Source organism: Vitis riparia, chromosome 1 (genome assembly GCF_004353265.1).
Source record: "Vitis riparia cultivar Riparia Gloire de Montpellier isolate 1030 chromosome 1, EGFV_Vit.rip_1.0, whole genome shotgun sequence".
Taxonomy (NCBI): Eukaryota; Viridiplantae; Streptophyta; class Magnoliopsida; order Vitales; family Vitaceae; genus Vitis; species Vitis riparia.
The window spans coordinates 18,144,768-18,216,856 of record NC_048431.1 but is presented as its reverse complement, the minus strand read 5'-3'; the positions used below and the strand labels follow the sequence as shown (position 1 = coordinate 18,216,856).

Genomic DNA, 72,089 nt, shown 5'->3' with positions numbered 1-72,089 from the left:
ACCCTAATTACTTCCATGATCTCTTTTGCTACTCCACAACCTTCAAGGTTACTCGACTTCATATATACTAATTGTAATTTATAAGAATAAATATGTCAATTTGATAATTTAAAATACATTTTAAATTAATTTTATCAAATAACCTTAATATTTAAAGTAGGAATTAAGTAATAAGTTTTAAGTCAATAATTTAAGTATAATTTAATTTAAAGTCAACTTAAGTCATTAAGTAATAAGTATTAAGTTTTACTAAATACCCATTAAGTCTTATGATAATTGAAAATTGAAAATATATGATGCATCGAAAAAATTCTTCATCATAGATCAAGTTTGAAAAATTATAATTTGAAAAGCATAGACCCCCTTATTATTATTATTATTATTATTATTATTATTATTATTTTCATTTTTCTCTTTTACCTTTCTTTTCTTATTCCTCATTCACAACCCACTTACCATATTTCTTTTCTTTTCTTCATATTTATCCATGGTTTTAAAAACCGGACCGAAATGGCTGATTACGATTTCAGTCCGGTCAATTGGGCCAAAAATAGGTTGAACCGAAATCGGACTAGTTGAACCAACGGTCTGACCGGCAAACCGGATGAACGAGATGGCTCAATTATTATTATTTTTATAGTATCAAAATGACGTTGTTTTGGAGGATATAAAAACACTTACAACCCTCCTTCTCCATCTACACTGGAGGTGAAGAAGCTGTCGCCTCCAACGTGCCACGACACTGATGTCAATTCTCACCGGCGATCTCCTCAGCCATTACACTGCTGCAACCACTCCCCCCCCCCCCCCCCCCCCCCCCCTTTCTTCTGCCCGCTGCAAAGCCTCCTCCCGACGCTGCAAACCCCTGGCCCCTCCGAACCCACTACAACCATTCCCCCATCTTCTTCCACCCTTGTTGCCAAGTCCCCTCTCGACGCCGCAAACCCGTCCTTTTCTCGGTGATCAAAGCGCCCCTCCGGAAAACCCAATTGTGTGCATTGTGCGCCTTCATAATTTTAATATTATTATTATGATATTATGTTTAATATTCTATTTTTATAAATAAAAAAATTTATTTATTTATTAGTCTTCAGCAACATTACAATTTTATATGGATTGTGAGCTCAAATTGGGAGCTTAAATTGATAAAGTAAAAAATGTCTTTTATATGGATTTACATGGATGGTATAAGATATGATTTAATGTCTTTTATATGGATTTACATAGATGGTATGAGATATGATTTAATGGTAAAATTAAAAACATTACAATTTTAAATAAATTTTTTATTTTAAAATAAGTTTTTTATTTTAAAATAAATATTAAAATTTTAAATTTTAAATTAAAATTATGATTTTAATTTAAATTTCTAATTTGAAACTAAAATTTTTATTTTTAAATAAAATTATAATTTTTAAATAATATATAAATTATTTTTTTTATTTTTATAATTATTTTAAATTTTAATAATTTATAAATTGTATATTTATGACGTCACCGGTTCGACCGTTGATCCGACTAATGAACCGTGAATTGGTAACTTTTCCCATTCAATGACCGGTCCGGTTCTGAAAACATTGTATTTATCTCATTTTCTCTCTCACTCATCCCTTGTACCCATCATACCCACGACATGGCTGCCCCTCACATTAATGTGAGCATTGCCACTGCAGGTGGCCCCACAACGCCGGTGACGGCCACCTCACTTCGGCCAACCTTTCGTCTCTCTTTCTTTCTCATTTCCCCCTTTCTTTTTCCCTTGTCTTATTTCTTTATCTTCCAGCATTGCCACTAGATCTTACCACAACTAGCCACTAATCCATAGCCACACACCTCGTTGTTACCAACGTTGCTACTGTTCTTCACCTTGCCACTCAATCACCATGTCCACTTACTTTGTGAGTTCACTACCTCAATTTATTAATGCCTAAGAAATTTTTAGGTTTTTTTTTTCCTTTTCCTTTGGTTTCTTTATTTATTTGTTTATTTATTTATTTATTTTATGTTTCAGTTTTTGATAAGTTTAATTTCCTTGATTTTGGTTCATTTAGCTGAGTTTTAAGGGTTTGTTGTGAGACATTTCACTTCTTGATCTACATAGTGTTTGTTGGAAGTTTTACGCCTAATCTCGGGCTTTAATTCTTATTGTATTTGGGCTTCATTCCTAATTCAAGGTTTGGGCTTATTGTTTGTGTTAGACTTGCTATTTAGGTTGAATTGCATTTGAGCTTTCTTTTTATTTTTATTGGGCTTTGATATATATATATATATATATATATATATATATATATATGCTTATTCGTTTTTCTTATTTGGATGAGTGTTTTAGCACTATGATGAGAGTGGAAAAACAATAGGAGTAGTTGGAGCAGTTGAAGACAAGGCATGAGTTGGGCTAACTAAATACCAAAAATTTTGGATTAAAAAGGAAGATGGGAGTAGAAAACAAAGGAGGAGGACGACTCTTGGGACTTTTCTTAATCTTCTCTGTATTTTTTGTGATATTTGTGAGAGGATTGAGAGTTTTTGTATATTTGAGCTTCATCTTGTAAGCTTTTGGAGGTCATTATTGTTATTGGGATTGCACCGCTAAGTTTACTTATTCATCATTGTCCTCCTAATTTTTGTTGTATATATTTGTTTTAATTTTCTTCCTATATACATAGAAATGGATTTGTTTAGATTTTCATTGTGCATATCTGTTTTGTTTGTTATTCATGGATTTATTTTTTGTTTTATTTTATTTGTTAAAAGTATTTGATATGCTCAGTTAGCCTTTGTTTATTTTTATTTTTTTTGTTAATGAAAAATATATGAAAAGTGTAATTTATTTGTATTTTATCTCTCTGTTGGTAGAATAATCTTATAGTAAGATAATGTTTTTTTTTTGTTTGAAAAATATTTTATTTTATTTTTCTTCGAACCAAAATTCTTTTTGGAATAAAAATTTAATCCTTTTAAATAAATTTGTGTTTACTATTCTAAATCTTTGTTTGATAAGATATTATATATATATATATATATATATATATATATTCTTGAAAATTAAAATTGAAAAACTAATTTTTAATAAAAGTAAGAAAAAAGACGTTTTTAGAATAAAACTGAAAAGAAAAAAAAGAATCTCTTCTAATAAAATGGAATTTCTCTTTTTAACTCATTGAAATCTTATTTCTTTCTTTTATAATATGTTATTATGTTTTTAATAAATTTGAACATTTCTTTGTATGATAAATTTGAAATATGCTTCTTCTTTTTTTTTTTTTTTAATAAAACCGCAATAAATTTTTTGAATAAATTGCAAGTATTTTTTTAAAGGAAATTAAAATAACTTTTAAATATTCTCTAATTCAAATGAAAGTTCCTTTTTGGTGAATGAAAAAAAAAATCATTTTTAAGTTAAAAATCACATGGTTTTAAAAACCAGACCAGGACGACTAGTTTGATCCGGCTAATTGAGTTGTCCAAGGGTTGAACCGATGATTGGATCGACGAAACGACCGGTTCCCTTCAAACCAGACAGTTCAACCTTTTTTCTTTGTTTTTTTTTTTTTTTTTAACCATAAAAACCTTTTGATGCATTTTGCACCAAAACAACAATGTTTTCTAAAGGAACCAAATCACTCTATGAGGAATCCATCCGACCCATTTGTCATCGAACCCAATCCCTACATATTTTTTTATCCATTTTTTATGTGGGATTAGTTAGTGAAAAGAAAAAATTTTGCAAGTTGGAGAGTTTGAGTTGGGACCTTCAGGTGTAAAAATTGAGGCTTAACCATTAAGCTATGAAGCTTCTTCATTGTATTATATTTGCAAATAAAAATATACAACAAAATAATTTTTTTTTCAAAATTTTATTGTACAAAATATAAAACACTTTCACGTTTATTTTTATAAAAATTATATAATGTGATTAAAAAATAATATAAATTAATTAATATAATAATTTCAAACTAATAAAATACAAAATACATGTAAATAAATTAAATATTATATTTTTTTTCATTTTAAATATATCTTTATATTTAAATGCTATAAATGTTCTATTTAATAAAATTTCAAATATTAATATACTTATATTTCTCTTCGTCATTTAATTTGATATGTCAAATGTAAAAATAAAATATTATTAAAATATTTAATTATATATAATTTTAATTTATTATAATCATTTAACATTTTATATAATATATAAATTATTATTTATGACGTCACTGGTTCGACCACTATTTGACCACCAATAACTTTTCTAATAAACCGGGACCAATGAATTGTGAATTGGTAACTTTTCCATTTCAATCACCAATCCAATTTCTAAAACATTGAAAAAGCATTTTGGATTAAAATTATTTTGTAAATTAAATTATCAAAACATTTTTTTTAATAAATATGAGATAAGCCAAATTCCTTTTAGATAAACTTGTATTTTATTTATTTAAGGAAAAACATTTTGTTTTCTTTTTTTTTCTTTCCAATTAAATTTGTAAAAGATTTTCTTTCAATAAGTATTAATTTTTTATTTTTTTTTTTTGGATAAACTAATAAAATAATCTTTTTTTTTTAGCCAAGATTTTTTTTTATAAATAAAATTATGAAAATGTTTTTGTTTTGAAATAAAAGATTAATTAAATTTTATTTTTAGATAAATTTATAATAAAAAAATTCTTCTTTTTTTAAAATGAAAGACAAATTTCTTTTCTTAATAAAAGTTAAGCAAATTTTACCTTATATAAAAATTGTAATAGACTTTTTTCCATAAATAAAATTGTAAACGGTTTTTTAAAATAAAATTGAATTGAGATCTTTTTTTTTTAACACAAAATCTTAAAAATCATTTTATTTATTTATTTATTTATTTGGTAAAGGTCAAGTAAAATTTCTTCCTCTTAAAAACCGTGAAAATGTAAAATTTTCTAAATATAAATTTTGAAGTTCCTTTTTAAATCAAAAATCAAATTGGAATGCTTTTATGAATAAATTTTGAAAAATCACTTTTTAAGTAAATTTTTTAAACTCTTTTTTTTTTAATAAATTCAAAACCTTTAAAGACTAACAATAAAATTGAAATTTCTTTCTATGAAATCAAAAATAATTTTTCTTTTCTTCTAATAAAATTATGAAACTTTTTTCTTAAATCAAACAAAGGCTTTTTTTCTCTCTTTTCTTTTTTCATATATATATATATATATATATATATATTATATGAAATCAAAGAATATATAATTTTTTATAAATCAAAAAGAAGATTGAAACATTTTTGTAATTAATTTTGTAAATTTTTGTTTTTCTATTAATAATCTTTTTTGCATTAATAAAATTTGATTGAATTTTGATATTTTTGTAGATATGGACTCGATTTTTGCATATATATCTTTTTTAAATAAGGAAACAATAAGGTTTTTTTTCCCTTAAAAAAAAAACTTAAAATAAGTGGCAGGTCAAAGTCTTTTTCAAAATATCAATTTTTCACCAAATAAAAAAACGAGTCTCAGGATTCGAACATGAAAAGCGTAGTGCACCAAAAGGTTATATGAGAAAATATACATATACATATATATATATATATATATATATATATATATATATATATATATATATATATATATATATATATATATATTATGGAATATATGAAAATATAAGTGTAGACCCCTTTGTGGAGGGGCCCCGGGGAAGAGTGGGGAGCTCTTCTTTGCATTTCTTTTTTGGAAATAAGGGGGGAGGGGGGGCTTTTCTCCCGGCTGGCTAAGAAAAAAAAAGAGGGGGAGACAACTAGTTATAAAGGAGGGGGCTTGCCGGTTCCAGGGATCTTGGAGAGTGAAGCTTGAAGAAGAAGAGAAGAGGAAGGGGGGGAGAAGAAGGGAGCATCCCCAGGTATGTCGTTAATGACTCCTTGCTTCTATTCATCATCTGATTGTCCCTTCTTTTTTTTTTCCTTCTTTCTTTGGTTATTTTCTAGTTACTTTCCCTTTCATCTAGATGTGGATAGCTAGTAGTTGATGTATTGTCAGATGAGGTTTGAGTTATAAGTATGCTTTGATATTATTGACTCGCGTTTTGTTCACCAATCCCCGTTTATCACTCACATCCGAAATCACCAAACCCATCCATCATGCACCATATTATCTCCATGGTCACTCCACCACTCGCCACCCTCCATCATCCACCCTCCCCACCCGCCTAGTCTCATTTCTACACACATGGGATCCAAGCATGCAAGCCGCCTCCGCCATCTCTGTCGTCTGCCTCTTCTTTGCCACCACCGGCATGTTCTGCTCCTCCTGTGGTCTCCGTTGGGACATGGCTCGGCGTATGGTTAGTGCGGTCAGTGATTGACCAGCAGTGGGATACGCCTTCGACGCCGGCTACGGTTGCGGCATTCTCCTCAACGTTGTCGCCATGCAATTGGAAAAAGGAGGAACATTCGACACGCGCCGCGAGCCTGGACCGCCTGTTATATTTATATATATATATATATATATATATATTGTTGGTTAAAAATAAAGTGTAAGAAGAGTTACACTTTTGAAAAATAACTTTTGAAAATAAAGTGTAAGAAGGGTTACACTTTTAATGTGTGAATTAAACACATGATTAAGTTTTGAAATGTTACAAAACTTGAAAGGTTAAGGAAGACAATGGATCTTCTTATCTTTGTAACTTCATAAAACTTAAGAGGTTAAGTGTAAGAGAGTTACACATTTGAGATTAAATCATGTTTAATGTGTGAATTAAACATATGATTTAATTTTTTGAATGTTACAAAGATGAAGAGATTGAGGAAGACAATAGGTTTTTTCTCATCCTTGTAACCTTTTTTCAACCCTAAGAGTGCTATATATAACTTTTCTTCTTTTTGAAATCTTATGCAGAAAAGTGAAAAGGCTTGATCAATCCCAAGACTATTTCCATTAGTTCCCTAAAGATTTCTAGAAGTGGGAGGAAATAGAGTCTTTGGACAAAGTTCCAAGAACTTGTTTGAGCCTTTCTTGTGTTCTTCTTCTTCTTCTTCTTCTTATTTTGTAACTTTGAGAGTTTTATTGTATCAAAGTGAGTGTTTGAGAGTGTTTCTTTTCTCCATTGTATCCAAATTTTCCCAACAATCAAAGACTCTATTTTACAATGGAAGGAGAGACTATCAAGATTATGAACGAAGACCTTGTGAGGTTGGATCGTTTTGATGGTTCCAACTTCACTAGGTGGCAAGACAAAGTGAGATTCCTTCTCACAGCACTCAAGATTTTCTACATCCTTGATCCTACCTTGGCACCGTTACCGGAACCAAAGGAAAATGACACACCTCAAGTGGTGGTGGCAAGGAAGAAGAGGGAGGAGGATGAGCTCATATGTAGGGGTCATATTTTGAACGCCTTATCCAATAGGCTATATGATCTCTACACCAACACCAATTCCGCGATGGAGATTTGGGAGGCTTTTGAAAACAAGTACAAAGCCGAGGAAGAAGGTACAAAAAAGTTTCTTATTTCTCAATACATAGATTTCAAAATTTTTGATGAAAAGCCTCTCTTACCACAAATTCATGAGTTGCAAGTAATTGTGAATAAGTTGAAAGTTGAACTTCCGGAGGCCTTCCAAGTTGGTGCTATTGTGGCTAAATTACCATCAAGTTCGAAAGGTTACCGGAAGAGGATTCTCCACAAGAGTGAAGATTACTCCTTGGAAGAGATTCAAAAACATCTTCGCATTGAGGAAGAATCGAGATCAAGAGACAAAATGGTGGAAGAGTCCAATGGTGGGACTAACAAAGCCAATACGGTTTCAAAGGCCAATCATCCTAGAAGTAAAAATAACAACAACAAAAAGAATTCCGGAAATTATATAAGCCCAAAAAAAAAAAATCAAGAGCAATTTAAGGGCAAGAAAGGTCCTTGTTTTGTGTGTGGAAAACTCGGGCATTATGCTAGGGAGTGTAGGTACCGAAAGGACTAAAAAGGGGTTGTGGTGAATGCAATTGATGAGGAGGATTGTGAAATGTGGTTTGATTGCTTGTGATACCAAGAAATTTGAAAAGTGTGAAATATGTGTTAAATCAAAGATGATTAAAAAGCCTTTTCATAGTGTTGAGAGATCATCTAATTTGCTTGATTTAATACATAGTGATCTTTGTGAACTTTATGGCATGTTAACAAGAGGTGGAAATAGGTATTTTCTTACATTCATAGATGATTGTTCTAGATTTACCTATGTGTTTTTGTTGAAAAACAAAAGTGAAACTTTCAATGCCTTTAAAGTTTACAAAGCCGAAGTTGAAAATCAACTAGGAAAAAATATTAAGGTGCTTAGAAGTAATAGAGGTGGTGTTTGCCATATTTTGAATAGAATTCCTATGAAGAAAAATGAGATATCTCCATATGAGTTATGGAAAGGAAGGAAGCCTAATATAGGTTACTTCAAAGTGTGGGGGTGTCTTGCTTATTGCAAAAAACATATCCAAATAAAACAAAATTGGGTCCAAGAGCCATTAAGTGTGCATTTGTAGGCTATGCCTCAAATAGCAAAGCTTATAGGCTATTAGACTTGGAGTCTAATGTGATAATTGAATCTAAAGAGGTAGAGTTCTTTGAGAATTTGTTGAGTGATAGCAATTCTCAAGTACCTACTAGTGTTGGAGAGTCTCAAGAGGAGACACCTTCAAAGGTTGTAAGGTTTCTATCCTCAACCTTCAAGATGAAAGATCTTGGAGAAGTTGATACTATATTGGGTATCAAAGTGAAAAGAAATAGTGGGGGTTATACTTTGAACCAAACCTACTATATTGAGAAAGTAGTTAGCAAATTTAGTCATCTCAAGATTAAAGATGCTAATACTCCATTTGATTCAAGTATAAAACTTGAAAAGAATGATGGTAGATCGGTGGCTCAACTTGAGTATGCAAGTACAATTGGAAGTCTTATGTATGTTGCTCAGTGTACTAGGGCTGACATTTCATTTGCAGTTAGTAAACTAAGTAAGTTTATTAGCAATCCAAGCGTGGAACATTGGAAAGTTATTGGTAGAGTTCTTGGTTACCTAAAGAATACCAAAGAACTAAGCCTCCAATATTCAAAGTTTCCTGCTATACTTGAAGGGTATTCAGATGCAAGCTGGATATCGAGTGTGGGAGATAATTTATCTACCACAGGTTGGGTGTTTACACTTGGTGGTGGGGCTGTCTCTTGGAGATCCAAGAAACAAACTTGTATATCACACTCAACCATGGAGGTAGAGTTTATAGCTCTAGCTGCAACTGGAAAAGAAGCTGAGTGGCTTAGGGATCTCATGATGGACATCCCTTTTACTGCAAATAATGTGTCAACAGTGTCGATACATTGTGACAGTCAAGCCACTCTAGCTCGTGCGTACAGTGGAGTGTACAATGGGAAGTCTAGACATATAAGCATTAGACATGAGTATGTAAGACAATTGATTCAAAATGGAATCATCTCAATCTCATTTGTGAGGTCAAGTGGAAACTTGGTGGATCCTTTTACTAAACCTCTTACAAGAGATTTAGTAAGGATAACATCTAGAGGGATGGGACTAAAACTCCTTAAAAAAAATTCACCAATGATGGTAACCTAACTTAATACTAAGAAATGACTAGTCTTAAGTTCAATAGGTAAAAACAAGTCATTGATAAGTGGGTTGTGGCAGCATTAGAACATGTGAGTTCCATCTGTGATGATTAATGCTGGTTGTTACCGTTGGAGGGTTAAGCTTAAAGCTTTTAATGAAATTCAGTCTATGTGTGACAAGCATCTTAAAGGTAACAAGGATGCTAGAAGAATTTCACCTATGTGAACTTAGGGGTGGTGCCGCCTCTCATGAGAGTTGGAGTTTCTTTCAAGAAAGTTCATGAATGGATTGAGCACATGGCCATAAAAGTGCTAAGCAAGAAAATAATGGGCACTCGTGTGGTTAGTGGAAGTGTGTGTGTTGTTACCGGTTTCGTTACAAGGAATAACTGGTTCAATGCTACAAGCAACCTGGGATTTCAACAGAGCTTTGTGACAATTACACTAAGGTAAAATTCAAATCGACAGATATTTTATTTTATGCATTTTCACTGTTAAGATTATAAGGGTTGATGTTTATTTTTAACCAAGTGGGGGATTGTTATATTTATATATATATATATATATATTGTTGGTTAAAAATAAAGTGTAAGAAGAGTTACACTTTTGAAAAATAACTTTTGAAAATAAAGTGTAAGAAGGGTTACACTTTTAATGTGTGAATTAAACACATGATTAAGTTTTGAAATGTTACAAAACTTGAAAGGTTTGATTCATGCCTAATTGGTGTCTCAGCTGATTCGTGTCCAGCTGGTGCTCCTTGATGGCGGGAGTAATCAACAAAATTTATAACCTACAACACCATGAACTAGGGTAGCAAAGAAAAAGCTACTGTAGCATAGTGGCTCTAGGATCGTTCACTGGGAAGGGTACTCAAACTAAAAATGATACCAATTCAAAGTGAATTGGTGCTGTTTCATTTCAAGAATAGCTTAAGAAATAAAACACAAACTTTGGTTGAAAAAGGTTTGGACTTAGATTAACAACTCAGCAAGTGATGTAAATTACTTAAGAAAAAAAGCATTCCTTGGAGGTTCAGGTATACAGGGGAGGTTCCTCATGCAATAGCATAGCTCCGGTTAGTTGGTTCAATTCCTCACATTAGAGAATTAACATAAAGTCAATTCTCTAACAGGTGCTGCACAAATGCATCCCTCAATTGGATTTCAGATTTAATTCTCTCACTGATGCAACTTGCAATGGTTTGAGCCTCTCACTAGCCTTTACCATTCAAGGTGATATTTAACCTTGGACTTCCTTTCACAAGCTCGCAAGAGATAACTAATGGATGTCTCCTTAGAGTCCAAAAGCTTACCAAGTGTTGGCAATTCTAGAAAATCCTACCTTTAAGTCGCCTACCAGAGGCTCGTAAGGGGTAAACTAGTGCATCTCCATGGTTAGAGATCACTTGCCTTACCAAGTGTTGGCCCAGGTGACTCCAAGGCGTTTTAAGTTAACTAAAAACGTAGAAACCATTCATGGGACACACTTTCTATTCATTCATAGCTGAAACCACAAAGCTTCTGATTCTTGCACTTGGAACCTTTCCCGGCGACCTTAACTCCAAGGAACTAAAAGGTTTAGTTACTCATTCTCTGGGGAAAACTCCTCAGAGAGTGCATAACTTAATAAATAAATAAAAAACACAATCAAAGTGAGAAGGTAAAGCAGAGCTCAAGCTCCGTATTTTACTTCCTTTGAAACTTTTACAAAAGGTTCATCACTCTCAGAACAGGCTCTTCGGGCTGTATATATACCAAAATTACATTGATGGCTTTTACACGGATATTTTGCCAAATTCCTAACTTAAAAGCTAAGGAATCCTATAATTGGTGGCTTACAAGGAGAATTTGGGGATTTAGGCAACAAAAATCTAATGAAAAATATCTCCAAGTGTCGGTTACAAATATCAGGAAGCACTAAGCACCATTTCGCAAGAGAAAAATGAGGTCTGCGAAATTTCGCAGATGAACCACAAGGGCTGCGAAATTTCTTCATAGCAACCAGCTGATTTCGCACTGCTGCAAAGTTGGCTTTCATCTTGTGGTGTTTGGCTTCCATCGCGTCGTGAAGCTTCAGGGGAAATCCATGGTACTGTACAAAAAGGCTGCGAAATCATTCCGCAACAAAATGGTGATTTCGCAGCACTTTTCTGAAGCCTTCCTTCAGCTTGGAGCAGTTGTCATCCAAAGGTTGTAACTTCCTCATTTCAGCTCCAAATCGAACACGGTTTGAAGCATTGGATTGTTGACTTCCTAAGCTTTCAAATGACATATAGCATGCATAATTTGGACTCCAGGAAGTGCTCCAAAAGTGGCTGAAATGACTGTCATCAAGATTGTCTCAGTATGGATTCTCTTTGCTTCCCCTCCTTGCATTTCCACTTTGCTTATGGCAAAAGGGCTTCAAAGCTTTGGTTCTTCATACCTCTGAGCTTCCCATTGCTTTTCCAAGGATTCCAAACAACTCTCCTCAATCTCATATTGCTTTGGTGATCAAAAAGCTATCAAAACACCAAAACTTAAAGCAATTTGATTAGAATTGATTGAAAGGGGCCTTAACATGTTAATTGGGTTAAAAGGCAATAACTACTACTCAAAAGTGTTTAAAAGAATTAATTACAAGCTATCAAATAGCACTTTTTAAGTAGTAATCAGTTAAGGAAGACAATGAGTCTTTTTATCTTTGTAACTTTATAAAACTTAAGAGGTTAAGTATAAGAGAGTTACACATTTGAGATTAAATCATGTTTAATGTGTGAATTAAACATATGATTTATTTTTTTGAATGTTACAAAGATGAAGAGATTGAGGAAGACAATGGGTTTTTTCTCATCCTTGTAACCTTTTTTCAACCCTAAGAGTGCTATATATGACTTTTCTTCTTTTGAAATCCTATGCAAAAAAGTGAAAAGGCTTGATCAATCACAAGACTATTTTCATTAGTTCCCTAAAGATTTCTAGAAGTGGAAGGAAATAGAGTCTTTGGACAAAGTTCCAAGAACTTGTTTGAGCCGAACTTGTGTTCTTCTTCTTCTTGTTCTTATTTTGTAACTTTGAGAGTTTTATTATATCAAAGTGAGTGTTTGAGAGTGTTTCTTTTCTCCATTGTATCCAAATTTTCCCAACACCGCCAGATGACCGCGGTTCCCGCACTCTGCACCGTCGGGATTGAGAGGGCGCTGGAGTACGTGGACGCGCTGGGAAGAGGACGCGCGTCGACTGCCGTTCTCTGGCGTTTTTTCCGACGTGGTGGCGTCACCGCTACCACCGCGGGGAGGTGGTGATCGTGCTGAAACCAGGCGCGGAGGGAGAGGCAAGCTGGAAGAAAAGGAAGTCTTAGGCTTGGGCTTGGGCTGGGGTACTAGGCCCAATCCTATGTTGGCTTTGGTTTTGGGCTTAAGTTGGAGCCCAAGCCCAAGGTTGTTGATGGAAGGCCCAATGGCTCCTTATGCTAGCCACTCTCATGGCCCAAGTCCATGATGAGTGAGCCCATTTAGCTACTTCATGTCCTAACAAGTTTTAAATCTTTAATCTTAGTAAATTATTAATTTATTCATGCATTTTCATTTTATTTTTTTATCTTATTTTATCTTCACTAATTTAGCTATCTCAAACTTAAAGAGAACTTAAAGACAAATTATTAATTATATTTTTATCTCGAAATTTATACTATTCAATTTCGCTAGCTTAAACATTATGATTATTAATTATTATTATTATTTCGTATGTATCTATTATCATATTTTAAAAATCTCGTTTATTAAAGTCAAAATTCTAATCCTTCAAAAATCCTGTGTCTCAATTTAATTTTTCAAAAGCTCGTTTAAATCTTATTCCCATCAATCGGAATTATAATCCCATACTTACCTAGTTATCTAAAGTCTAAGTCCTCCAAAAGAAAAATCTCATGTCTCAATTTAATTTTTCAATAATCCGCTTCAATCTTATTTTCATCCAAATAGAATTATAATCCCATATTTATCTAGTTACTTAAAGTCTAATCCTTCAAACATTTCATATTTTAATTTAATTTTTCATCCTAAAAATTCAATAATTAGTTCAAATCTCATTTTCATCCATTAGAATTATTTATCTCATATTTATCTAGCTATTTAAAATCTGAATCTTTCAAGGAAATCCTATGTCTTAATTTAATTCTTCAATAATTAGTTCAAACCTCATTTTCATCCATTAGAATTATTATCATATATTATCTAGCTATTTAAAGTCTAAAGCTTTCAAAGAAATCAGGTGTCTTAATTTAATTCTTCAATAATTGGTTCAAATCTCATTATCATCCATTAGAGTTAGTATCCCATACTTATTTACTAATTTAAAATCCAACCCTTCAGAAATCCGATGTCCTAACTTAATTTTCAAACCCCTAAAAATTCCACTATTCTTTTTATTCCGTTTTAAATGGTTATTTTCGTTAATTAGTATTATCATCTTATGTTAGTTTATTTATCCAAAATCCCATCCTTTTAAAAGATCCAGTGTCATAATCTAATTTTCAATCCTAAAATTTTACTATTTTTCTAAATGTTACTTTCTTTAATTTGAATTAGTATCCTATATTCATTTGCTTATTTAAAGTCTAAATCCCTCGAAAATCCAACTCCCTAACTTAATTTTTCAATTCTAAAAATTCCACAATTCGTTTAAATCTTATTTTCATTAGAATTATTCTCCCTCATTTACCTATTTATTTAAAGTCTAATCCTTCGAAAATCTCATGCCTCAATTTAATTCTTCAAATATTTGTTTAAATCTTATGTTCATCAATTGGAATTATTATCCTATTGTTTAAATCTTATTTTCATCAATTAGAATTATTATCTCATATTCATCTATTTATTTGAAACCTAGCTCTTCAAAAATCTCGTCTTAATTCAATTTTTCAATCCTAAAAATTCTACAATTCGCCTAAATTTTATCCTCATTAATTAGAATCATTATTCCATATCTATTCAAAGTCCAATCTTCCGAAAACCCCATGTCTTAATTCAATTTTCAATCCCAAAAATTTCATTATTCGTCTAAATGTTATTTTTGTTAATTAGGATTCTTGCTCCATATCTATTTATTTATATAAAGTCCAATTTTTCAAAAATCCAATTTCTAAATTAAAACTTCAATCCCAAAAATTCTACTATCCATCTTTATTCGCCTAAATATTATTCTCGTTAATTAGTATTATAATCTCATACCTACCTATTTATTCAAAGTCATATCCTTTAAGAATCGAATGCCCTAATTCAAATTCTCAATTAGAAAAATTCCACTAATTTTTTATTTTATTTTTATTCGTTTAAACATTATTTCTATTAATTAGTATCATTATTCCATATTTATTTATTTATTTATTTCAATCATTAAAATTCAATTCTTCAAAACCGAATTTCCAAATTTAACATTTAGACTTAAAAATTCCACCATTCACTTTTATTCATTCAAATATCATCTTTGTTATCATTGTTATAAATTCCACGTTTACTTATTTCTTTCTTCTAAAAATTCCAATAATTAGAGTCCAATTATTCAAAGATCCGACTTTCAAACTTCACTATTCACTTTCATCCGTTCAAATATCACTTTCGTCAAAATCCGATTTTCCAATTTAATTTTTAATCTCACAAATCTCACTGTTCATTTTCATCCGTCCAAATATCGTTTTGATTAATTAGTAACATTATTCTATCTTTATCTATTTGTTTCTTTTAAAAATCTCAATCATTGAACCCAATTTTCAGTTCCCCATGCTCCAATCCCCATATTTATCCCGCTACTTATTATTATCATTATCACTATTATTTTATTCATTATTTCTATAAATTCTGCCTTCGAATGACTTCTAAGATTTCCAATTTTTTTATAAATCAACTTTCATAATTTCTACTTCTTAAATAACTTACAATTCTGATCCCTTTCAAAATTTAACTCCCATAATCCCAATTTTCGTAACTTAATCTTTTTTTAAGATCCCGAACCGTCAAATCATTTTCAAAATTCCAACCTCTTTCAAATTCGATTTCTAAAATTCACATTCTCATATTCAACCTCTAAAAGTCTGATCTTCAAATAAACTCTAAAACTCCAATTTTCTAGTGATCTTCGAGATTCCAATTTTTCAATTAAATTTCAAAAGTCTAATTTTCTCTCAAATAGTTTTAATTCCGCTCAGATTTTCAAACGATCTTCTGCTCTTCTTGATTTTAATAAGCGTGAATGAGTTTTTCATAATTCCAGAATAATAGAATCTGTGACATTAAGTCATGCTAAATAAACAGGCTTTGGTGGGGGCCTAACATGGGTGACTTTATGATTGATTGATTGATCGCTTGCTTTGATTATCATACGTGATTGATTTACCCTACTCTTTGACACACATGTGATTATTCCTAAATTGTGCACTAAACCTCTCTATTGATAGCGCATGGCGGCTCGTTGCCCAAGTATGTACCCATTTTCCTTCTAATCGTTGTCTATGCATGTCTCGACTCTTGTGTGTGCATGATCATTCAGGATATTCATTGATTTATTCGTCAATTGTCACATCAACTTCATTTTATTAGTAGAGACCTGACTTTAGGGACTTAGAGGGGTGCTATGGTCTTTTAACGTACCTTCCCGATAAGTAACCTAACCCCCGAGCCCGATCCGGTTTTTCGTAGATCACCTTTTCCAAAATAAGGAGTCGCACTTAGGGTTTTCTTTCTTATTTTGTTTACCCTTTCAAAAATAAAACAAAAATAAGTGACGAGTCCAAGTCATTTTCTTAATCAATAAAAATCATTTTTCAAATTAAAATCTAGCTCGCCATCGAGTGGGAAACGCATGAGCCAAAATGCGGGGTCCACAATAAGATTTAAAAAAATATAAAAATAGAAGAATAAGTAAATTAGTTATTCCTTGTATAAAGAATAACATATATAAAGAATAATTTTTTATAAAAAGAATAATATATAGAGAATAAAACATATTAAGAATTTTCAATATATGAAATGACATTTTAAGGAAAAAAAAGTCTATAAATACTATGATAATATTTGGGTGGTTGAATATAGTACAAGATAAAATAAGAAATGACATAAATTACCTAATGTTTGATTGATGATGAGATATGATCCGTAATCTCATCTCATTTCATATTTCATATTAGAATAAGTTTTCTTTATATAGCTTTTATATGGGATATATTAATCCTAAGGTGCGATTTTACTATGATCCCCCACTTGCTAGACATAACCTCACTAAAAAAAATTATTTAAACAAATTAAATTTGTAGTTAAAAAAGAATAACAAAAAAGAAAGTGTAAAATAATGTTAATATTAATTATTTATATGTATTAAATAATATAATATGAAAATTTTTATTTATAAATTTTAAATATTTTAATAAAAATATTATTAATAAATAAATAAATAAATAATTACTTACTAATTTTAAATTGTTAAACAATTTCCAAAAAATACTAAACGAGCTTCTTTTTTTTTTTTTTAAGCAATTATCGGAGTGCATTATATTTTTTGTAGCATTAATAAAATGTTTTTTCCATTCAACTCCATGGACCAAGTATATCAAGGATGACAATGGGGTGGTTTTTTCGGGTACTCGCCCTACCCTACCCCTAATGGGATGCGTTTGAGTTTTAAATAAACAGATTTAATATGGGTTTGGAATTTTTTTTAAAACCCAGGATGAGTTCAGGGTGGGTTTAGATATTGTCTTGTCCCATCCCGGCCCACTTTGATTATATATAAAATTAATTTAATTTAATTTTTATTTTTCTATTTTTAATATATAGATAATAATAAAATATTTTTAATAAAATAATTTATTTAAAATTACAATAATTTAATTATTTATAAAATATATTTATTTTAATGTTATTAAAAAAATTAAATTTATTTTTTAAAAAATAAAAAAGTTAAAGGGGACGGTCTCGGAGCCTATTAATTTTTTTAATAGGACGAGGATATGAATTATTTCGAATAATAGGGTGGGGTTGGGATTGAGGCGATCCATCCGGAACCTACCCCATTGCCATCCCTAGGTATAACCGGTAATTTCTCCCATATATTGAAAGAATAAAAGGTGCAATTTGATATATATGTATATATATCAAATTTGAAATATTTTATTTATAAAAATAAAAAAGAATTATTCCATCCACCAATGTAAACTAATTCAAATTTGAATTAAAAAAATTTCTACCTAACATGAACATGAAAATGGATCCCTTTCTACCAAATCATTTCCCAATACGAAGTCAAGTCGTGGGAAAGCTAGTTGTCTTTTCTTTACCAAACCACCCACCAACCCACTTCAACTTCAAAGGGAGGTTGCGCATTCACACACCTACTTCCTTTGATGGCTTTATCATAATCGGTGGGGAGTCCCAATAATTGTGCTAAATTTGTAAATATAGTAGTAAAAAAATAAATTTTAATTTCATTTGCAAGCATGATTTCATGCATTGCGCATCATGCTTCCCAATTTTTTAATGAAATATTTATTTTTAAGTTATTTAAGATATTTTGATATGTTTAATAAACACTAAATAAATATTTTACATATTAAAAAATATGGGTCAACTCCAAAGGTTTCGGCTAAATATATTTAACCCCATAAATTTGAAAATTTATTAAATATATATCTTTTTTTATTTTATTTTTTATTTTCAGGTATCTCTCATCTTATTCAAAATAAGAAAAGTATATGATAAAAATTCAAATAGATTGAAACTAAATATATTTAATCAAAACCTTGACAAGATGAATGAATTAACCCTAAAAAATATATAGTTTTGCCTATATTTATTGTTTTTTAAAAAAAAAAAATGGAAAACAAACATAGCATCATTGAGTAGGCGATGGAAATGATTTTGTAGTAGCAAAATCAAACAATTTCAAAATATTTGATTTCATTTTTTACCTTATTTGCAAACATGGGCTTACATTGTTGTCCATATATATTTTTGACCCAATGAAAATAAAACCATCACGTGATGAGTTCCATTTCCAATATAGCAAAGATGAAAAGTGTTTTTATTTTTGAAAATAAAATGAAGAGTTAAATACTCTCTGCCCCTGATTTTGAGGGGCTTTCTCATTTTGCACCCTCTTTAAAATCCGCCCATTTCTCCCTCAAAATTGCTAAATGGTGTTATTTCAATTTTTCTTTGATTTATTTGAAAATAAAAACTCACATTCCTACATTTTAAATATAATTTATCAACTTTATTAAAAAAAAATTGTTAATAAGATAATATTTATTTTTCAAAAACTTCAAATGGAAGATTTGTTTTATTTAAAAATTTGTCAACGAGAAAATATTTATTTTAAAAAAAAATCAATTCGAAAGATTTATTTTCTTGAGAAATTTTCCAATAAAGATATTTATTTTTAATTTTCTTTTAATTTTAATGGAAACATTTGAATTTATTTACCGTAACCTTCCAAATTTCATCACATGTCACCCTTTAAATTTTATTTACATATTAGATTTTAAATGTAACAAAAAATATATTTGATATTTAAATAGATTGAAGGATCTCGTGACTATATGGATTTAGTACATATTAAAAAATAAAATAAATTAAAAGTTCCCATATATACATTTTAAATCTTATTACTTTATACTTGAATTCAATCTCATTATTTGGTTTTTTTATCATATTTATTTATATTTGGTCTCCTATATTTATAACTTCATCCAATAATATAGATTTCACTATATACTTTTAATGGCACAGATTTAATCTTTGATAAATACCAATTTGATGTCCTAGATTTAATAAAAAAAAATTAAAAGAGATTAAGAAAAATGCAATGCTAGAAATTTCTTTGAATAACATTTTCTCAAAATTAGTATTTTTCTAGAAAAATAAATAAAATTGAAGTAAGTCAAAGGAGTCTAAGGATGGTGTTTTGGCTTTCTATAAATAAAAAAAAATCCCATTTTCTTATTCATTAGCAATATAAGTTAGAAATGGTAATATTTTAAAGCATGTTTGAAACCTAAATATAGAGTAAAAATGGAAAATCAATCTATTTTTTTATGGGAAAAATGTATTTTCATACACTTATATGAAAAAAAAAAAAAAAAACCCCCAATTCATAAAATATAAATTTCAAATAGTTATCTAAAAATAATTAATATTTCATGCATTTTTTGGTTGAATCTAATGATAACACTAACTTTTTTCTTTCTTCTTCTTCTTCATTTTTTTCTTAAAGATATTAATAAAGCTTACCTTTTGTTGAATAAGATATATTATATCATATATACACCAATAAACATAATATTTTAAAATACTATATTCAATAATATATATGGCATCTATATTTGGTTTATAAAATAAATAAAAAAAGGAAAACACATATTATTTTTTAATATTTGATATTTATTTAAAATAAAAATCATATTACATTGTAATATTTGCTATAAAAAAAAAATAAATATCTCACATTATTTGAAAATCGTTCTACAATTTATGATTTATTACGTAATTTTTTATTTTATATGCAAAATAATTTCTATATATTTAATAATACATATATTAATATTAATTGATGGTATATTTTATACTAATCTTTTTATTTTTAAAATTATAAATTTTATTTTTTTAATCACTATTTTTGTTTTGTAAAATAAAAATATAGAAAATTTAGAAAAATAAAGAAGTTAGATAAAACAAGGTAAATTTAAAATTTATAGAGTATGTATATACCATATTTCAATTTAAAATTATTATATCCATATATAAAAAATATAATAAAATTTAGAATAATACATTTCATCACTTATTTGATATAAAATGAGTTGTAATAATTTATCTCTTATTCCATGTGATAATCTTATCACTTATTGTATTTTATGTTGTTGACAACAATTAAGTTTGGGTATCGTTTTTTATAATTACATTATATAACTTGTATTTAATCATATATTATATATAAAAAAAAAAAAAGTTTTTTAGGTTATCATTTTTTTAAATCGAATTGAAACGTCTTAAACATTGATTTTGTTTTCATTTCTATCCATTTTCAAGATTGTTCTCATTTAAATTACAAAATAAAACCTTAAGAACTCAGCCAACCAAAATAAAGTGGTGGTCCAAACAGCATTCAAGAAAGTAAAGGGGAATGATGGGAAAATATGGGAAAACAGATGGGCGGATGAGATAGGGAGCGTGGACCGTGAGGTGAGTGGGTTCCATTGGTTTATTGAAAAATGAAAAATCAGTGAGAAAGGGAATTACAAATCCACCACTTAAATATGTACCAAAGCAGAAGGGAAAAGTGCTTAGTTGGCCAACTTTGACCCGCCTTGTGTGCAGCCTTAGAAATACATAGGGGTGAGCCTCTCACCCTTTTTCAACCAAACCGTTGGTGTTCTTCAAAACCCAGATCTCCATTTTTTCTGGGTCTGTCTCACTTTCAAGCTATCGTCATTTGTTCGCACTTTCAGAGGTATAGGAGGATTATGGATTCCCTTTTACTACTTTTTAGTCATTGTTGAATATGAGAGCGTCTGATCTTTGTTTTTTACATGGGTTTGTTTATCCTTCATATGTATTGGTGAATTGGTGATCTAGGGTTTCTTCTTCGTGGGTTTGGTTTGTGGTGTGTTGATCTGATGATATCATTTGATTGATTCTTGTTTGGAGAATCTGTGTTGTTGCTACTGCTAAGCCCTTTATTTAGTGCTACTTTAGGATCACAAAGTTACTGTTCTTCTTTCTCCTGTTGAAAGTTACTGTTCTTCTTTCTCCTGTTGAAAGTTACTGTTCTTCTTTCTCCTGTTGTTGGTGAATCAGGTCTTTCTTTTCTTATGGTTTGATTGGTTTTGAGTTCAATTTTGTTTTGGTGTTTGGGAAAAGTAGATCCTTGAAATACTGTTCAGAATTTTCTGGATGTTGGTCAATCTTCCTTTTCCGATATAGAGTAGACCACCTTTGTCCAATCAGGTTAACATTCGGGTGAAATTTTTTATTGTAAATTTGAAAAGTTTAGATTAGGATTAGGAATTTGGAGAAAAAGGGGATGAGTTGGCTGCTTTTGTAGAAATTGTGTATTTAGCTAGAAATTCGAATGAATTATTTCGGTTCAGATGTATTAAAAAAATAATATTAATCATAACAACAAACAAACAAAAAAATGAATAGTTCAGATTGCCTAAAGTTGGCTGAAATTTGGTGATTCAGACAAATCTTAGATTTGGACCATAAAGGATTAGGTTTTCTGTTAGTAAGTTGCAACCAGGCCGGAAAAGGGTATTGGTAAACTATCAATGAAGTTTTGTTTAAAATTCAGGGAAAATGCTAAGTCATTGCTAACAATACTACTAACAATTTTGCACTTTTAAAATAATGAAAAGTAAATGGTATTGGTAAACTATCAATGAAGTTTTGTTTAAAATTCAGGGAAAATGCTAAGTCATTGCTAACAATGCTACTAACAGTTCTGCACTTTTAAAATAATGAAAAGTTGCTTCCATTTTGATTTTTGGAATGAAATTTTCCAATGCATATGCTGGACATGCCCATCCTTATTTGTATTGGTTATGCAAATTTTCCATAACATAGCTTGCTGTTCATTTTACTGTTTGGAGATATGTATTTTGGGAAATTTTTTTGCCATTGAAGAAGATGGAGCTTTAACTATTCTTGGTTTCAGTTTTTAGGTCTTTCCTTTTGGGTTATTACTTTGCACTTTACGAGTTTATGATATTAGACCATCAATCACTTTTTAGGAACTGAAATTTGATATTTTTTCTTTTGGTTGAATTGAATGAAAACATATACCTATGACTTGTGGCTTGCAGATGAAATTTTGTTGGAAGTTCGAAATTGATTTATTTATTTATTTTTTGGTTATTCATTTTTATTCTTTAAGAAGAATACTTGCAGGGTGGTGAATTTCTCTGCCTCTGATATCTCTGTCCCTAAATTTGGTAGATGCTCTTAACAATACCTTATCTTCTTTTTCAATATTAGAAATTTAGAACTTTCTGGTCTTATTCCCTATTGGCTGGTAGCATGAAAGATTCTCATGGAGATTGACCACTCTATTGTCATCATATACATATATTTGGAGAGTGTAGATACTGTCTTTTATCCTTGATTAATCTGTCCTGATTTCCAGCAAGTCATTCTGTGGTTCTTTTATCTTTGTTTCTCATTTCTATGCTGTTCTATGCTGCAAGATTTGCAGTTTCCACGATCTCACAGATTGTCCAATACTTTGAACAGGAAAAAGTAATGGCTCCTGTATCAAGAATTGGCCTTTCTGGCCTTGCAGTCATGGGTCAAAATCTTGCCCTCAACATTGCTGAGAAAGGATTCCCAATTTCTGTTTACAACCGAACCACCTCAAAAGTCGATGAAACCGTTGAACGAGCCAAACAGGAAGGAAACCTTCCCTTATATGGCTTCCATGATCCTGAATCCTTTGTTAATTCAATCCAAAAGCCCCGTGTCATAATCATGCTTGTTAAGGCTGGGGCCCCAGTTGACCAGACCATCAAAACCCTGTCCGTTTACTTGGAGAAAGGAGACTGTATCATTGATGGTGGCAATGAGTGGTATGAGAACACGGAGAGGAGAGAGAAAGCCATGGCTGAACTGGGTCTGCTCTATCTTGGCATGGGAGTTTCAGGTGGTGAAGAGGGTGCTCGTCATGGGCCATCTTTGATGCCTGGAGGTTCATTTGAGGCTTACAAGTACATAGAAGATATCCTTCTTAAAGTGGCTGCTCAAGTTCCTGATAGTGGCCCCTGTGTGACTTACATTGGCAAAGGGGGTTCTGGAAATTTTGTTAAGATGGTTCACAATGGTATTGAATATGGTGATATGCAGCTGATTGCAGAGGCCTATGATGTGCTTAAATCAGTTGGTAAGCTCTCCAATGAGGAATTATGTAATGTTTTCTCGGAGTGGAACAAGGGGGAGCTTTTGAGCTTCTTGATTGAGATTACTGCAGATATCTTCAGTATTAAGGATGATAAGGGAGACGGATTTTTGGTAGACAAAGTTTTGGACAAAACTGGCATGAAAGGGACTGGTAAATGGACAGTTCAGCAAGCTGCTGACCTATCAGTTGCAGCCCCAACTATAGCATCCTCTTTGGATGCAAGGTTCCTCAGTGGGCTGAAGGAAGAGCGTGTTAAAGCTGCCAAAGTTTTCAAATCAAGTGGTTTTGAAAACGTCTTGTCTGACCAGACTGTGGACAAGAAGAAGTTGATAGATGATGTGAGGCAGGCACTTTATGCATCCAAAATTTGTAGTTATGCGCAGGGAATGAATCTTATCCGGGCAAAGAGCATTGAGAAGGGATGGGATTTGAAACTGGGTGAACTTGCCAGGATTTGGAAGGGAGGTTGCATTATTCGTGCAATATTTCTGGACCGTATCAAGAAGGCCTATGATAGGAATGCAGATCTTGCTAACCTTCTTGTGGATCCAGAGTTTGCAAAGGAGATAGTTGAGCGACAGTCTGCCTGGCGAAGGGTTGTTTGCCTTGCCATCAACTCAGGCATTAGCACTCCGGGTATGTCTTCTAGTCTTGCTTACTTTGATTCCTACAGGAGGGACAGGCTGCCTGCTAATTTGGTCCAAGCTCAAAGAGATTATTTTGGAGCTCATACCTATGAGAGGATTGATACAACAGGATCCTTCCATACCGAATGGTTCAAGATTGCTCAGCAGTCAAAGATTTGATGTGGGCTTCCTGTTGGGGTTCCCCTACCTAATTGAGCAATCATCATTAAACCTAATAATATGGAAGAATTAGGACAGTTTGCTCTGCTACCATGCAGTATTAGCAGTTCTCTAGTATTAGTTCTATTGAGTTTGTTAAACTATTATTGGCCTTTTTTTTATTTTTTTTTATTTTGTGTTTGTGTGGAGATTTATTGCTGGTCTAGCAGGCCGTGTCATTCTACATTGGAGGGATCCACTCCTTAATAATCTTATTCCCTTATAAAAATAAGAACATGTATGTTTCCCATCCCAGGGAAGATAAATACTGTTCCATGTGCACCTCTTGAAGGATGAATTACTAGACTAGCATTTTCATTTTCCTAGTTTTGGCACTCCTTTCTTTGAATGGTATTTTGTCCTGCAGTTTCAATGCCTAATGGTCTTCAATAATGGTAATTCTGTGTTCTGTTTTATATTTTCAGAGCAGTTGTGAATAGCTCAGATGTGAGTCACTGGGAAAATTTTCTTTTCTCCCTCATTTTTCAGTACAGGGATCAAATATCATGTCCTTAGTAGGCCCTTTCAGGCTTTCTTCGTATGGAATATTTATCTGGATGGAGTTTATTTGTATGGTATAGAACTGATTTATAGAGTATAAATTTGTTATGAAAACCAGCAGCCACATGCTTACAAGATAATGAGGCCGAGGACAATGTGGAAAACATGGCTTTAGGAGTTAACCATAAAAATTTGCACTTATTTCACTAGGAATTCTTCCACATTTTTGATATAATTCGATCCTAATGAAGTCAATGAAATGATAAATCAAGTTAAGTTACTGAGATAGGCTCATGAGTAGGTGCAATGCAATAACTGGCTTTGATGCTGACTGATTGTGAATGCAATACATGAGAAAACTCTCAGATTTTGTGACATGAGGTGGGGGGAGCCAAAGCCCTGTTTTAATTGGTAGTTCTGTTCACATGGTAAAGGCATGAGCCAACAAATCCCAGGTATACAGGAGCTACCTCCTCTGCCGCCTTAGCCAAAATATGAGGCTCTATGCTAGTGACCCAGAGACACTCTTCTAGGCATTTGTGTATTCATTTTCTACTAAGTATCATTCCATGTTTTACCTAAACATGCTTTTTGGTAGCTTTAAGAATATAAGCTTTGGAACTCATCAAACTCTTTGTTTCCCAAAAATAACCACATGAAATGAACACTAGGGTTATTTTTGGTTTTTGAAAAATTTGAGAGAAATGGGAAGGGGACAAAAATAGAGAGGAAGAATAGAAGAAAAGAAGAAAAGAAAAAGAAAAAAAAGATTTAAAATCAACAAATTATTTTTACATATTATTTTAAATCCATTTTACTTTTTTTTTTATCAATATAAAGATTAAATAATTTTAAAATATATAAAATTTTAATTAGATTTAATTTTCTTTTATGATTTCTTATATGAAATCAAATATAAGAAAATCATCGGAACATGATGAAAATGTTTAATTTCTGAAAAATACTAAGTAAAAAATGAACATTTTAAGAAAATAATTTTCTTATATTTGGTCTAATATAAAAAATATGAAAACTTAATCAACTATAATTAAAATTAGTTAAAACTTTGTGTGTTTTTTAATTATTTACATTTTATATAGAAGAGGAAAAATAAGAAAAATAACAATGAGTGGGTCTTTTAGAGTAATAATCCTGTGGTAGAGGAAAAATATGTAGGGATGTTAGTGTGTGGCCTTTTAGGATACTTATCGTCTATATATAAAAATAGTATAATTTATTTATCTATCTATTGCATTTTCTCCTTTTTTTTAACACACTAAAATAATAAGATAATCCACTTCTTAAATAAAATAAATTCTAAAAATTTATACAATATTTTTATTTTTTAATATAATTAAAAATAAATATGACAGGACAAAGTAGAAAAAATATGAGAAATTCTCATTTTTGTATCACACTATTTAAATGTTAAACTACTAATTTTCTTATTTAAGTATTGAATTATCAATTTTCTGAATAACTTAAATTTATAGGATTTAAATTCAATATGCATATCATATTCCATAACAATCTCCCTCACATAAAGATATATATGCATAATTATTTGGATTTATATCCAAATAACAAGTAATTTTGTTGGTTAATTAATTGGTCACATTTTATATAGGTTGGATTGGTATTAATCGGACAAAATCCTTCTATCAAATCTAATATTCTTATTTTATCTAATAAGTACTTTTAGTCAGAATTAAGAAATTTGGCTCGAATTTTTAGTATTCTCTTATTTATTACCTATGCCTAATATTTAGAAAGAATACATCATCACCTATTTTTATTAAGAAATTGAAGAAATCTCAAAAACAGGAGAAAGAAGAAAGAATGGAACAAATGTAAAAAAAAAAAAAAAAAAAAAAAAAAACTTCTAAAATGAAGGGAAGTAAACATGTTACCGTCACCTATTCTTACTAAAAAAATTAAAAGAAACTTAAAGAAACATTGAGGGTAGTAAGGAAGAAATAGATGTAGAAATTTAAAAAAAAAAAAACTTTCAAAACAACAAAGGGAACTAAATGGTAAATGCTTTGAATGGAGGCCACTAATTTCAAAATCATCCTATTACGATTATTAAAAATAAAATTTTAAAAATATATAAAAATAATTTATTAATATTTTATTTTTCTCATTTCAACACATTTTCTACTTTTAAGACAAAGAAATTCAACTCTGCCAAGGCCTGTCAGTGTGGGTGGCATATCATGAAGTAGTCAAATAAACACGCACAGTCACGTGCCCTCCCTTTGTGCTTGTACTCTCTTATCTGTCGGCTCCTTCTCAAATGTAGACACACAAACAATTGCTCAGGCTCATCATCATCATCATCATCTATCCCTCTCTTTCATTCAGCCCTTAAACCCCATGTCGGCAAAAGATCAAGCAGTTTCACAAGTACAACCACAGGGTGGAAATCAAGCAACTTTTCCCTTCTTGTTACATGCTTCTGCAATACATTTTTCTTTAAGAGTTGTTGCAGATGTTCCTGTTCCATTTATAATATGCGTATGTTCCTTATTATTTGCCAAGAAATTACTCTACTTCTATGCATATATGTAACGGAAAGCCGCTAGCATAAAACCAGTTGATTATTTTTCTTGGTTCAACATTGACATGGAGGAAGAGTAGAAGATGGGCATGAATTGCCCCCTGCTTCCTGTTTTATGTGTGCCACGTTTGGCAGATACAGAAGCATGCAATCTGATCAACATCTAGTTAATTGATTTTTCTTACCTTGGGTCCACTTTGAACATGGCTACAGCTTTCACTATTTGAATCAAGCACCCACTCTTGGTTGATATCTACTTTTGTCTTTTCATCCCTCTTTCTTCCCACCCGTTTGCAGGGCTGCTTGCCTGAGGGAGACTTACTGGGAGGTTCATCCTCTGCATGTTTGTACTGAGTCATGCTCCCATGGCTTCCCTTGCTGCTTTCACATGTGAGTTGAGGGTGAGTTGGATGCCCGGATGAGGCATCTGAAGCCATGGAGTCGTGGTCGTTGTCGTCGTCATCACCATCATCATCATTGTCGGTTTTATCTGTTTTCTCCTTGTCATTTTCATCATCATCCACCTCATGATGATGGTCTGGGGAGGCAATATACGTTGTCCACCCAGACTCACTGCTGCTACATTCCTCCGCCTCATCTCCAAGGACTTGGGAAGAGTCCATCACTGTAGCCAAAGGAACAGGATGAAAAGAAGAAAAGGATAATCCAATAAACAAAGGGGACAGAGGCTTAAGTAGGAAAGGTGAATGGGGTATCTCCAGATCACCTTGGAAACCCACTAAGATCTTTATTTCTTCTGACGCTTCAGCCAAACGCAGCTTTGTATATGCACAAAGCCCCTTGTTGTTGAATAGCAAGAGTAAATTCACCACCTGGCAATCCTATCACCTATTGTTTGTCTGGCTTCTGTCACCAGGCGACAAGCTTTTTGTGCCAAATGGAGGGGGAAGTGGGAACCCATCTCATATTATAAAACAATTAACATCCAAATTCATAAATTGGAAACAACTGGGGTAGTTCACTTGCCCATCGTTCCTCACACCTGAAACCGGCCCCCACCTTTACTTCTCTGCTTATCTCATAAATACAAAGCAGCTTTTAAAATGGAAAAAAAAAGATGACCCCCACCCCACAAACAGGAGAGAATATAAGACCCATTTTCTTAAATAAGCCTGCAACAGTTCCTTCTCACACTCCTCCCTTCCTTCTGTTTGAATCCTTTATCTCCGTCTGGTCATCTACAAGAAAAATAAAAGAAAAGAAAAGAAGACTTTTCCTGTGATAAATACAGAGACCCCTACTGGGGTTTTGGCGTTTAGTATATCAGGCTGGGTGTGGGTGAGGTTGGCAAAAGGTCATTTTACTTTGTGTCCTTCTGCCCTCTTTTGCCGTTGTCTGTCTCCCCATAAAGCTGCCTCACGTCTTTTATGTTATTGAGAAAATATACCCCATGGGATTTTTCTCAGCATATCATCATATTATCACATTAACACCAACAATAACTGCAAATGGTTGCAGTGATAGCTCTGCTACTTAAGCATATATATATATATATATATATATATATATATATATGTAAACGTAAAAACTGGAATTTGCCTCGCGTTTCTTGTCTGACTTGGGAGTAAAAGCCTAAAGCCAAGGGCCGGGTGGGGTTAGGCATGTCTTGTCCATAACTTTGGAGGCATCCATCCTTTTGGTTGTAACCCGCTTTCAATTATTTCTTCTCCATCACTGCCTTTCTCAGTACCGTACGTGTGTCCTCCTCGGGATTTTGCCTCTAGACTTGCTCTATCTTATCTTACACATATATGATATACCCCATCTCCAACACATTTCTTCTCATTTCCCTTTTCTGTTTTTCTTTTGTTAAAACATTCTAACAATGCACCAAGCTTTAAAAAAGAAAAAAAGAAAAAAAGAAAAGTATGATAAAAACTCATCTGCATTTTCTCAGTCTCACTGCTATGTTGAACTTGTCACTACCAAGGAATAATCTATTTGGTGAGGAGTAACATTTAGTGGAATGTTTATCTGAGAACATCTTTGTGAAAGGTGGAGATCATTTAGCTAGTAGAAAAAAAATTCAGTTCCTAAAACTCTCTTACGAACAAGTCCTCAAAAAGAATTTTTAAATTATAAGTATTTTTACTTCAAATAATTTCTCCAAGCATATTGTAAATTATTTTTAATAATATAAAAAACTTATTTTTTCAATATTTTTTACCTAGGTTCCATGAAGCCAATTAGCAAGACTGAGAAATAGAACCATCTAATTTGATTACTTTTTTTATAGTTATAAGATGATCATCTTAGGGTAATCCTTTTGTTGATGGATGCTTCTACGACACTTACAGTTTCAAAAGGATGAGAACCAACCATATAGTATTTACATCGAAAATTCATGTACTGTATATATCATTAGTTTGATCATTTGTAAGAACTACTCGTAACGATGACCTTACAAAATTGATTTGTTTATCATATAAAGATTTATTGTTCTTTACCGTACTTTACCTTAATTGTTATTTGAACAAATAAAAGTTATGTCTTGATCTGAATAAGGTTTATATCTTAATCAAAAAATTGTTTCAAACAAGTATCGGAATTTACATTTCAATCACTTGTTGGATGATAGTACAAACAGTAAAATTAAGGTACAAGGATATAAAACAAAGAGTTCAAGCTATAGAACAATGCAATCAAACTTGGATACAAAGTAGTGGACTTAAAATGTATATGTGATGCAAACCTTATTGATCATGCTTTTCGATTAGTACCAATTTGGTATTGTATCGACTCAATAAACTCTTCAATGCATCTCATGGAACTCATCCATGTGTAAGTTTAGGCCATTTTGTAAGTAGTACTGCAATCTCTTTTATGCTAATAATTGTATTGTATTCCTATTTTGAATGGGACATGCATCAAAATTAATAATTTGCTACAAGGAAAGGTCATTAGATAGGATAAGAAAAAGAACTAAAAGCAAGATGAACATTATATATGATGATGAATGGAAGGGTATTCTCCTACATCTGTATATTAGTTTCATGTTTAAAGGAAATAGTGATGAAATAGTTTATTGCTAGTATTTTTTGGTACACTGGTTGCATGTAATGTTACATAACAATCAGCACATTCATGGTCTTTATTTCAAGTAATTAATAAGATCACTCTTCACCGTCTCTATATTTGGAGTTTTGAAAAAAAAAAAACCCATTTAAAAAAAATATTCACAAACTAAACTCAACTACAAAATAATATCTAATCTAAATATATCTTCACCTTATACACATCCACGTCATAAAACTGTAGTTGATGACTATAGTTTTGCATTTTTTTTAAAGTGGTCAAAACCTCGTTATGACCGACTACGATTTTAGTTTTAAACTTAAAACTGTAGTTCATGACTATGAGTTTAACCATTTTAAAAAGAAATTCAAAACCCAACTACAATTTTAAGTTTTAGTTAAAATTGTGGTTGATGACTATAATTTTAAATTTGATTTTAAAGTAGTAGTCGTCAACCATAGTTTTGACTTAAATTTTATATATATATATATATATATATATATATATATATATATATATATATATATATATATATATATATATATATATATATATATATATATATATAATTATATTATTTCATTTGAAATATTTAACTTTATTTTTATAATAAATTTATTATATTAATTTTATTTTATATTTATTAAAATATGTAAGTGGTAAATAAACTTATATGATTATTAAACAAGAATAATATATGAAATAAATAATTGGTATTTTTAATTTGATATAAATACATAGATATTTTTTAATTTTATTAAAAAAATAGTATTATATTTAATAAAATTCTAATTATTTAATTCTATTTAAATATAATAAATTATATCTATTATAACAAATAAAATAAGAAATCATATTTGCAAAAAAATCAAATAATAAAAATTATTATATTAATTAATTATTTTTTATATACTTTAATTAAGTGATATAATATTATATTTATATAAGTTCAATTTAAATTTAAAATTTATTCTATTTTTATTTAACATATAATAATTTGTTCATAATGAAAAACTATATAACATAATATAAATGAATAATTAAGAAAGATATCTCAAAGTCGTAGTCACGAAATATGAGATTGTGACCACTTTTAAAAAAATTCAAAACTATAGTGACCTACTACAATTTTATGATATGGATGACTACGCGGCGACTAAAATATACTAAATTTAACATTATTATTTTTGAATCGGGTTTAATTTATAATTTTTTTTATTTATTTTTTAACATGGGTTATTTTTGGTTAAAAATCCTATAGTTTTTTACCTAGATGTAGCAAAGCCATTAATTGTGTAGAGCTCTTTGTACTTCTGCCCATGGGTTTCAATAAATGAAGTAATAAATTTCAGTAAGGTACTTCACTGATCAACTATGTCACAGCATGTTTGGTGGTATGGGGAATAGGTGAAAAACTGAAAAGTTATTTCTTCATTTTTATGGAATAGTCATCAGCTTTTAACACTCAACATTTCAAAATTTGAAAGTAAGTTTAAACTTTTTTTTTTTTTAATACCGTATTTTATATAGAAATTATTATAATTTCTTTTTTATTTTTAAAAATAAAAATAAGAAATGTATTCAAATGAGCACTTATATACGTAATTTTATAAGTTTAGGGTTTCTTAATGGTGACTTTATCTATGTTCTTCCTCTATTGTCTAATCGTCTATGTGCCTATACCCAAGCTTTGAAAAATCCAAAAAAATCATTGAAATTTCGACAAAATATCACTTATCGGTCTTATTGATTGGGTGAAAAGTCTATTCAGCGATTTTTTTTTTTTTTTTTTTTTTTACATTCCGATCAAAAAGCCCATTTTTTCAAATATTTATCCGTATTTTAAAGTTATTTTCTTTCAATTTATCTTTTATTTTAAATTTATATCACTTTTTTTATTTTATATTATCCTTTTATTTTTAATTATTTTTCATATTTATCTCATTAATCCTATTTTTAAAAATTACTATCACTTCACTTTATATATATATATATATATCCTTCTAATTTTATTTAATTTTAAATGTTTTAATTTTAAAATATTAAAAATATAAATTTATTCAAAAAATGCTAAAATAAAAAAAAAATTAATGAAGTTATAATATTTTATAAATTAAAATTATTTTGATAAAATAAATTATTGATATTATTTTTAATAATTTTAATTATTAAAATAAATTAATGTTAATAGCAAAAAATTGTCACCACAAATTTGTAGCAAAATTTTAGAAATTAAATCTCAAATAAAATATTTTATGTAATTTGATTTAATTTTTTATTTAAAATGTAAAAAAAATATATTTTAATAAAAGTAGTTTTTATTTTTAAAAAATAAATGAATATAAATATATTAAAGGAATTTAAGTTAATTTTTTCTTAATAAATTTAATAAACATTATCATTCATCATACTTATATCAATTACACTTACAAAATAATTTTAATATATGTATTCTTACTTATTTTATTATTTTTTTGAAGTTTTGATAAACATTTTCATGAATTTTTAATAATTTTTGTCCTAATGATATTTTTTTTCAAAATGTTCATCGATATTTCTATATATCCGTAAAATCTAAGTATCAATATATTAATGTTTACCGATATTTCAAACCTTGACTATACGTCCATTCTCTATTATCAAAGGTCTATTCACCATCACTAAATACTCTCTTAAAGGCAAAGACATTATATTCTCCCTTTTGATTGGCCTCAATCATTTCTTATACTTCTTACATGTCTCCACTTCAGTGCTTACTACCTCACTTGCAAATTAACCAAGAAAGTTTAGTGAACTTAGCTTCATATTGAGCCATAGTCAAGTTCCTTTGGGTTGATTGTAAAAAATCTTCTACCTTAAGTTCCTTTAATGCTTCTCTAAAATATTTATCCATAAATAAATTTTCAATTTCCACAAAAGCCATTTGTTCAATATCATGGCACCTTTTGATCATACCCTGCCAATAATTTGCATCCCCCTTCAAACAAATAACTTGCTAAACATACTCTCAGTTCTACAAGAGTGTGCAACATTTCAAAAAAAAAAAAAAAATCACCTTTTTTAAGCCACTTGTTAGCCTTCTCAAGATTTGGTTCTCCTTGGCATTGATAGGGTTTCATCTTTAGAAACTCCCTTAACAAACCAACCATTTTATCATTAGATAGAGTTTTTTACCATTTTGAGATTGTTGCCATTCTAGAAAACTCAATCACAGAAGCTTCAATAGGCATGGTGATGCTTTTAGATCTTGTAGGTAGATGTTACTTATTTTGAATGATGTAGGGATACTTTCAAGGAAGCCTATATAAACCCTTTAGGGGTTAGGGCTTTACTTTTTCCTATTAGTTTTTTTTTTATTATTATTCCAAAGAGAAACCCTAGCTATCCTCATGGGAGAGAGAGAAACCCACTTTTCTCTTATGCCTAGAACCATGAAGGGAGAGATTGAGAGGAAGATTCTTGGGCATACGAGTTATATGATGCTCATGACATTTTTTGTATTAGATTTGATTTGGGGACATCCAAATCGCAGGTACATAACTATATCTCTAGACCTAGGTTTTAATATGGTTTTTATAACCATTGTTTTCCATTGAATTAGATCTAGAAAGTCCTAAGGATAGATAGCATGTACCATACGAGATTTAGGGTTAGAGAACGGAGTAATCCAGGATTCCTAACAATTAGTTTTAGAGCCCTAAGGTAGGTTTGAGTATTTTAGATCCCTTATAGGGTGCACTCACTTTTTTTTATAGGGTGTGTTTATTCATTCTATGACCCAAATGGATGAATATATGTTTCTTTCTTGAGATGAGTTGTAAGCCCCATAAAGGGTATACGATTTTTATTTTATTATAAAAATATTTTCTTTTCAATTGATGAGTTGTAAGCTTCATTATAAAAGCATGGGATTTTTTTATTATTGTAAAATTTTCTTTTTTATTTTTTATCCATTTATTATGACTTAAGTGAAAAGAAGGATTTTTGGAATTTTTTTTTTTTTTTTTAAAGATCCTAAGGCGATCCAAGAGAAAAAAAGGATTCTTGGAAATTTTTTTTTTTTAATCCATGCCAGAATAGTAATGTTGACTTTGACTCAAAATTGGGGCTTCTTCTCATGAGTTTCTTGGGGCAAGCCACAAATGATTTTGAATCTTAAGAAGTCAAGAATCCAATGCTTGAATCGATTTGCAAATCGGAGTTGAAATGATGAAGATATGATTGATTGAAGTAAGACTACGCAAATGACATGCTATTTTGGGATTAAGTTTGAGCTAAGTTCTTTTTTACTTTCTAGGCTCAGTTTTGGGCTTTTTTCTAGGCTCAATTTTTTGTGGCAATTTGGTCTTTTTTTTAGGGTTTTTCAATTTTCACCGACCCTAATATTTGGGTGTAGGTTTGAGTGGTTTAGATTTTATCTAAATTTATTATCAATTATGCAACAAGATCCTTTAAGGCCATGGAGAATATTTTGCTTAATTATTCCTTTGATTATGTTTTTATGCTATATTTATTTTGGCATGTGTTATAGCATAGAATATATATTTTGGTATCCTTAATTGGAACTAAATTTTCATATATTTTTCAAAATTAGAAAACTTATTTAAATTGGAATGTATATGGTTAGAGAATTTTATTTTAAGAAAAAGGTAAGTTGGAAAATGTTAGGACTATATAGTTGTTGGCAATTTTGTTTCTTTTTATGTTTGACCATAAAAGTCTTTTTAAATAGTGATTTGCTCTCCATTGAAAATCAAGAGTTGCTATTCGTCCATCTGGGAAGTTATAGGTACGTCTAAAAAAGGTTTGACTTGTGATAAATTAGTTTATATTGAGGTATTAAGAGGGTTGATTTTTGTTTTGATTTAAAATTGGTTTTTTAATTTGAGTAGGACCGCTCGAGGGCCTTGGAGCACTCAAGTGCTCAAGATTGTTCAAGAAGGCCATGATGCTCAAGCAGTCCCTGAGTTGGCTTGAGCGATCATGCTAATTTTACCAAGATTTTCAAACAAATCTGATTTGAAACTCTTCCAAAATCGAGATTCTTTGGGTTTTTGCTTATAAATACCTTTCTAGTAACTCCTAGAGGCGTTATAGAGATAAAAAAGAGATTGGAAAAAGTTCGTTGAGAAACCTCTCATTCTTTTGAGAGGGTTTCCTAGAGAGAAAGCCTAGATTGCCACACAATTCTCAATCTCTCATTCAAGGAATACTTCGTTGAATCTTGGGTTGAAACCCCCGTAACTTTGGAATGGTTGAAGGATCTACTAGAGAACAACAAGAGGTTGCTGCATCATGAACGTGAATCAAGTTGTAAGTATTGGAGAATAAGTCTTTAGGGAAAAGTGGTTAGCTAAATAACATTAGGTTGTTATTTCCTTTTGTGATATATATATATATATATATATATATATATATGGAGTCAACATTAGATTGTGAAATCCGCACATACATTATTTTTGTTTTGTTTATTTCATTAAATATTTTAGAAAACATTTATTCATATTTTTATCCTAACTTATTTTAATTTAAGGTTTCTTTAATTTAAGCAAACAATTAATCTTTTTAACTTAGAATAACATAATACATTAGTGTTGATCCTAGAAGACGATAAGCCCAATATTACAAGTAATGGTAATCCCATTTTTGGTGTTTTTTTTTACTAAGATTATCATATATTTAGACTTTGATTTAATAATAATAAAGATTATAAATCATAGACTACTTTGAATAAACCCTAAGGGCATATTTGATATGTGAAAATGAGGAATGGAAATGAATATTTTGTTTCCATCTCCATTCCTTTTTGAATAGGAATGAATTTGGTAATTTCAATTTTTGTGTTTGGATGTATTTAGGAATGTAAGGTTGGAATGATTATTTATTTTTATTTTCATGTTGAAATATTTATTTTCATTTAAAAAAAAAAAAAACAAAACAAAACTTTCACACTATGCATAGTTTTCAAGAAAAAAAAAAAACTATTTTGGCGTGTGATTTAAAAACATATTTACTTTAAAATTTTATACCACGGTTAATTATTGTTCTTAACAAACAATTTTTAAAAATAATTTAAAACTCAAAAAAATATATAATGACTCTAAAAATTAATAGACATAATTAATGTTTTAAATTATTTAATAAATATTCTAATTTCTAAGAATAATTTGAAATTAAAAAATCAATTAATTAGTTATAGATTAAATAAAAATTTTAGAGACTAAATAAAAAATTTTTAGAATATGATATCCTTAATTGAATATCAAAGGTGTGCATGAACTCATTTACGCCTTAAAAAAATTAAACTTTTTTATTTATTTTTAAATTCATTTAAAATAAAATAGTATTACCAATTATTAATTTTATATTAATATGATTTATTTTCAACAAGTATAGGAAAAGTGGATTCATGAGATTTCCACCATTTCATAATATCAAAATTTTGTACTTCATCAGATGATAGGTATGAACAATAATCAGTATCTAAATATTTTAAAAGATCACACCTACTTGAAGGACCAACTTGTTGCTTTCCCTTGGCTAATTGTATTAAAAAAAAAATGGATCATTTCCAAATGTAGATGAAGTTATAGTACTTGAAGAGACATTACCATATTTATTCTCATAATATTTATATAAGTTGTTTAATTGTTCATATATCTTACCCTTTGGTTTGGATGGTTGGTTCATACAAATAGCTATGTAATTTAAAATATTTTCTACACCTTTAACCTTAACCCTTGGATCCATACAAGCAGCTAAACAATAAAGTGATGGAATAGTCTTCCAATATTTCAATTTTTTTTTTTTCCATTTGTACACACATTTCACTAAAAAAGGGATGTTCCCTATATTGTTGAAACACATCACTTATATTGCAAATACATTTAAGTGCTATACAAGATGTAAGAGTATATGCAATACAACACATGTTAGTAGTATCATAAAAAACTTTCAAGAATTAAAAAAAAAACAAAACCTTTCTCCCAATCATTAGAAGTTACTATAATATCATCTGTCTTACTATTGCCATAATTTGATAGTATGTTATGACCCTACACAAGATTCTAACATTAGGTAGGTAGAATTTCAACGATGACCAATATCACAACGAAATTTTCTCTTCTTCAAACCTATTGATTGACATAAAGTATAAAATTCTTATAATTTGTTAGATGAATCAAGAAATAGTATAGTAAATCGAATAGCCTGTAATGAGGGTGATATTAATTTTAAACCATCTTGTACTATTAAATTAACTATATGACACATACATCTCACATGAAATATTTCACTTAGTGGACCTTCTCTAATTGTTCTTACAAATAAATTTATGACACTTTTATTATTTGAAACATTATCAAAGGTAATACTAAAAATTTTGCTTTGTATCCCATATTCTCTAAAAACACTCGTCAAAGAATCATATATGGAAGGCCCATCATGAGGATGTAATATTTTACGAAAACCTAATATTTTCTTTTGTAATTTCATATTTGGATTTGTATAATGTGATGTCACACATGTAAAAGGTTCATTATTTTGATTAGTCCATATATCTGAGGTCACAGATACAATACCACTATGATTTTTAAATTCTTCAATTACTAATTGTTTTTCTTTTAGGTAACATTTAATTATATCATTACGAGAAGTAGTCATAGGAATTCTATGATAGGCTAGTTGGACATACTTTTGCATGAAATATACAAATCTAGGATCTTCTCCAAATGTCAGTGGAAGCCCCATACTGGCTATCAATCTAGCTAACCCTTCTCTTAGGAATTGTTGATTGCATATAAAGGGGGTCATTGAAGATGTACTAGATCCTATTTCGTTTTGACTTATTTGGGATTGTCTAGGATCTAATGCACTGTGTTTTTTTATACATTGTTCAACATGTCTTTTAAGGTGACTTGTGCCACCACTAGCTTTGCAACTATATGTTTTTTTTTCAATACTTACATTCTGCTAGATTTTCTACATCTCATATTGTATTTTGTCTATTTATTATAGTGAAGTGATTCCATACTATAGATGTGCGTCTACTAGCCCTAGGTCTTTTGCATATGAGATTGGGTTGGGGAAGGTCAGAGAGAGAGACACTAGAGTAGGTGGGAATCTTGTCATCTTCAAATGGATTATATTCATTACATGCATCAATACCAAAGTGAAGGTTTTCTACATCTAGGTGATGAGGATCAATTTTTAATTTTAGAGGAAAAAAAAAGGTAAAAGAAAGAAAACAATAAAATTAAATATATAGAATTAAAATAAATAAATGAATAACTAAATATAAATACCTCAACCTTATGAATAATGACCACTTGTAGAGTTGATAGATATCTTTAGCACTTGTAGAGTTAGTAGATATCTTTCCACTTAAGAGAATTTCAATTTAGAGAATTGTGAAAAAAGAAAGTAGAGAGAATTGTAAACAATATAAAGAGAGAGAATAGAGAATTGTGTGAGAAAGAATTAAAATGAAGGGTATTTATAGAGAAGTATTGGTGAGTCATTTACTTATTTACCCCTAAAACTAGCCGTTATATAATTGTTGAGAGGGGTAAAATAGATATTAGACATAAAAATATTAATAGTGAGTGATTTACTTATTTATCCTTTAAACTAGCCATTATATAGTTGTTGGGAGGAATAATATTGACATTTGACATAAAAATAGTTATTAATTTACTTTTTTACCCATCAAATTAGTCATTACATAGTTGTTGATAAGGGTATTATAGACATTTGACATGCAATAAAAAGTAAAAAGTAAAAAGTAAAAAGTGAAATTTAAAAGGGTCAAGTGGGCTGGCATGGCAGGCTGCGCGGGCTGCTTCTTTAGGCCCAACACAACCCACTCCTTTTGGGTTGTGTCAGCCCATCTTGCTACAGTGTCGGGTCATGCCATGCCATGGGCCAAAATGGGCAGCCCTTCCAATGGACACCTCTAGATAGGGCGTGTTTGGCACAGAAGAATGAGAAGTAGAAATGAACATCTCATACCTTTTCTCTTTCATTATCATGTTTGAATAACTTAAATGATAATAAGAATGTAATAAAAATTTATTCCAATGGGAATGAATTCTTACTTATAAGTGGGATTTCAATTTATTTCAACTAGGAGACATTTTGATTCCCCTAGTTAAACTTATTTTTAAAAATAATTTTCAAAAATTTTAAAAACTAAAGGCTCTTTTATTTTAGATAAATTGTTTTAAAAATAATTTTTTATTTTGATTTTGTAAAAAGTACAAATTGTAAATTCAATTTATACAATGTAGACTAAATTTAATTTACCTCTTATTAAAATAAAAATAATTTTTAATTACAAATAAATAGTTTTTATAAAATATGAATATTAAGAATATAATAAAATCATAAATTACATTTTTATAAATATTATGAAAATATAGATATTAGTATTAATTGATTATTTTGTTAAAAATAAATAATAATAATTCGAAAATTAATAATTTCTAATGCGATTTATATGATTTTGTAAATTTTATAAAAATATGAATATTAACATTTTATAAAAACATAGTTAATTTATTTTTTTTTTAAATAAAGAATAATTATTCAAAATTAATAATTACTAAAACTATTCTATTTTGAATGAAAACAAAAGCAAATAAAATTTAATTTTTTTTAAGGTATAAATGAACCAAACTTTTCATTATATGCATACATTTATTACTCAATTATGAAAATGACATTATGAATTATTTTATTTTATTTATAATTAACTAATCAGTTTTTTGAATTTCAAATTATTCTTAAAGATTGCAAGATTTATTAAAGAATTTAAAACATTAATTATGTCTATTATTTTGTGTAGTCATTATATATATATATATTAAATTATTTTTTAAAATTATTAACCAATTAATAAATCTCCCTGAAACCCTTCTCTCACTTCTTCCTAGAATTTGAAATTTAAGAAACCAAACCCCAAGACCCATTATTAGAAGATATATACCAAGCATCCCTGCCATGACACTTGAATGATACAAGAACAACAACTCATCAATCAATTTCATTAGTTGATGTGGGGATGTACAAATTAGTTGTCACGTGAGGCATAGCACTAGGAAGGAAGTGCAAGAGTGACATTTCACTCTAAAACAACCTTTATAACGCAACCAACTCAATTAATATAGATACACTCCTTTCATAATTACTATGATACCAGAATTTGCCCCACACCACACGTGTGTCTCTTTGTGGTGTAATGGATACATCCACTAATACATAATCCTAAGCATAAAATTCTATATTCAGAACACAAGGGCCTTGTGTTAAAAGGAAATTCTTTCCACGCTGCAAAAGTCAACGTGAAAGGGTAATTTCGTTAATCCACAATACAGTGGCATTTCTGAAATTATCAGAGAAACAAAGGGTAATTGCATTACCAAGAATCCAGTTATGGAAATATTGATGTATGCAAGTCACCGGATCCAATCGTATGATGATAACAAAACAGCGATAATCAGACACGAATGTCCTGGATCCACCTGCGTTGTTTGTTCCCCTAGATTTCTTCGTTTTTTCTCGAGAAAATCTCTAATGGGTTTGCTTGAATCCGCCGCTTCCATTAACTGGGAGTACGAATCCTTCCCAGAGTATGAAGATTTCGTTGCTCTTCCCGTCTTTGCTCTTTTCTTCTTCTCTGTTCGCTTCTTTCTCGATAGATTTGTCTTCCAGGTACCGTGTTTCATAAATCCCGTTGAATTGTTTTATTTTTTATTTCTTTATTTTCTTATTTTGTTGATCAATCGTTCATAATTTGGTACTTTTGTTCAATATATTGGTTTCGCCATTTTTTTGTTCTCTTGTTTTTTGGGGATTTTTTAGCGAGTTATCACAATTTTTTGTTCATTCTGTGTTTTCTGCTCTTTTTTTCTTTTTCTTAATCGGTTCCTATTTATTTTTGTAATTCTGTTATTATGTCACTTCTGATTGAGTTTCGGGAATTGAACTTTGGTTATTGCTATGATTATTATTATTATTATGATTATTGGGTATTCGGTCCTCTTTTTCCTGTTCATTTGTCATGTGAATTTCCGGTTGACTGGAAAATAAAGGAATTAATGTTTGGTTGATCTTGCTTTGAACGAAAATATTTTGTTCAGAAAGTATGGGATTGGCAGGATGCAGATAAGAAGTTAGTTTGATCTAGAAATAGGCTACGGGGTGCGCTTCACTGTGATTATGTTGATTCTATAGTGATGATAATTCATTAATTTTAATGTTTTTCTTATCTTTAAGTGAATACAATATGGATTATGGAGTTAATTGGGTGCAAATGTAACCATGTTAGTCCCGATAAATTTCAAATGTTTGTTTGATTGACTCCTTCATTTGTGGTATATCTTTCCGGATTCCAGTTCCTCTCATTAATGTGGAACATTTGATTACAGGGTAGGAACATAGTTACTAGAAACCTATATTCCCTGTAATTGAATTTCCTTGTGATGAAATTGTAAGTTTCAGTAGAAAACTAGAAATCATGAAAGTTCTAAAGGTTTTAAAATTCTCGAATCTGCTTTATTGACTGACTCAGGAACCAATCCAGAGGGATATTGTCCCTTATCTGATCTTGCAAGTTACCAAGATAATGATCCAAGGTTGTAAAAGAAGGATAAATGAAACTCAAACCATTTGATCTCCCTTCTGTTCCTCCATTGCTGAGTCACAAGGTGGACGGGCAGCTTGAACAAGGATAGACTGAATGAGAAAACAAATTTTTCTCTGTTACTTGTGTGGTTGGTCACTCCTTAAAGGGGGACATAGATAGAGACTAGTGAAGGGACTGAAACAGGGACTTGTGAATCTTGGCTCCAATAGATTAATAAAATCTCTAGTTATGTCCTAACCTCTACAAGAGTCTCTTAAGTGTAATTTACTCCACTATTATGATTATACTCTGGCAGTCATGGATATCATATTGAAGTTATTTTACCCAAAGTAATTGAATAGCCGGGCCCTTGACATACTAAATATCTTCCCGCACACATCTTGACACATCACTACCCTAAACAAAGGTAAGTTAACAAAGTATCGTCTACCACTTCTTGCTTACATTGTGTTCTCATGAGGTCCTTAACTTATATATTTGATTATCAAAGGTGTTTCCCATATGGAATTCCTATTTTCAAATAGCATATGTATAAAGATCCTAGTAAACCATTTACTAAAACCACCAAGCTTGGATTTGATGTTCAACTATTGTAAAATAATCCAAGGAATGTTCCAGTCTGATGAAAAACCATGAATTCCATCCCAAGCATATTCATTCTCAAAATCCATGAAGTCAACTTTCCAAGCTGATGCAATAGAAACACTTAGGATGTGATTGTTTTGTGGGGGTGTCTTAACTGGAGAATGAACATCTCATTTCGAAGTGTAAGACTACCATATTTGGGGTACATATAGCATTAGAAGTTTTGATTTCCTTGAATTAAAATCCCTCAAAATTGGGTATATCTATTAGCCATGTAAGACTTGGTATTTTTCTTTCTATTTCTATTGCTAGTGAAACATTATTCTGTTTATTGTTAATAAATAAATTTAATTTTTGTAAATATCATTTGAAGGGTTGTTATATACATTTGCATTAATTGTTAAACAAGTTCATAAGATAACCAAATGCTAGAATGAGAGTAACTTGATGGGGATCCCAAATTCTTGACTTTAATAAAATATTAAAATGATAATTTAATATCTATTATTTTTTCCACCCCAAATTCTTGACTTCAATAAAATATTAGAATGATAATTTAATATCCATTATATTTCAAGGATCCATTATTAGGAATATGTTTTCAATTTTCGAGTTGAGATGCTGGTAATGCATCCCTGAGAATGAGCTTTTTGAAGCCCTGATGTATGAGGGTATTTACTGCGCTCTTTTCCCCTCTTGAATCCCACCCCGCCACCCACTCAATCCATCCTGTAAGGGCTCATATCATGGCTAGAACAACAGTTATCTTGCTTAATGGCATATACTACCTAAAAAGAAGAACATGCGATAAAAGGTTGTTTAACAATGACTAAGACCATCAGGAGATTTATAGGAATAGTTGGGTATAATACCTATAGTAGGAATATAGAACTACTTACCATTCTTCCCCTTATAGATAAGGGGCACTCTCTCCTATCTGTTCATGACCCTTGTACGCAAGGGTCACTCTCTCGTTGGCCAGGGGAGGACCCTTGGACCCTTTACCATTCGTGCCCCATAGATGCAAGGGGCACTCACTCATGAGCCTAGGGTGGCTCCTTTATTATATATTTTTTTAGCGCGCCTAGGCTCAAGGCACCACCACTTCCTAGTTATAGCGCATTGCTTGCCAAGATATGCGCCTAATTGAAAAGGCGCACCTTGGAAGCTTTACTCTTCCTTTTTAAACACTTTTATTCTTGAAAGTTATATAATTTCATTACTTTTTTATTGAATGCTTCTTTTAAATGTTTCAAATCTTAAATTTTTTATTGATCGGATTAGATTTTGAATCATATTTTACAAAATTGATGTGTATCCTAGGTCGCATTTCACTTCACTTAGGCGTGTGCCTTGCGCTTAAGCTATAGGAGACTTTTGCACCTTAGGTGCGCCTTGTGCCTTTTAAAACTATGGGTGCAACCTAAGTATGTTAGAGGTGTTTAGTTTCTTATTTATTCATTTATTTTAAAATCTATCCATGACAAGGTTCCACCCCCACATATATTTGGAAGTCAAGGGTAAGTACCCCCTTTTTTTTTTTCTGGGTAAGTCATGCAGTTATGTTTTATGCCCTTGCAGAATGCATATCTTCACAAGGTAGCAGATTATGATGGTTCCTTTAATACTTCAAGCTTTATGATTCCATTCCTTAGTGGTGTTAAAGGTCATAAACTATTTCATTTTTAAGCTCTTGCTGATCGGGAGCAAATAACTAAGAAGGGTGGACATGAAGCTTTCATGGTTCTCTTTGCATCCAATCGTTTCTTTCTCACATGCTCTCCTCTTTTGTTTAGATGGAAGGATAAACTAAAATGCAAAGAAGGTGGAACTTAATTATGTTAAAGTGTTTCTTTTCTCATTTATTCATTTATTTTAAAATTTATCCAGACATGAGAATTTTTTTTTTTTTTTTTTCTGGGTAAATTCATGCAGTTATGTTTTATGCTTTTTGAAACTTCTATTGCACTTTTGGGGAACAAGTAGATTGTCTTTTTCCCCTAGTTTTTGGGGCAGGTTGATTTGATCTAGTTCTAGAGTTTTTAGGGCCTGTATTCTGCAGATGGAATGAGTTCCTTAACTCTCCTCTTTGATTGCATTTTTCTGCTCTATCATTCTGCATGTAAAGAAACAATTTTTATTTTTTTAATTTTTTTTACCCTCAGGCCAAATCTACAAATGTTGTTACTATTGGTGGATTGGAGAAACACTAGCCTGTTTGGGTCTTCAACTAAAGCAAATGAAAGTGAGAAATTTTAAAGGTGAAACCTGGAAAAGTCCAATGGACATTGATAGGACAACATCTTAGGCATCTTAGTTTCTGGCTAAACTGAACTGTTCAAACGTGAGGCAATATCTTAGGCAGTACAGCCTAAGCTACTCGATCATATAGCTGTTTTATTTGTGCTACTAATTACTGATATTCCATAATTTTTATCGTCCATTTGGTGTTGCTCTTCTTGGAATACACTCTGCAGTTTTGTATATCAAGAACAAAATGGTAAATTTTTTATCTGTATCTATACTTTTGTACTTTATATCCAACCTATACCCTTATTTTGGTGTCCCTTTTTGGCATCCTTCTTCTTGATGTCAGCTTTGTGAAATTGTTGCCCTCTCCCATTTTCCCATAGAGGAGTTAGATCATTCAACAATAAATAATAAAAAATGTATTATTAACTAATTGAGCCAACTGATATTTAATTTGCTGTCCTTGGTGTCAAGATTTGTGATATTATCTTCCCTTCTCATGTTTCTATTAAGATCGTTAAACCTATGATGGAAAATATTGTAATATCTAACTTCAATCAAGCTAATATCTTATTTTCTCTCACCTTTGTATTCTTCTTCATGAAATTACTATCCTCTCCTATGCTTAAGGCTTACTAGGGACTAATTGGTAAATTAATCATGCAAATACATGATCGGAGGAGCCTCGGAAACTAATAATTTGTTTTCATAGGCTGAAATTGCAAGAATAACTAAGAATTTTCATTTTATCTCACATACGTCATGTGTGACAATCTAGTGTCAAGAGTGGGAATGCATAGGCTCAAAATCTTGGCACATTACTTAGGATTAGAATTTTTTACAAAAAGAGATGTACAACTTCAGTTTTGGTGATATTGAATATCTTGTTTATGGACCTATTTGATAAAGAAAGATAGCTTGATTTGGATTGAATTCGATGGAATTATGGGTGGTTTATCAATACAGGAAGAGTTGCAAACTATCAAGTTGGGACAATATCTATTCCTTGAACACTATCAATTTCTATTCTTCTGGTCATTTTATTGTAGGTAGGATGTGTCCAATGGTTTGTAGGGCATTTTACTTGTGATACAAATATATTTTGATTCATATTTGGCTACCATATGGATTAGGATTACTTTTATATACTGATTAAAATATTGTGTATCGGTGCATTTGGAAACAATATTTCCAACAGAAATATCAGTGGTCAACGCAGAGTGTTGACCAAGTCAAAGCTTAAAAATGAGTTGTTTCTCTGCTCCTTGAGGGAGTTGAAACCCCAACCAAAAGGTTGGGCCAGCGCCCACCTTACCACTAGGGCAAGTTTGCCCCTTGTTAATTATTTTGCACCATATATATATATATATATATTAAAAGTTTTCATATACACAAAATATTAAAACAATACTTTAAACAACGAATTAATTATAATTATTCTATAAAAAAATATAAATTTTCATTTAATTGAGTAGCAAAAAGTTTTTAATATCATTAATATATTAATTAAAATTAAAAAATTATACATTTATCATCATTTATTTTATATCATTTAATACAATTAAATTAAATATATCATAATTTTAATATTAAATATATTTTAAAATTAAACATATTATAATCAAATATCATAATATTATTATCGAATAATATTTGATGTAATTTAATAATCAATGTACACTTATATATTTATCTATATATATATATATATATATATATATTAATTTCTTCAACAAAACAACTTTAAAATGTCTATTATACTTCTAATTTCATTTCTAAGAGATTTGTTTTACATTTTCATAAGTTTTGATCAATTAGGCCAATCGATATTTTGTATCAAAATATCCGTTGATATATCTCCGATATATACGTGATTACCGATATTTTTATCCTTCCTTTTATGTACCACTTGTGTGCCTTGGAAATTTTGAGGATGGAGTTTAGAAAATAGGATTATGTAAGAACTAAAATGATCATGCATGGGATCAATAAAGCTTAGATCCGTTCCAAAGAAAAGATAGCTAAGCATCTAGAATATTGAGTTAAATCTCCTCCTTTGAGGATACAATCCTTTTTAATAATACATACTAAGTAGATCCATTGCTAAGTACCGTTCCTTTTTTTGTTTTTTTAATTAGGAACTAACATATAATTGCACATCATGTTTTGTTGCATTAAATTCTCTTATGTCACTGGTCAAATGGTAACATAGATGTCCTTGGGAGGCCATTGCATAAGTTTTCCAGGATTTTTCCACTCTAACTCACCTTGTGATGGTAACGGTAGAGAATTCGTTTTTAGGGAGACGTGTGATGGGGTGATCAACATTTGTCTTCACACTTTTTAGGTCTTTATAGAGTTATCATAGTGAAAATCTCACCACTTCAGCCGTCCTTGGTAACTCCTCTCCATTTTCTTGGAACCTTAACTTCTGTCGCAATCTCACAAATATAGAAATTGAAAACCTCAAAAGACTCATGTCCTCACTTTCTTCTATGCACTTATCTTTTTTTTTTTGTTGCAGATTCAAGAACTTGGTATTTATCCTCTTTAGGTTCATCCTCAGTAATTATTATTATTATTAACACAACTATATAGTTTCCTTCTTATTGGAAAATCTAATACACAAAATTAGGAAAGAATAATTACTGTCTAGCTAATATCCCTAATTTACTGGGTTGAGTAAATACAAAAAATGTTTACTGCAACCATCACATCCCTCAAATCTTGGTTAATTGAACCGAATCTTCGATTTCTCAACACTCCTCCTCAAGCTGGTACATCTTCTGTAGCCAGTTTGTCAACTAAATTGTCAAATTGCTTTCTATGTAGTCCTTTTGTCAATATATCAGCAGCTTGTTCAATTCTTGGAAAGTATGTCATGCAAATCAAGCCTTTGTCAAGCTTTTCTTTGATATAGTGCTTATCCACTTCTACATGCTTAGTTCTGTCATGAAGAACTGGAATGTGTGATATTGGGATAGTTGCTTTATTATCACATTAAGCTTTCATGGGAGATGAACTAGGAACCTTCAACTCTTCAAGTATCCTTTTGATCCACATTACTTCACAAATCCCCTATGCAAGAGATCTAAATTTTGCCTTAGTACTACTTCTAGCCACCACATTCTGTTTTTTACTTCGCCATGTGACCAGGTTACCTCCAATGAAGGTACAATAACCTGATGTTGATCTTCTATCCATAATATTTCCCACCCAATTTGCATCAGTATAGACTTTAACTTGTAAGTGGCTACGTTTTCTAAATGATAACCTTTTCCTAGTGTCCTTTTAAAGTATCTTAAAATCTTGTAAACAACATCAAAATGTTTTGGTCCTGGAGAGTGCATAAACTGACTCACCATGCTAATTGCAAAGGCTATGTCTAGGCATATATGAGACAAGTAAATTAACCTTCCAACTAGTCTTTGTTATTGTTCTATGTTTTTCACATCCTCAAGTTTGGCAGCTTGTGACTTCAAGTTAGGCTCAATGGGAGTTTCAGCTTTACAACCAAGCAAGCCTGTCTCACCAAGCGGATCAAGTACATATGTCCTCTGATTAACAAAGATACCTTCCTTAGATCGCGCAAACTCCATTCCAAGGAAATATTTCAACATACCCAAGTCCTTGATCAAAGTTTTTTGCAAGTCTCTTCTTGAGCCTTTCCAATTTGTCGATATCATCACCTGTTAGAATCATGTCATCAACATAAACAATTAAAATTGCAACTTTTCCTTCCTTTGAGCGTTTATAGAACAAAGTATGATCTACCTGACTTTATCGAAAACCATAGCTAGTCGTAGGTTTTCCAAAGCCTTCAAACCAAGCTCTCGGGGACTGCCTAAGTCCATACAAGGACTTTCTTAATTCGCAAACTTTGTCACTCCCAAGTTTCTCCTCAAAGCCTGGTGGTAAACTTATGAACACTTCTTCTTCTAAATTTCCATTGAGAAAGACATTTTTTACATCCAGTTGGTACAAGGGCCAACTGGAGTTAATTGCTAAGGACAATAGAACTCTAATAGAGTTTATTTTTGCAACAGGAGCAAATGTTTCCTAATAGTCAATCCCATAAGTCTTTGTAAAGCCTTTCGCCACAAGTCTTGCCTTGTACCTTTCTGTGCTTCCATCAAGTTTGCACTTTATGGTAAACACCCATTTGCAACTCACTGTCGTTTTGTCTCTTGGCAAATTCATAATTTCCCATGTATCACTTCTAAGAGCATTCATTTATTCCATAATTGTCAATTTCCAATTCGGATCACTAATGGCTTCCTGTATATTTCTCGGAACAAACAAGTGAGAGATCCTAGAGATAAAGGCTCTATGATTTTTTGACAGTTTTGTATAAGAGAGATATTTGGTGATAGGATGCATAGTACAAGAGCGGGTTCCTTTTCTAATTGCTATGGGCACATCTAGATCCAAAGGTATGGTATTAGAAGGAATAGATGAAGAAATAGGAGGATTTAGAGTACTTGAAATATTTAGATGACCATCTCCTGAAGTGTTTGATTGATCCTGTGCTGGTATGATAGTTGGGTCTTGTGTTTTATGATGAAGTTTCCTTCGAGTATAAACCTGAAACTCAAAATTCAAACGATTTACATTCTTTTGTAGTACTTCTCCCCATGTTTGTGAAACATCTATACTAGGCAAGGACAAGCTAGGATTTTATTTATTTTCAGTATCTAGAACATTTAATTCCTTCGTTTGAGTTTCTAAATTATTAGGAGAAATACTATGGTAAAATAGTATTCGGTAAAGGTACAAAAATATCCCCAAAATTATCTTGTACTCCTTGATTCTCCCCTTGAAGAAAATTTTTGTGAAAGTAAGGTTGATTTTCTAAAAAAGAAACATCAATACTAGCATGGAATTTTCTGGTTTGTGAATTATAACACTTGTATCTTTTTTTGTTTGGAGCATAGCCCACAAAAACACATTTTTTAGCTTAAGGGTCAAGTTTAGACTGAAATTTACTGGGTATGCAAACAAAAACAGCACAGCCGAAGACTTTTAGAGGTAAATCAGAGTATATTCGTGTTTTAGGAAAAAAAATTTTAAAACACTTGAGTGGTGTCATGTACTTTGAAATATGAGTCGGCATCCTGTTAATCAAATAGCAAGCAGTTAAAACAACATCACCCCATAAATATTTTGGAACATTCATATAAAACATTATGGTACATGCTACTTCGAGTAAATGTTTGTCTTTACGCTTAGTAATGCCATTTTGTTGAGGGGTATCTCGACATGTAGATTGATGTTGGATTCCTTTTTCTTTCAAAAACTTTCCCAAAAGCTCATTAAAATATTCTGATCCATTATCAGAATGAAAGATACATATTTCTTAAATTCAGATTTTTCACTCATCATATATATCCAACACAAACGAGTGTGATCATCAATAAACGTCACAAACAATTTTTTTCTAGTACTAGTAGTAACCCGAAATGGTCCCCAAACATCACTATGTATTAAATAAAATGGTTTGGTGGCCAAATAGGGTTTGGATAAAAATGTAGCACACTGACTCTTTGATAAATAACAACTTTCACAATGAAAAAATGAACAATCAATATTTTTAAATAAAGTAGGAAATAAGTGTTTATGATAAAGAAAACTAGGATGCCCTAGTCTACGATGCCACAACATTATTTGTTCACAAACAGAATTTGAACTAGTACTACTAAAGCTTTGAGCTTTTTTATTACTAGAGGAAAGTTCATCAAAATAATAAAGCCCTTCAATCATTCTAGCATTGCCAATCATCCTCCCTGAGCTTTGGTCCTGAAATTCACAATGAGATTCAAAGAAGGTGACACGAAAATTAGCATCTTTGGATAGTTTACTCACATACAAAAGATTGCAAGCAAGTTTTGGGACGTGAAGAACATATTTAAGAGTTATGTTCTCAGAAAATTTTATCACCCTTTTCCTGCAATAGTTGAGAAACTACCATCGGCAATACGAATTTTTTCACTACCAGAACAAGGTGAGTAAGAACTAAAAAGATTAGAAAAACTTGTCATATGGTCAGACGCTCTAGAATCTATGATCCAAAGAGCAGAATTTGAACATGATAGGGCATTAGAATTAATACCTGTTTGTGCCAAAGAAACACTAGGAATACCAGATGAGGAATTAGATTTTAGCAGTTTTAGAAGGTGATCCATCTGCTCTTTGCTAAAGGGTCCAGAGTCTGCTTCATTGGCTGATGGAGTTACATGAGAAGTCCTCTCTTCTGGTTTGTTGTTTTTCCTATTTGCAGGCTTGCCATGAATTTTCTAGCAAGTTTCTCGAGTATGGCATGGCCAATTACAGTGATCACGCCAAACTCGAGGCTTCTCATCCATCTTGCGCTGATAATTGCTGGCTTTGTTGGCAGTAGCATCTACAGTAGCCACTACACTAGCCAAAGCAGAATTTTCAAATGGCTCATCAACAGTCTTTTTTCCCAGCATGACAAGTCTACAGCTTTCCTCTCTTGGAACTTCAGAAAAAACTTCACTGAAAGGGAAGAGGAGATCTACCGATAATTTTGCCCCGCACTTCATCAAACTCGACATTGAGTCTAGCAAGAAACTTGTAAATCCGATTGTCCTCCATTGTTTTCTTATGGTGGTTACAATCTTCTGGGGATTTCCATTCATAATCGTTGTATAAATCTAGGTCTTGCCACAACCTTTTCAGTGAGTTAAAGTACTTGGTGACAGAATCCTTTCATTGCTGAATTTCTCCAAGTTTCAGTGTTAACTAAAAAATTTGAGACTGATTTCCCAGATCAAAGTACATCTGGTTAATGTTATTCCATAATTCTTTGGTTGTGGGATAGCACAAATAATTGGAGCTAATGTCTTCATCCATGGAATTAACAAGCCACTTCATGACCATGGATTTCTCGGTGTTCCAGACAGCATAAGTCGGATCCTCTTTTCTTGGTGCCTTCTTGTCTTCAGTTAAGTAGCCTATCTTCCCTTGCCCTCGTATATGCATACAAACTGATTGAGAACAACATAGGAAATTATTTCCATTCAGGCGAATGGTGGTAATCTGGATTGAATGTGAGGTGTGGGTTGATTGTGTCTCAGAAATTTTATAGGGGCTGGTTGAGATGCAGATGAATTTTCAGACATGGCTATAGTGAAGCAGATGAAGGAAAAAATTAAGAAAAAGCAAAGAATTCTAAGGTTTTTGAAAGGAGAAAACAAAGACCCAACCTTGCTCTGATACCATGAAGGAAAAGAATATTTCTTTTCTCGATTAAGATGATTATTTACACAGCTATATAGTTTCCTTCTTATAGGAAAGTCTAATACACAAAATTAGGAGAGAATAATTATTGTCCAGCTAATATCCCTATTCATAGGGTTGACTAAACAACATAAATACAAAATATGTATACTGCAACTATCATATCCCTCAAATCTTGGTTAATTGAACCAAATCTTCAATTTCTCAACATCCTTCCCCGTTTCTTTTAGCTAATTTTTTTATGGAAATCAAAAGGCCCTCCAAAGGTCAAGTCATTTCCTTGGTTAGTGGCTCATAAGAAGGTAAATACAATTGACATGCTACAGTTGAGAAGACCGTACAAGTCTCTTAGTCCTCATTGGTGCATATTATTCATGGGGTGTGGAGAATTGATCAACTATCTCTTTCTACATTTTCCATGTCATTGGGGCTTTGGCACAAGCTTTTCAGGCTAGCCAACATGGTATGGGTTCCTCCTAGGAGTTTTTGTGATATGGTGACTATTTCATTTAAAGGTTTGGGGAACTCCATCACAAGCAAGACCCTATGGCAAATTGTTTGTCTCACTATACTTTGGATTGTGTAGGAAATTGCTTGCCTCACTATACTTTGGATTGTGTGGCAAGAGAGAGATACTAGGATCTTTGAGGAAAAGCAGAGAATAGAAAAGACGTGGGTGGGGCCTAATTCGCTTTTATTCATCCTTGTGGGCCTCTTGCTCAGTCGCTTTTAGGGGTGTTCCACTCAATGTTATTCAACTTAGCTGGTACTTGGTTTGTAATTCAAAAGAGGTGGATAAAACTATGAGAGAGTTTGAGTCTTGAGGAGATTTGAGGTTGTTTATATGTATAGTCCTTGTATAGCGGAGGTGTTTGGTCTTTTGTGATGTTTTTGTATTAAGAGGGGAGGACCTCCTCTCATCCTTCTCTTGTACTTTTTCCTTTTCTAATATATATCTTGTTTCCGATTAAAAAAAAAATCTCTCTTCTACTCCCCCCCACCACCAAAAAAAAAAAAATCTTGCATTTTTTATTTTATTTATAATTATGACATGTGATTGAGCCTGGTCTTGCCTGTTTTCAATGCCCCTATTTTGATTTTCACTCTCTTTCTAGATCAGTTTATAATGAGATGTATATGTTGCAGAAATTGGGAAGAATACTGATTTTTGGAAAGGGTGGTCAGCAGCTAGATGTTGGGGTAGATGAGAAGAGAAAGAAATTACGAAAGTTCAAGGAATCAGCATGGAAGTGTGTTTATTATCTTTCAGCAGAGCTTCTAGCTCTATCTGTAACTTATGATGAGCCTTGGTTTACTAACACAAAATATTTTTGGGTAGGGCCTGGTAATCAAGTCTGGCCTGACCAACAGATTAAGTAAGGTTTTCACAAGCCATACATTAAAAGCTTATGGTTGTTAAATTCTGGCTTTTGTGTTAGCTTAACTTTTTTCTTTAGCTGTGCTTTGAATAGCTCAGCCTATGAAGTCAGTTGAGTGATGATATATATTGCAAATTCAGGTTGAAATTGAAGGGTTTGTATATGTATTGTGGTGGATTCTACACATACTCCATATTTGCTTTGATTTTTTGGGAAACAAGGCGGTCTGATTTTGGAGTGTCAATGGCTCATCATGTGGCAACTTTTATTCTCATTGTGCTGTCTTACATATTCAGGTATGTTTGGCAGAAGTTCAGCTTGTAGCTTGGCATGTTCTGAACACCATAACCATGAGGATGTGGGTTCATACCAATTTACCTATTTAAAGTAAAATGGATGCTTTAGTGTGTGTTATTTCTGTGCAAATAGTGTCCATATCCCTCTCTTCTTCTAAAATGTTTGGATTTCATAGTAAATAATATTTTATGCAATATTTCTTTCTTTCTTTCTTTCATCTTTTTTTTTTTTTTTCTCTGATTTCTGTCTCTTGCAGATTCGCCCGTGTTGGTTCTGTTGTTTTAGCTCTTCATGATGCTAGTGATGTCTTTCTGGAGGTAGGGAAGATGTCCAAATACAAAGGTGCTGAAACCACTGCAAGCATCTCTTTCATTCTTTTTGTTTTGTCTTGGATCATACTTCGCCTAATTTACTATCCATTCTGGATCCTTCGGAGCACAAGGTGAGAATAAGTTGGTGCATAGTGTTTATTGATTATTATGCTCATTAGACACCCCTTATCTCCAATATATTCTTATTTTGCAAAGGTTTTAACTTTTGATTTCAGAATCTAACTTGATCCCAGTTAAAATCAAGATGAAATCTCAATTTAAAGTTCAATCCTAATTTAAAACCATAAAAATGTTACAAATTTTGATTTAGTAAAGAAAGAGGCCATGCATGATGAATTTTGTCTCCAGTTTACCCAGTGAGTGGAGATTTCTAATTGAACATCTGTCAAAATTGAAAGTTGCCATGTGTACAAATTCATGCTTAACTGATGGAAGCCTATTTCTACTGATGCTGTATATCAATTTACTGTGGTTGACAATAACAGTGTTGTAATAAGTACTATTAAAAATAAACAATTATTAGGATATATATCAGAAGGGATCTCATGGGAGAGAGCTTTATATCATTGGATATTTTCAGAAGCTCTTTTCTCCCTGAACAAACAAGTATTCTTGCTTTCCTGAAAGTTATTTTAAAATTGCACTCCATAATCATAAACTGGCATGTCTCTGCATAGAGATTTAGAGCAACTGATGTTGTTTGAAGATATGCATTTGGAGATTAGGTTCAGGGATTTGTAATTTATACCCAGCTAACATTCATGTGTCTGAAACACCTATTCTATTCAAATTTGATCTGAATGTAGGTTCATAAAAAGGTCATCGTAATCGTAATCAGGCAATATTCTGAATTTGTGATTAGTAGACCTTGTCATAGGCAAATTAAATTTCAGGAAAGGACCCCATAGTACAGGGAGCATACAAGAAGCACCCAAAAGGAAATAAAGACCGGACTTAGTGCCAGCACAGAACCTTAATCCAATCCTAATGAATGCAAGAAGTCCATAAAAGGTAGGCCCCTTTTCAGAATGGGTCCTTTCACAGTTCCACCACAAAATACATGATTCAGGTCCTGCTTGGATTGTAGAGTTTTAGAGAGAGAGAAAAAAAATCGGAAGGGATTCAATGATTGTTTGGAGATGCATGTAAAAGTAATCTATTAATTTTAAACCTATATTTTATTTTTCTCTACTTCTTTCATCCCATTTTCACCTTTATTTTACTTTCCTCATACTCCCCCCCAAGCCATTTTTGATTAGTAGGATATAGCATGGGATAGGATAATATGATAAGAGATGGGATAATATATCCTATCTCATATTTGGTTCGCAATGGGATAGAATAAGTTATTCCATCATTGATTATCTCTCATCTTCAATCAAACATGTGATGTGATATATTGTCCCACCTCTTTTTTATACCTCTATACATGACATAAAATAATACTGAGTTGAGATATAAAATATAAATATCCCATAAATGATAAATTTACTCTTCTTATTCATTTTCTTTGTATATTTTTATCAATTTTCTATATTACTTTTTTTGTAAAACATAAAATTTTGGTTAAAAAAAATTAAATTCATAGTTTCAAAAAAAGAACTAAAAAAATATGTACAAAATATGTTGTAAAATGATACTACTGTATGTATTATTTAATATAATATTTAATCTATAAAATTTGTTTTGTATATTTAACAACATAAATTGATATTTTTTAATTATAAATTTTAAATATTTTAATTATGACTATTGTTAATAAAGAATAAAAAATTTCTTACTATACTATAAATTGCTAAATGATTTTCAAATAATATGAAACATGTAAGAGATGCCATACTTTTTTTAATAGCAAATTTGGGATGTAATATAATTTTTATTTTAAATAAATATCAAGTAATGAAAAACAATATATTTTTCATTTATTTTTTTATTCTTTTGACAAACTAAATATAAGCATGACACAACATATTCTATTTGATATAGTACCTTAGAATATAATTTCAAATGAGATATGATATATCCTAAGATATAGACATGGTATTCAATGGGATATGATATCTTAAGATATACATATCTTATCCTATCTAGCTAACCAAATTTAGCCTTAAGGAATAGGTCTTCCATTGACAGCTCCAAATCTTAAAAATTCTTCAACTTTGTAACACAATAAAATAAGTATAAATATTTTGTTTTCCACGCTTTTCTCCTTTTGTTCCCTATTCTAAACTGATTTTGGCAGCACACAAGAGACACCAAAACAGAGAAAATCATAGCTCACTGTTGTACTTACTATTTATTGGATCATGCCCCTGTTCTGTTTTCACACACTATTTTGCCTAGTGCTTCATCTGATTTATTTACCTATCAAAAAAGGGGAAAGGCATACCCTATGGATATGAGCCCACAATAAGGAGAATATTAGCTGATTCCTCATATTGTGTGCACACATGCAATATGCTTTCACTAGGATCCTTCCTCTTTTCATCAGTTGGGCAATGGTGAGAATTTTCTCTTACACTGCTTCCCATATAAAGAAACTAACCTTGGAAGGAAGGAGCATTGAATCCATCCCATCTGTTGGGAATGAAACATCAACACCAGCCGACAGTGCCTAATAAAAACATTTCACCGAACAACATCCTGGAAGCCTCCCTGACCTACTTGCCTTCCTTTGCCCTCCTTACGTCAATAACCAAGACCATTGACAAGAAAATTTCCACCACTTCCAACTCCCAATCATGCAATCTTCTAAAGATATGTTTTATTGCACCTATGAACCACTTATTATATGTTCTTGGAGCCAAGAATGAATTAATACGTCATAATTATCCATAAAATGTCACTAGAAATCTTAGGTACTAGTAAATGTGATGTTTTTGTGGCATAAAAGTAACTAATCTATTGTTGGCCTACTCATCATTTAAAACAGCCACATGTTATCATTATGATGTGATGAATCAGGAAGCTGATTATGTAATAAGACCCATTTTATATATCATCGTTATCCCACCACCCTCATTTGAGTAGATTTCAATCTGACGTGCTACTCTAATCTTGAAATTTTACATTAGATGCAACAATGTGCTAACATTTCATGTCTAAAAAAGATGCTGCTCAATTTCATCCCTCCTTATGCTGACCACCTTCACTAGTCTCAAATCTATTAAGGTTTACAATCGTATCAAAGTTTAGTTGGCACTTTTAGTCCATCTATTTGCTAGTTTATCCTTGTCTTAAATTCAATAAGTGTTAGTAGTTTGACCAAGATGATATAAAAAAAGTTGTATCTGCTCTTTAAGGAGTAAATGTTTCAGTTGCATCCTTGCCATTAAAGATCTTGTACAATTGCTATATTTAACTGTTGCATCATTCTGTATACTGTAGTTAAGATCTTTAAGTATCCTTTTAATATGACAAAAGGATTTTCCCTTTCTTGGAAATTTCTATTCATCTCTCAACCACCATTTTTTTCCTTCTTGATGGCAGCTATGAAGTTATCCTGACCTTGGACAAGGAAAAGCATGCAGTGGAAGGACCAATTTATTATTATTTGTTCAATACTCTTCTATTCTGCTTGCTTGTTCTTCACATTTATTGGTGGGTGTTGATGTATCGGATGCTTGTTAAACAAGTCCAAGCAAGAGGCCAACTTAGTGATGATGTTAGATCTGGTAAGTTTAAAACAAAATGTTAATTCATGACTCTATATGGTTTATTAGTTGGTTATGAATGGGAGCATGATAGATGGTTTTGGAGAAATAGTTGGAAATTAACTGCCTTTAGAGGACCCCTGTAAATATACACACACTAACAGTGTGCTGACGTATTTGCAAGTACACTGTTTAGGTAATTGATTTTCCAATAGTTAGATTGTACTTGGGGTGAACTCTGATAACAAAAGCTATGTGGTAATTAGCTAATGTATGGCTGATAAGAGGGACTCATAATTTAGTTCCTACTTGCACCCCCATCATCCCACTTCTTTGTTCCTTCATTCATGATAAAACGTACTTGATTTATAGGTGCTCTTAGTGTTTCATTGTAGTTTTAATATAAGTTCAGTGTACTTTTGGTAGATTTCTAGAGGTCCATTGGTTTTCCTTAACCTTGAATAAATGAAGGCAATCTAGACTTTCATTAATTCATTTTGTTGCCTTCAGTTATGATGAGGCAATATCTCTAATTACCCCATTTCAGAGGCTGAACTTTCACTTCAAATGCTATAGAGAAAAGAAAAGGAAAAAATGATGGATTCAGTGTTTGTGGGACATTGCAACATTCCCATATACTGTTTGGTACTGGATGACTACTAAATTCAGCATGGCTACTCAAACCCAACCTTGAAACCCATAAATTAAAGCTTTAGAAGGCAAGTGAGACGATGGGTTGGGTCAGAAACTGCCAAAAGTTAAATCAATGGGGAGATGGGGCTTGGAATCCCCATAATTTGTCTGGATCAGGTGTCCATAGCACTATTTGATACCTTTAGGCTGTAGATATTAAATCTCCTGTTAATTTATTGAGTTATTGGATCCTTATGGTTTTTCTCCTTTTTCATGTAGACTCTGAAGATGAACATGATCATGAAGATTGACCACGATACAAGATCTATGGCATCCAGAAGACTCATGCAAAGGTGATCTCAAATTTAATAGGTGTTTGGACACCACATGATAGAAACAAAATCATTCTATTGTTGTTCTATAGAAAAACATGATTGCAGTTTGTCCTCCTACAGAAGAGTCATCCCCTAGTTACTAATATGCTAATAATAAACATAATTGAGGACACTTTTCAAAACTGCAAGCGTCCAAATGCTCCCAAATTTGTCATTCTTAATGCATTCGTATACTTAGCTCTCCTTTTAACTGAGGAAAAGGCCTTTTTCTCCCTTCTTCATGCAGATAAAGAAGAGTCAAAGAATTACATGTCATGAAGTGCAATCTGTTTGAAATGAAACACTAACGAGCAGAAAAATTCCCTCGTAATTGAAGGGATTCTATATTAATACAAGATCAGACATGGAACAAGGTTGAAAAGGGTGGCAATTGGAGAGAATTTTGATTCTTGGGTCTTAAATTTTGGCTCATGTAATTTCGTTATTGTGGGTTGTGGAACAGCCGTAGATTGATGTTTTTTGTAAGGGAATTTCATAATATTGCCTTGCTTACATGGTTGCATCTAAAGTTCTTTAACCTTACTGTACTCTTTTTTAAGTGTGTATGGGATGTGATTCATTAGCAGTTGTGGTAGACATTGGAAGAGTTCCAACATGTATGTTAAGTAGTCGGTTTCGCAGTATTTAATTAAAAAGCATTTTTTACATGAAAAATGCTTTTAAAGAAAAATCAAATGTTTGGCAAATTTTTAAACCAACTTCTAAAAAACTTAAAAAATTAGTTAGTGTTTTTTTTTACTAAAGAAATCAAACTTACATGACAACATTTGTCAAACAACCTTAATATACTATGCTTTTCCTTAGGATTTTTTTTATAGGTTTTTATTTTAGTAAGGTTTTTAACTAAGCACTTCTGCGTAAATATATTCATTTTTTTTTTTTAAAAAAAAAAATTGTTTTATAAAAAGTATTTCTAAAATTATCATAGTTAAGAATTTCATGTACAGGAATTCAATATAATTTTTTTAAAAAATAACATTCAGTGTAAAAATAAAATAAATTATCATTATTGTATTTTTGTATTTATTTTTCAAATGACTATTTTAAATAATATTTTGAGACTGAGAAAAGAGGCAATCTGTTTGGTGTATGTTTTTTAAAACAGTTTTGAAAAGTAGTTTTTAAGAACAATTTTTTAAAATTAGTTTTTCATGTTTTGTGGGATAAAAGTTTGTTAGAGGATTTGAAATGTTTTTAACCTATTTTTAAATATATTTTTAAAATATTTTTTTATAGTAAATATTTTTATTTTTAATCATTTTATATGCTTATATTATTATTTTTTAAAACAATACTCATAAAACAATAAAAAATATTTACAAAGATGTTTTTTTGAAAATTGTGGGAGGCTTCCTTCCATGTGTTATTCAACTCAAGATCCTTTGGTTGTTCAAGGTAAGAAAATAATCTGTAATCCGTTTGGACCAAGACAAGCTTTGGGGAGCAATCCGTCTGGACCAAGACAAACTTTATTTAGTATAAGAAAAAAGACAAATTTCCTTCTTTTCCAATATCAGATATAATGGACAGATCAAGCTAATTGGAACTTCTAGATGGACAAACTAACTTAACTAAAAATTCTATTAATCACCACCAATGCTTGAGCAACAATCAATATAATATTTATACCCAAAAATCAATATCAATAAGTCGTTACACGCAATCATCGTCATTAACAAGCATAAATGCACCGTCAATGACATGGTCCAAGATTTTTGCACGATAGCCAACAAATAACATCGATCAACAACCTTATTTGAAATTATTGTCCAATCTGCGATGAGATAATATCATTGACTACCTTAATAAGGTATAATATCTGTCACGATGACATTCATCAGCACAAGAAGGACATGAATGCACAATCAATGCTATGACGATGGTGCTATACGTTATATAAAAACCCCTTCAGAAACATGAAAAAGGTATACGGGTACATAACCATTCAAAATGTAGGATTCACTTTTACTAAATTTTGACTTAAACTTTGAAGGGGCATACTCGAAGCAATCTTTCTAACTCCATTGAAGCTAGACGAACTTGGATCCAATTGACACAACACGAACGAAAATATCATATTTTCTATTTTTAAGAATAAAAAATCAAAATTTATTTTCTTGTTTTTTTTTTTTTTTGTTCTAAATGATAAATATCGTTACCGAAAACAGTTGCGAAACGGCCAATTCTATTCTTTGTTTTTATATTTCTAACAAGAAATAGTATCATTTTAACATTTTAGAATTGAATTATGTTGACTGTCTCCGTTTTAAAATAAAAGCAAAAAATAAAAATAAAAATAAAAGAAGAAAAGTAAAGTGGGCTTTCACCTGTGAGGTAACGTTTAGAGCAAGAAAGACAGCACCTCTCGCCGCTTTCATAACCTCTGTTTTAGATTTTCTCTTTTCTCTTCGTCTGTTCAAATTTTTGTGTTTGGATACGTGGGTTTTGGGTGGGTCGTTTGGCGTTTGGATTTCAGAGCCTGAAACTCTCGCGTTTGTAGGTACGCCAATTTCTCTCTCATATCCTTCATCATTTTATTTATTTTTTATTTTTGCCTTTTTATTTTTTATTTTTGGCTTTTAAACCCTAATCCTAATGGATTCGAAGTTGAATTTGGATCGTTTTGCTTTACTTTTTGGTTTGGTACTGTTTGATTTTTATTTGGGTCTCTATTGAATCGGAGCTTTGGTTGTTCTTAATTTTGTTTGATAGTGTGAGTTCTGTTTAGTGTTGGACTGTGCATGCAAGTTGTTTGATGAAAAGCCCTTTAAATTGTACAGAAAGTGTTTGATGAAAACCCAGCAAATTGTTTGATGAAAATCTATGGTATTGCGGAGTTTCGGATCCTTTCGTTTCGTGTCTGATCCAAACAGTTTAATTTCTCATACTTGAATTCCAAATCAAAATACATGTTGTGGACGATGACCTTATTATCCGAAATAAGAAGATGTGCATGGAAACGTGTCCATTTGCCCATTTGTTGGGTTCTCCACCCCAAGTAGAAGGTCATTTCTGGAATACATTGATGAGTTGGGAAGGGGTTGTTGTTCCCTGTTTTGGGACTGAACTTTATGGCCATTTCTGTTTTGGGCTGTTCTTTTCCCTCTTTCCCTGTAGGGCTTACTGTATTTCTTCCAGCGTGGATTTTTGCGCTTTTCTACACTATAATTCATACTTTTTGAAACCAAATGAAAAGGCATGCTTTTTCATTTTGGGTTTGAGTTACTGGCACTTGTAAACTGGATTTTTACTCAGGTTTTATTGTTGGACATCCAGTCCTGGGGAAATTTTGGTGACACAGAAAACTAATCAGAAATAGGGTGTTTGAGTTTCTTCTGTAACCAAAGTTGAAAACCTTGGAACTGGGATTGGTTTCAGTTGTTTAATGAACACATCTTTTTAACGTTTTGAATGGATATGTATATAGGTGCATGAAGGTGAGCGTTATCTGATTATGAGTACTTTATCCCACACTTAGCCCTTTAATAGGGGTGAACTGTGTGCATCCTGAATGCAACAACATCTGGGCATTGTATCAGCCAAATGAGAAGTCTTGGAGAATTTTCATGTAAAATTTTAGCATTGGGCTTTGCTGGCCCTGTAGATTGAAGTGTGGTTCAATTTTAGGATCTAATGGTTGTAGATCAATTTTGTATTGGTGAACAATCTTAATCTTGGTGACAATGATGATCGTTGTGTATGGTTTGCTTATGATACATATGTAGATCTACTTGCATGTAAAAGAAAAACATGGTGTGTTTTGTTTTGTAGGTTTTACTTCTGGACTTGATGTTTCACTTGCAGACCATTATTTGTTCATTGCTCTTCATCTCAGTGTTTTCTTTCAAATTTCTATGATGTTCTCTTGAGGTACAAGAGTGTGCAAGCACAATGTGCATACATGTGCAATTGTGTTTGTTGATATAGTCTTAGCAACATTACAGCATGACCGTGCTTCATTTCTCTTTGCAAGTGTTAATCTAAATAGTTTGCTTCTTCCTTGTCTCAAGTAACCTATCTGTATTCTTATCCCCAAGTCATGCATATGATTGCTTATTAAGAAAGAAGCAATGAATGGATCACTGGGAAGGGTCTCTTTATAACATTCTAGATGTGTGTGCAAAGAACAAAACTACTTTTAGGGTAAATTACAGGGACTTTCTTTTGTAGTTTGGGATAAAATGAGTAACCCCTTTTGTTCCTGTTATTTGTTTGGCTAATACTTAACACTCTACTCATTTATGACACTCTCACTCTTCCAGTGGTTCAGTGTTTCCAAGAACTTTTGGAATCAACATTTAATTAAAATGCCGTAAGATCATTTTGTGTTGAAAAAAAATTTTGACCTCAAATTTACCATATTTGTCCCTGAAAAAGAATGTAAATGTATGGAGAGTGATTTTCTCATAATACTGATGGCTGCATAAGATTCTTCTATTGCAAAGCATTGCAATCAATGAGGGATTCTTACCTATATGTGAATAATAATAATAACCAACAAGCTGATGAGCTAATGAGCCGTTCACTTGGACATAATCATAATCATCATAATCATAATCATAATAATGATAATAATCAATGAGCTAATGAGCTATTCACTTGGCAAGAAAATAATCAATGAGCTAATGAGCTGTTTACTTGGCAAGCAAACATCTGGGAGCTAATGGACTGTTCGCTTGGCTGTTTACTTGGCAAGCAAACATTTGGGAGCTAATGAACTGTTCACTTGGCTAGCAAACATTCAGGAGCTAATGAACTGTGCACTTGGCAAGCAAACATTTGGGATTTCACCTTATATTAGAAGCACCAGTTGTGCTTCAACTGTTCATGTCAAACTATTAGGGTTGTGCAAATAAATTAAACTTAATTTTACAAATTTCTTTATTGACTTCATTTTTGTTGTCATAGTGCTTTAGTTAGATGGAGAACAGTGGGATTTTAACTTATATTAGAAACACCAGTTGTGATTCAACTTTTCATGTCAAACTATTTGGGTTGTGCAGATATATTTAAATTAATTTTACAAATTTCTTTATTGATGTCATTTTTGTTGTCATAGTGCTTTAGTTAGATGGAGAACAGAATTCTGGTGAGTGTACACAAAGTACTAGAAGTAACTTCTGTACTTCTTTCTCCAATTAGTTGATGTGGATGGTTAAAATAATCTTGTTAATGAGATTGATTTGTGAATTAAGTTGATCAGGTCTTTTTATCTTCTAGGATTGTCACATTACCAAATGTCCAAGATACTATTATGCTGATAACATCTCCTTTCTTAATTGAGCAGGTTGTGGAACATAGATCAAGGAGAAACATGGAAGATGTCCTAACAGAAATTCCCCCACCTTCAAGGTTTTTTAAAGAAGATCTCAACAACTTTACTCCTCCATCACCTCCTCTTCCATCTCCATTCCTCTTATTTTCTAGTCTGGACAAGCCCCTTCGTTCCTCCCTTCTCATCATTGCCATATCTTCTCCTTCTCTCTCTGTGTTCCACCATGTTGCCACAAAAACCCTAATTGGGACTCTCATTCTCCCTGAGATTCCCTTATCTGGAAACTCTTTTGAACCATCTCTCAGAGACAAATCCTGCAATATATATGCCCTTAATGATGCTGATAATTCAGTTCTCCTTGTCTCTGTTCAATACTCTGTCAGTGCAGAGCGATCTCATGCTATTGCAAAGTTGCTGATTGGTGAGCAGATTATTCCTGAGAGGGTTTTGATCATGGATTCAGTTCAAAGCCGGAACTTCCGTGGTAAGCTCTCGCCAGATGAGACATTTGCCTTCAAGCTGGAGACATCATCAGAAAGAAAAGAGCACAGTGATGGTTCCAGCAGTTCACCACTGTTGAAGGGTTTGGACTATTTCCCATCAGGAAGCATGGTAGATGGCTTGGCTGCTGCTCTGCTCAGTCGATGCCAGATGAGGAACATCAAAGGAACTCTATGCGTTTCATGGCCAGAGTTTGGTGGTTCTGGGGTGTCACTGGTTAAATCTATAATAAAGGAGGTCTTGCCTAGCTTGGAATTTAGTGTAAACAGTGATAGGGAGGATGAATACTCTAAGTTGGACCAGATCAAGGATCATCCTTTTGACTCTGAATTGTATACCTGATGAACTGCTTTCAAGGTTCAAACTTTCTCACTTCAAAGATTTTCTTCTTTCTCCTTATTTTTTAGTTTTGATTTTGTTCTTTATTTTATAAATTTTCTAATGAGGTTGTGACCAAGGATGTTTCTGGGTCTGTCTATTGTTTGTGTCAAGGATGTAGAATTTTTTTAAGAGAGATTGAAAATTGCATGTTTCTGGTAGTTCTATTCTGTTTCTTCCCTGTTCTCTGGCAAGTGGTGTTAAGAAGTTACACCCAGTGACAATTCTATTATGCCACCCACTTTTACTTAGCTGAAGCAGCCATCGCATTGTGGACAAGGCCCCAAAATATTGCATTTGCCCTGTAGTTGGAGCTCCCTCGATTATAAATATGGCACTATGAATGGTAACATTTCCTATCGAGGTCTCCTCTCCTCCGTTTCTGTTAATGCTCTATCAGAATTCAACAAAAATGCACATTGGGACCTACTGATTGTCAGGGTCATGAATGAATTTGGCCTTTTTTTATTGCTTAAAACAAAAGATGGCTGTTCTTAGATCTATACAAAACACAACTGTATGATTTTCCCTCTTTGGAACACCTGAAGAAAATCAATTTCATCCTCTTTATGGCATTGAGAGCCAGACCAAGGATACAGTCATACAGACCAGAAGGCATGCAGCCTTCTCAAGCCTAGGGATAAGAGTCCAGCAACTAGAAGGGTGATTCTGAGGCGACTGAGAACCTCTCATTAGACAACTTGAGGAGCATCTACTGCCAAAGACACAAGTAAGCTAGGACCAAGTTGTCTAATTTGATTGATCTACACTCAACATGTGATGGAAGATTATAACCCATTAGTATTTGTGCTCTCATTCTAGAGTTCCTTCAGTAAAAGACATGACTGCTTGTATTGTTGTTGGAAAAAAAATAAATGAGAAGGATGGCGTGTGGATTGACCCATGCTGTGGGCATCAAAGCGTGAGGAGTTAATCTATTTGAATTTGTCAACCAGAAGATTTATTAAATTATGAAGAAATGCTCCGGCCATCTAAGTTTAGATTCATCAGTCTCAACCTAATATAGTGGGTTTTCACTATTTTATAAGCAAATGATGTTGTAATGGATAATCAAATTTGACGAATCCACAGACAACGTTTCCTCATCAAATAATTACAGTTGCAATATACAAAACATCGATTCTAATTGATATGTTTGGACTTTTTGTCCAAGATTTTTGCCGTGAATCCTCAGAGTTGATTCTATAAAATATTGTGGAGTGGGAGTAGAATGGGCAAACATTAGCTGTTATGAGGAAAAGTGAGCTTTTGGTTTGGTGACTTGCCCGATCCTTTAAAATACGTTGGTTAATTTTCTAACAGCTCTCGCATATTTGGGTGCTTTTAGTTTGGAGTTCCCACCAACCTGACCAAATATTAGTTGCATCCTCTCTTGACTAGCCAATTCATTTTGGCAGAAGCTTACTCAAATGGCTGTTAGAAGAAAACCAAGTGCATCACTCCTCATGTTATTTATATACTCATCTTTTACAATTCCATCCATGTTTCCCAGTCTGTTCTAGCGTCCTGAAAAAAGACAGACAGTGAAAAGATGGCACCTTCTCTTCATTCAAGGCCGTTCCTTCTGCTATTCGTGCTTTTAAGTCTGTCCATTCTTTGCATGAGGAGCTTGGATGCAAGTGAGCCTTATTTGACATTAGATTACTATGCATCCTCATGTCCATCTGTGCTCGAGATCGTGAGGAAAGAAATGGAATGTGCAGTGCTCTCTGATCCTCGTAATGCAGCCTTCATATTGCGGTTGCATTTCCATGACTGCTTCGTTCAGGTATTTGTCCATCATAGCCGCTTATATATTCTAAAGTAGTGTGGTTTTGCTTTTATGAACAACATGTATGTGATGACACAGGGATGTGATGGATCGGTTTTGCTGGACGACACAATTACACTGCAAGGAGAGAAGAAGGCTTCAATTAACATCAATTCCCTCGATGGTTTCAGACTGATTGATAGGATCAAAAACAAGCTTGAATCAGAGTGCCCAGGGATTGTATCCTGTGCAGATATTCTAACTGTTGCAGCAAGAGATGCTGTTATTCTGGTAAAAGGAATTGATTACATGGATGTGAAGTTGTTCTATTGTTTTTTGCTTTGGAAAGGAGGTTTATCCATCATAGACAATGGGCATTGTTCTAATGTTTTCAGGTTGGTGGACCCTACTGGGATGTTCCTCTGGGAAGAAAAGATTCTACAACTGCAAACTATGATCTTGCTACAGCCAATCTTCCTGCTGCAAATGAAGACCTTTTAAGCATCATTTCTAAATTTCTTTATCAAGGCCTCTCAGTCACAGATGTGGTAGCTCTCTCAGGTAACAATATTAATTTCATCCATGACCAGAAACAAAAATAATAATATGGTGACTTTGTTCTAAGCAATATGGTTTTGTTTCTGAGCTGATGATCTGCAGGGGCTCACACTATTGGCATGGCACGGTGTGAGAATTTCCGAGCAAGGATCTATGGAGACTTCCAAGGAACTTCAGGGTATAATCCAGTTTCCAACACTTACCTCAGTAACTTGAAATCCATATGCCCAGCCACTGGTGGAGGAGAAGATAACACAGCTGGAATGGACTATGTCACTCCCAACTACTTCGACAATTCCTTTTATCATCTTCTTCTGAAAGGGGAGGGACTGCTGAACTCAGACCAGGAGCTGTACTCTAGCCTGTTTGGTATCCAAACAAAGGGGCTTGTGAAGAAGTACGCAGAGGATTCACTTGCTTTCTTCCAGCAGTTCTCGGATTCCATGGTGAAACTGGGAAACATCACAAATGCTGACAGCTTCAGTACTGGGGAGGTTAGGAAGAACTGCAGATTTGTGAATACATGAGCTTTAGCTACCACAAACTTGTATTTGTTTGCTATAGCCTATACCAAGAAGTGAAAATCACATTTGTTGTTGTATCAAGAAGTGAAAATCACATCACAGATTTGATATGTAGAAGCTACTGAAATTGATTTCCCTTTGATTCATTTTAGATCAATCTTAATGTTGATTCAGTTGAAGAAAAAGGGTGTAAGCTCCTAGATTGATATACCATTAGAATAGTAAACAAAGAAAGATGGGTGAGGCACCTGTCCAAAACCAACATCAACTCCAGTAGAATATTGGTCAAGTCTCCACACTACATGTTTGGGTGCCACTTGGACAGCCCCATGTTGGCATTATGGAGAGGACAGCAGCATGAAATTAATAGCCAGCACATTAGGTTAGCATTGCATGTCAGCAGGATGTGAGGTAGCTAATAGCTGAATTAAAATTGGGATGGCAAATAAAAAAGAAGCAAGCCACATCAGCTAGGCAAATTGGCAGGTGATCTATGGAGTTTGGTTCGAGAAAATTTGGGTGGTATGATGAGGATTTTAGCATGGGAGTTTGCTGAAGGTGATTAAAGGAATTTATCCATATTAATAAATGAATAAATGGATAGGAAGAAATTAGGAGAGCATGGTAGCACAGCATTAAGCCACGTGGCAAAACAATTAATTAAATATGGAATTTAAATGTAGAGGAGATAGCAAAATTAAGGATGTGGTGATATTATCCAAAATTAAAAAGATGACAATTACATGAAGGGAGGATTTTTGGAACAAATTTTACTGTTATAAATAGATAAGGGGGACCGCAGGAAAAGGATGTCTACACATCACAACACAACTTAACAAACATCTTAATTTTTATTTTTATTGTTTTTAATCCTGTAGTCTTTTTCCATTTTTAGGAGATTTTTTATTTAAATAAATGCGTTCTTTAAAAAAACATTATTAAGATACAATTATTTAAAAAATAAATACAAAAATGCGACATTTTTTAACAATTTTTTTGTACTATACTCGTCTTTTGAAAAGATGACTTCACATTTTACACTGAACTCGTCTTTTCAAAAGTCGATTTTATCTTTTGTATTGAATTCGTCTTTTGAAAAGACAAATTTTATTTTTATCTTAAAACATTTTATACTGAATTCATATTTTCAAAAAAATGAGTTCACCTTTTTTACCTTTAACTTGTTTTTTTCAAACGATGAATTCATTGAAAAGATGAGTTCATTTTTACACTGAACTCGAAATTAAAAAAATACCGTAAATTTGAAATTATTTTTTATATTACGGTTTTTTAAGTAGGATTAACATAGGTTTATCATGGGTCATTAACGGGAGAAGGTTACAATTGTCTGTTCACAGCTATTGCCTACAAATCAATTAGTATCTTCCTTTTGATATTGGGTTCTTGTAAAACTCTAGGAAGAGTTTTTATCTTTTAAGATTTTTTTTCCCAATTTAGATTAGCATGAAAAATTTGATCAAAGTGAAGAAGGTGGTTTAGTATCATTGGGAAATATATCGCATCTAGTTATTCTTCTAGCATCATCCATGCTAAATTAATTAGTTTCTTGTCCTAGCCAACCTCTAGTATGCAAGTCGTATTAATAAGGAGGCAGATGTGTCATCCTGATCGGAATTGAACCTTCACAGTATCAATGTAGCTAATTAATGGAGGCTATATTGGAATAAGAGCTCGTGTGAAGCACCGGAAATCTAATAAAAAATGTTACTAGTCCACCATCTAGCAAGTCATTAATGAGGCATTGTTATGGTTTGATCAATGAAGCTAGTGATTTTTATATCCAAATTTTACTAAAACCCCAATATGAGACTAATAACAAAAACCTCAGAATTGTTTTATTCCCACTATTAGCTAAACTTTTTATTCAAGTAATATCTTCTTGTATTCCATTAGTATTTCAAAGTGGGGTGAATTTGAAGTCTTTTCTTAAGGTAAGAGAAAGAGTCTATCATGTGCAAAATTTCCTAGCTCTTACTTACTCTTACTTGAAAAAAACTAGATATGATCACTTCTTTTTTAGCGTACTCACTTTTAAGAGGAATATTACCATTTAAAGATGATCATTAACTCCTCTAATAGGATCGAACTAGCAATATTGGGAACAAGGATTCTTTAACATGCTTTTACACACAACAAAAAGGTCATAAGGCTCTGGATGCCACTTTGTGCGTTGAAGGGGGAGGGTTGGGTTTGGGGTTTCAAAATACTTTAAAATACTATGCAAGCTAGGAAATTTTAGGTGAAAAATTAATGGAATATTCTTCCATCCAAAATATCTTAAATAGTTAGAATATTTTAGACTCAAATTCGATGGAATATTTTTCTAGTTAGAATACTTCAAACAACCAAAATATTCTATCTATAGGTCTCTATTTAAGTGATAAGTTCAAGACTATCGCTTGGGTGGATAATAAGGAGCCAACAAATAAGTCAAATAGCTTTTTCTTCCAATTAGAATACCATAGGGTAGGGTTGCGAGACTTAGGTTAAGAAGATACTAATGTTACATATCCTTTAGAAATAAGATAACAATTAAAACCAAGCAGTCAAGATTTCTTGCAAGCTATTGTGTCCCTAATTAACCAAATTAACCACCTTCCAACATCCATTAAGAGAAGCCTAGAAAGAATAATGAACATAATGGTGGAACACATTAGCCCAATTATTACTATTCTACCACCAAATCCACATCTCAGCCCCCTATAGCAACCTCCCAACCTATTTTCTTACATCCAATTTCTCCCACATTTGACTTAAAAATTATGTATTTTTAGGGATTGAAATGCTAATAGGAGTATTGCTCAATTCCTGGATAAATCTAATCCAAGCCTTGGATCTTTCTGAAGGGTGCATGCATCTAAGATCCTAGGCGCAACAAAAAAAAAAAAAGCAAGATAGCCCTTTAAAACTTTATTCTAGGATGCAAAAAAAAAAATATAGATCACATATCTAAGATTTGGATGTTCTCAAATCTATTCCAATTGACAAAGAATGATCTCAAAGACTTGGGGATCTTTTGCCTGATAACTCTTGGCAATAAAGGAGAGAGAACTTCTTTCTAGAAGGATGGAGGCTAAGGTTATCTCTTAATCTTTCTTTGGAAAATAATTATGAACAAATGTGTCTAACCCTAAACCCAAGAGGGTTTATTCAGATCTCCTAGTGGGCTTAAGTGGCTTGGGTTCCTTAATCTAGTCCATTGGGTCCTAATTAATTAATTAGTCCATTAGGTTAATTAATTATTTAGTCATATTGAGTTTTAATTAATTAATTAGCCTAATCCAAAAAGATAATTCATATGCTTTTGTACAATCCTACATATTGCCAAAATTCCCTTATACACACATATAAATAAAAATCCAAATATCCCTCAAAATTATATGTTAACAAGAAATGTTAGTTGGATTGAGACCTATAGAAAAATACTAACTTCCTCGTAATTTTATTCTTAAGTTGACTCAATATCTTATTACAAAGAATTAGTGAACTTTAGTATCCTTTGAAATTAAATTGAAAATGAAATTGATTCAATTAAATTTAATCAATTTCTTGAATCCATGACCTACTTACCTCTACATGTAAACTCCTTATGAATCGATTTCTATAATCTAACAAAGTAGAAGCAATCAACCTCCCAAGATTATCTCTACCATCCTTGAGTCTCAAATCCTTTTATTATGTGACCAATTGACATATTTTACTTCACTAAGAGCATATGTCAAATTTCACCAAAGGAATTGCTATGACAATATAGATTTCATGATCACATATCCTTGGGATCACCCAAAGGAATACACTCTCAATCTCATGAGATATCATGGTGCCTCTCTCAAGAATATTCATTGCCTCCTGCCTTAATCAATATATAGTGACTCAATCCATAAGGAATATATGACTACCTCAAGGCCTCACCTATTGGTAAAATTCATTGAAGACCTCATCTCTAATTCAATATTCTCTCAAGGTTGAAAGCTCATGCAACATAGTAGCTTGGTGAAATCACGATTGCCCAGTAGCCAATGTCGTGATTCATTATAGGTCCTATCCAATGTGTTAGCGTACACACTAATGCACTCATCATAGGAAACCTATCCCAATGGCTATGATAAGTCATCCTTTTAATTAGGAGGTATTGCATTAAAACTTCATATATATTGCCTAAGCCCATGAACCAACTACAAACAACTCATC

General features: G+C 31.9%; 5 protein-coding genes across 6 annotated transcripts; 4 read left to right on the top strand and 1 right to left on the bottom strand.

The window, feature by feature from the left end:
* The first annotated feature begins 20,887 nt into the window (after positions 1-20,887).
* LOC117917865 (6-phosphogluconate dehydrogenase, decarboxylating 2) lies at positions 20,888-24,744 on the top strand. Of its 2 annotated transcripts, none has more exons than XM_034834312.1 (2): positions 20,888-21,058; positions 22,840-24,744. In XM_034834312.1, the coding sequence occupies exon 2, from the start codon at positions 22,849-22,851 to the stop codon at positions 24,304-24,306; it is 1,458 nt and encodes a 485-aa protein (XP_034690203.1). In that variant the 5' UTR covers positions 20,888-21,058; positions 22,840-22,848; the 3' UTR covers positions 24,307-24,744. The 2 variants fall into 2 exon arrangements, with proteins under 2 accessions (XP_034690203.1, XP_034690213.1); XM_034834322.1 differs by having other exon boundaries at positions 22,802-24,744.
* Positions 24,745-26,989: 2,245 nt separating this feature from the next.
* Positions 26,990-28,242, bottom strand: LOC117923576 (histone deacetylase HDT3-like). The gene is made up of 2 exons (XM_034841934.1): positions 27,592-28,242; positions 26,990-27,343 (listed from the first exon to the last, which is right to left on the bottom strand). Exons 1-2 carry the CDS (start codon positions 28,027-28,029, stop codon positions 27,203-27,205), a joined length of 579 nt encoding a protein of 192 aa, XP_034697825.1. The 5' UTR covers positions 28,030-28,242; the 3' UTR covers positions 26,990-27,202.
* A 12,664-nt stretch (positions 28,243-40,906) lies between these two features.
* On the top strand, positions 40,907-59,429 carry LOC117921800 (LAG1 longevity assurance homolog 3-like). The gene is made up of 7 exons (XM_034839763.1): positions 40,907-41,152; positions 53,328-53,557; positions 53,701-53,856; positions 54,114-54,299; positions 57,679-57,863; positions 58,755-58,828; positions 59,097-59,429. Exons 1-6 carry the CDS (start codon positions 41,015-41,017, stop codon positions 58,784-58,786), a joined length of 927 nt encoding a protein of 308 aa, XP_034695654.1. The 5' UTR covers positions 40,907-41,014; the 3' UTR covers positions 58,787-58,828; positions 59,097-59,429.
* A 1,765-nt stretch (positions 59,430-61,194) lies between these two features.
* LOC117924202 lies at positions 61,195-65,191 on the top strand. Its single transcript, XM_034842786.1, has 2 exons — positions 61,195-61,370; positions 64,158-65,191. The coding sequence occupies exon 2, from the start codon at positions 64,185-64,187 to the stop codon at positions 64,986-64,988; it is 804 nt and encodes a 267-aa protein (XP_034698677.1). The 5' UTR covers positions 61,195-61,370; positions 64,158-64,184; the 3' UTR covers positions 64,989-65,191.
* Positions 65,192-66,489: 1,298 nt separating this feature from the next.
* On the top strand, positions 66,490-68,034 carry LOC117924193 (peroxidase 11). The gene is made up of 4 exons (XM_034842775.1): positions 66,490-66,813; positions 66,895-67,086; positions 67,191-67,356; positions 67,456-68,034. Exons 1-4 carry the CDS (start codon positions 66,577-66,579, stop codon positions 67,878-67,880), a joined length of 1,020 nt encoding a protein of 339 aa, XP_034698666.1. The 5' UTR covers positions 66,490-66,576; the 3' UTR covers positions 67,881-68,034.
* Positions 68,035-72,089: the final 4,055 nt, after the last annotated feature.

Coding starts and splice junctions, on each gene's coding strand:
- LOC117917865 (XM_034834312.1), top strand. CDS start 22,849: ATGGCTCCTGTATCAAGAATTGGCCTTTCTGGCCTTGCAGTCATGGGT.
- LOC117923576 (XM_034841934.1), bottom strand. CDS start 28,029: ATGGACTCTTCCCAAGTCCTTGGAGATGAGGCGGAGGAATGTAGCAGC. Junction 27,344..27,591: donor ATGTTCAAAGTGGACCCAAG/GTAAGAAAAATC, acceptor TAAATGGAACAG/GAACATCTGCAACAACTCTT.
- LOC117921800 (XM_034839763.1), top strand. CDS start 41,015: ATGGGTTTGCTTGAATCCGCCGCTTCCATTAACTGGGAGTACGAATCC. Junction 53,857..54,113: donor GTGCTGTCTTACATATTCAG/GTATGTTTGGCA, acceptor TGTCTCTTGCAG/ATTCGCCCGTGTTGGTTCTG. Junction 57,864..58,754: donor TAGTGATGATGTTAGATCTG/GTAAGTTTAAAA, acceptor TTTTTCATGTAG/ACTCTGAAGATGAACATGAT.
- LOC117924202 (XM_034842786.1), top strand. CDS start 64,185: ATGGAAGATGTCCTAACAGAAATTCCCCCACCTTCAAGGTTTTTTAAA.
- LOC117924193 (XM_034842775.1), top strand. CDS start 66,577: ATGGCACCTTCTCTTCATTCAAGGCCGTTCCTTCTGCTATTCGTGCTT. Junction 66,814..66,894: donor TCCATGACTGCTTCGTTCAG/GTATTTGTCCAT, acceptor GTGATGACACAG/GGATGTGATGGATCGGTTTT. Junction 67,357..67,455: donor AGATGTGGTAGCTCTCTCAG/GTAACAATATTA, acceptor GATGATCTGCAG/GGGCTCACACTATTGGCATG.